Source organism: Prunus dulcis, chromosome 7 (genome assembly GCF_902201215.1).
Source record: "Prunus dulcis chromosome 7, ALMONDv2, whole genome shotgun sequence".
NCBI classification, from domain to species: Eukaryota; Viridiplantae; Streptophyta; class Magnoliopsida; order Rosales; family Rosaceae; genus Prunus; species Prunus dulcis.
Window position 1 is genome coordinate 3,828,824 of NC_047656.1, and position 57,262 is coordinate 3,886,085.

A 57,262-nucleotide genomic window follows, 5' to 3' on the forward strand; every position below is an offset into this window, starting at 1 on the left:
CATGCCATCCTTGCACTTATTGAGCACTTTGCCAAGTTAGTCCAATTTCTTGCTACTTGGAGACGTTATGCAATTCTACTTATCTCATGATCTTGGTTTCGTACTCTAGAACTTATTTGAATATCTCTTGAGACATTTTGTTGCCATACAATGCTTAGGAAGTGATTTAGGCCATGTTTGAACCGTTTGAGCTTTTCTAACCATCCCTCTACATGTATTCATCCCTAGTCAACCCATTTGAGCCTACATTAAGCCTCTCTTTGTGTAAACCATTCCTACCATAATGAACCTCTGTTTTCTTATTCTTACTTATTCTATGAGCAATTAAAGTTATCTTCAAAAGAGAGTTATAAAGAATGCAAGGTTTTTGGAGCAAAAGTGAATCATTAGTGCCATAACCCAAGTGTTGAAAAGAAATAAGTTTGGGGGGTATTGGTAACTAATCAAAAGAGGTAATGAAGTGTGACCAATGTAGTCACGGCCCTAGGGTGTTATAAAAGAGAAGATCATGGTGATCTAGGGTAAAGAGCCACAAAATTAGGCCAAATAAACAGATATGAAGGTGCTGAAATTATGTTGAAAATATGCTCATGTATGTGTTCCTTGCTTGTTACAAAGTTCAGTAATCTCTCATGCTCTTACCTATGCTTTAGTTGTGCTCAAGATGTTGTTATATATCCATATCCCCTCTTCCATTCAACCACTACCCTAAGCCTCATTACAACCCTTGCAAAGTCCTTTTGATCCTTGGTATTGTATGGTATTACTGTGGAGAGCTGATTTGATAATGAGCTTATGGGGTTTGGAATTATTGATTTTGCTCTAAGTGTGTGCGCATGTACTTATCTGAGTTGCAGGTGTTGTACTGATTCAGAATTCACACACTACACTTAAGGATGTCATTGTGAGCTTTGGTTACCCTTGAATCATGTGTGGAACTTAGATTGTGATTGTTGTGTTTCTTTGGGACCATATACGTTGGTGATTCTTTGAGGATATTGTTTGGAAGGCTAGTTGCTTATTTCCTGTTTCCTAAGTTGTAGTTTTATTTTGTTTTGCTCGAGGACTAGCAAAATCTAAGTTTGGGGGTATTTGATAAGGTCATAATTTCACACATTTGCATGCCTTCTTTGCTTAGTAATTTTGTTTAGCTTCTCTTTATTTTGAGTCTCTTACCTATGTTTGTGTGTTTTGTAGGTTAAGACAGCAAGGGGATGACATTTGATACAATTCATGCATGTTAAGGGCTGAGTGGCACAAGAGGAATATGAGCTTAAAGACAAAACCAATTTGAGCCACACTCCTTGTCAGTCCAGTTTCGTAGGTCATCTTGCAGGCCTCATTTCAGCAACTTACACAGGTCGGATGAGGAGACATCCTTGATAGAAGTTGTTCCAATGGGTGTCTATTATAACATATCCAAATTTCAGCCCAATTGGATAAATCTGGAGCCCTCAACACGTCAAAGACTGAACCAAGTGCAGAGAAATGTCATGTTGGCTGCCATCACATTTAATGTGGCTACAATCCATAGAGCCATGTGCTACACATGGGCAGCCACACATGGGAGTCAAATCAGCTCAGAAGCTCAGAAAGATGAACAAAAGTCAAGCTTTCCATAAAGAAACCATACCAAAGCATGTATTTGTCAGCTGGAGCAGTTGGAGCAGTTGGCAAGTATGGGCAGCTGGAGCAGTTGGGAGCAGCTAAGAGAGGTGTGCTTCACCAGCCAAAGGGGAGGACGAAATTGCACTCTATAAATAGAGAGTTGCACACTCATTCAAAGGGGTCAGACACACACATTCACTTCATCCATTACTCTCATACACACATTCAGATTCACCAAAAAGAGAGAAGAGAGCTTGGAGCTGTCAAGGGAGCTTGGAGCTGTCCTGGGAACTTCCTTGCTGCCATCATCTAGTTCTTCTCCTCTCTTTATCCTATCTATGTATTTCTTATTTTCTGTATTCATAGTTATGTCTAACTAATCCATTTAGTTAGGGCTTAGGATGAAGCCCTAGTCATGAATATTCAATGTTATGGATGATTTTATAGTTAATTGATTTCCTTGCTTTTGTTATCAAGTTGTTAATCTCCAGTTTATTATGTGCTTGATGTATGTTTTCTTTGAGTAGCTAACTAGGATTTTATGCATCTAGCACAGGTTGGGAAGGGGTTTAGATTCACCAATTCTACTCTCCTTTCACAAGCAACACATGAATGGCCTAAGAATCATTCAAGGGGTTAATAACCATAGGTTGACTAGGACAGATACCATGTTCTAGGACTTGTGTGATTATCATATTCTCAAGGAGCTTAATGACTCTTGTATGCTTTATTCTAAGTAGATACCATGCTTAGGTTGCATATTAGAGATCACGTGTTGTGTAGATACCATGCATAATCACATGCCTTAGGAGAATCATGCATCCTGCACCTAGATACCATAGGCTTGTATGCGATAATCTATTGTTGATGAAGTTTGAGTCAATTTCTATGCATTCATAACTTGGATAGGAAAACTAGTGGTGGATTCCAAGGCTCTAACACCTCTCAATCATTGTTTCACAACTTGTTGATTGCTGCCAGTGTTTACTTTCGAGCACTTTCATTTCACTTTCTTCTTTTCATTTCAACAACAAAACCCCCCATTTCGAGTGCGTGTGTGGTGCTAGGATTCTGTCCTAGACCTTGAGTAATTAGCAAGAGGCATTGTTGAATTCGACCTTGCCTTTAGCTAGTTAGTCAGTTTCTTTGTTCTATGTTTTTCTAGCATTCTAAGTAATTTAACTTGGAACCAAGTTACCATTCTCCGTGGGATCGACCTCGTATTTACATAAGCTATACTATAAATGGTTCGTGCACTTGCGAGAATTAAAGTTGCTGTTTTTAATAACTCATTTTAGTTGTTAAGAATAGGCTCAACAAAATGTTTTCTTCATCTATTTTCTCTAGATACACATCTTAAAATCAATTATCTTTCATCCATAAGAAAATACCATTTTTTTTTTTAAAAAGGTTTGAGCTTAACATACAAGGGTTCCGATTGGAGAATGGCTCCATGGTTTTAAGTATATGATTTTTATACAACTTTGAAACCATTGAAATATAAGAATGTGCACCTTGATCAATTACAAAAGCAAAATGTAGTACCTGAACATGCACATATTTTATGTGAGCCACATAGTTGGATGGATTTGGATGTATATCTAAAGTAAAATACTTGTGTAAAACAAATGCTATACCGATTAATTATTATATATCATGTGATAATTTATAATTAAAAAAGAATAGTATTGCGTTATTCCCGCTTCACCTAAATTTTTCTAGTATTTAAGACTTTGAACTTGCCAAAAAAAAAAGCAAAATGAATATTGAATGTCCAATGCCCGAGATTGCAATGATCTGCAACCACTTACCCACGCATTACCATCAACATTCTTTTCTTTAAATAATTCGTTAGACAGATTATTATATAAATGCATATCTGCCACCACAACTTTATGTTTCTCTGATAAAGAGATGAACGGTAATGATAATATCACTCATGTCAATGGCGTTAGTGATAATATCACTCATGTCAATGGGCGGCCATGATGTATGTCTACTCCACTATAGTGGGACTGGAAGTACAGAAACATAACTTTTAAAGACAGAAACAGAAAGAAAGAGAACGTAATAAGGAGGAGAATTCTTTCGGAAAAAAAATATATTGTAAAAAACAAAACATTCAGAAGGAAAGAAAAAGAAGTTGGCGTCGTGATTGACCGAGTGGTTTCTTTTTTTCTCTTCTTTTTGTGCCGCCCCATTTCCGTCTGTCAAAAACTGAAGATCAAAATATACCAAAAACACATACATGGATACATACAGCTTTCCTTAGCTGTTTTGCCTCATGTTCCAAACTCCACAAAAGCAGAAAAGAAAAAGAGAGAAAGCAAAGCTGAAGATTCCCATTGCCTTTTCTTTCTTTCTTTGGTTTTTCATCTGGTCTGGTCAGCCTTTCACTACCAAGGTACTCTTCATTTTTCTCTTTCCCTAGCAAAAATCTCAACTTTCTTTCAATTTCTGGCTTTCAGGTATTGGCTTGATCTGCATCTGATTGCTTTGAATTTTCATTTGCTTCAACTTTGAGGTGGGTTTTTGCTCTGACTAATTTTTTTTTTTTTTTTTCACAAGCTTTTTGCTTTTGGTTTTGATCTATAATCTGTTCAGTGCCCATATGAGTATGTTGACTGGTTAATTTTCTATTCATACAGATTGGAACTGAAATTAGTATCTATATTCAATATCCACCGGAAGTAAAGAAAACAGAGAACATGGGAATAGTGTTAGAAATTGGAGTTCAAATCAAAAAATTTGCCATCATATCAAAGAGAACATGTTACAGATTAGTTGGCAACCATCCATTTCTTGTGGGCGTGCTGCTTTTCCTGATATTTCTGTACAGATCATTTCCTTCTGCGTTTTCTCTTTTGGTGTCTACATCCCCTGTTTTAGTCTGCACTGCTGTCCTTCTGGGCACCCTTTTGAGTTTTGGCCAACCCAACATACCCGAGATCGAAAAGGAAGAGAAGCTTACCCACGATATTGCTTCTCTTAAAACTGGGGTTTCTAGGGATGACACTTTTGTGGTGGATAGAGATGGCAGCTTTTCCACAGAGAGATTCTCAGGAAAGACAAGGCATGTTGTCAGTAGTGAGGTTGAGGATCATGATCCACAGAGAGATTCTAAGGTCAGTAGTGAGGTTGAGGATCATGATGGTTCCTCTGTTTATGTGCCACTTATCAATGAGAATTTGAAGCACACTCAGAATGAGAAGAGAGTGATTGAGGGTGTGGAGAGAGAATTAGAGAGTCCGGAGTTGGATAACCAGAGAGACTCTCATGATGAAAGATTGGGGATTGAAGGAGTTGAATGGGATGTGGAAGCTGTTGAGCAGCAGTATACTTTGGTTCAAACAGTGGAAGATGATATATCTCCCCGTGAGTCTTACAGGGCTGATCACTTGGATTCTTCTCTGGGTGTGGGTGGCAGTGCTGGTGATGATGAGGCTGACGAAGATGTCAATGATGAGGCTTCAGATTCTGAGTCAGATCGGGCGGAGAGTTCCTCACCAGATGCTTCAATGGCTGACATCCTTCCTATTCTTGATGAGCTACACCCGCTTTTAGACCCAGAAGCTCCAGAGCCTGCTCACATGTCCCATGATGAGTCTGAGTCTGATAGGAGCAATGCTGGCAGTGTTGAGTCAGACAAGGAAACTGAAAACCTCGGCAGAGGAGTACAAGGGGATGATGGGGTTGATTATAATGACGGTGATGAGGAAGAAGCACAGGGTGGGAAGGAGGATGAAAGCGAATCTGCAATTATCTGGACAGAGGATGACCAAAAGAATCTCATGGATTTGGGGAATTTGGAGCTTGAAAGGAACCAACGCTTGGAGAATCTTATTGCAAGGAGAAGAGCAAGGAAAAGCTTCAAAATAACGGCTGAGAAGAATCTAATAGATTTTGATAGTGCGGATCTTCCCTTTAATATTGCACCAATCTCAACAACAAGACACAACCCATTTGATCTTCCATATGATTCCTTTGATAACTTGGGGTTACCACCCATTCCTGGGTCTGCTCCATCAATTTTGTTGCCAAGACGAAACCCCTTTGATCTTCCTTATGAGTCAAATGAAGAAAAACCTGATCTCAAGGGAGACCATTTTGAGCAAGAGTTTATGGCATTTCACTCCAAGGATGCATTCTTCCGTAGGCATGAAAGCTTCAGTTTGGGACCATCCAGCTTAGGTCATGCCAAGCAAGAGAGGCAAGATTTTAAGTGGAGACCTGTTTTTGTACCAGAACGGTTGGCTTCAGAAGGAACAAGCAGTTCCTCATTTCAAAGACAATCAAGTGAAGTTAGTGATTCAAAGTTGAGTTCTCTTCCTGATACTGAATCAGTCAGTTCTGCAGCAGATCTGGATGAAAGGAAGTTCAGTGAGCAAGACTTTACTAAAGAAGCAGAAGTGATATCCAACATGTACCATGCTCCTGATCTTGTTGAGCATGAAAGTCATTCCTCAGAAGATGTAGATTCTCTGGATATGGAACAGGCTGGGAAAAGGGATGTTCAACATGATGAGCCTGCAATAAAATTGGGGGAGTTGCAAAATCCGGATCCAAGCTTGTCTGGTACAGGGGGTGTAGCCACTCTTGTGGAACATATTTCTAATGAAATTCATTTGAAACCAGAACCAGTTGAAGAGGACAAAACCAGTAGGTCAAGCTTGTCATCATTGTCAGAAGTGGATGAAAATATTTCCGATGTGATGAAAGGTGGATCGACAAGTTTGGAGGCAGAAGGTGATATCATCAAGGAGTTTGTAATTTCACCACAACCTTCAATTGAGGAGTCAGAAGTCCAATTTATGAGCAGGGCGGTGGATGACAATGAACATAAAGAGCCAGTCTATGACTCAAGTCCCCTACCAACTGAAAAGATCCTTTCCTTTAACTCTATCTCTTCTGATATGCAAGCTGATATATCAGAAATGGTTACACCTCAGGCATCAACTGAAATGTATGTTGTAGACCAGGATTCTGAAGCGCCTGGTGAGAGCACGGAGAAGGGTACTTCAGGCTATGTAGAGATAAATGGTTCCACCTCAGAAGTACATGCATCAGATGAAATTGAAAGAAGCTTGGGAACATGCAACCAACTCAACTTAGCATGTCCTCACTTAGAGGAAGAGATCTATCTCCCTAAGAATTTAAATGTGAAGACAGCTTCATCAGATTCTAGTTATCAATCTGTTCTTTCCGAAAAAATGCCATCATCTGAACAGGAGAAAGTTCTTTCCTGGTCGGATAAATCCATGGTTGAACCATGTTTTGATGATCATGCGGAAGCACTTGTTGTTAATGAAGAAGTAGATGACGTAAAGGAGATTGATGCAGGGTTGCTGTCAGAACTAGATGCAGTTGGGGACTTCAGTGTCAAAGAAGTTGTTGGTGAGCCACTGCATACTGATGAGCCCATACAAGAGGAAGCAAATGTTTCGAGGACTGAATTTGGGGATTCAAACCTGTCAGAATCGAACCTGGAGCTACTAGTTCCTGAAGCAAGATCGATTGAAGATATTGACATGACTTTTAAGCAAATTCAAAAGGGACTCGATGTTGAGGAAGTCATTCTTCCCAGTATTGTTGACAATCAGCTAGCAGTGGAAGCAGCCGAAAATACTGTCCAGACCAGTTCAGAGTTTCCAATTGTTGAAGCAAGATCTTTGGAAGATATTGTCACTACTTTAAATCAAGTTTCAGAAAGTAGTGTTAATGTGCTTCCACAGCTGATGGATTCAGAGGATCAGTCAACAGAATTACCGTTGGAATATATTCATACCATCTTGAAGCAAGTCTCAGAAGGTAATAGTGTTGGTGAGCTGCCAAATCCATCATATTCAAATGATGGGTCGGAAGAAGTAGGAACTACTGCAGTGGGTTCTTTGGAGGAGGTTGCATCAAGAAATATAGTATCAAGTGTTCAAGAAAATATCACTGCACGTGATGCTTTGGAGCAAGTCTCAGAAAGTTATGTTGATGAGCTGCCAAATTCAGAGGGATTAGAAGAAGTTGGAATTAATGCAATGGGTTCTATGGAGGAGATTGCGTCGAGCAATATAGTATCAAGTGCTCTAGAAAACATCGGTACTCAGACTGCTTTGAAGCAAGTCTCAGAAAGTCATGTTGATGAGCTACCAAAACAAACATCAGATTTAAAGGAGGGGTCAGCAGAAGTAGGAACTACTGCAATGGGTTCTACCAACGAGATTGCATCAAGCAATATAGTATCAAGCGAACAAGAAAATTTTACTACTCATACTGCTTTGAAGCAAGTCTCAGAAAGTCATGTTGATGAGTTGCCAAAACCAACCGCAAATTCAAAGGAGGGATTGGAAGAAGTAGGAGATGCAATGGCTTCTTCTACCAAGGAGATTGCATCAATTACTACAGAACCTGGTGTTCAGGAAGCTATAACTACTCCTACTGCTTTGAAGCAAGTCTCAGGAAGTAATGTTGATGAGCTGCCGAAATCATCAAATTCACAGGGTGGATTTGCAGAAGTAGGACCAAATGCAACAGACCTACCGATTGAGAATATAAGACATGAAAACTGAAGAATGTTTGGCGGTTTCCGACTTTGGTCTTCCAATTTTCTTCTGCAACAGGCTCTCTGTTTTTTCCAGTGTGATTGTAATCATGTTGTGGTAAGTGGTAGTTTCTTTCGGTGATTATTTGATTGATTGATTTCTTCAAGAATTGAGTTTTTGGTTTGATTTCTTGAAGTGTGCAATTTCTTGTTTTGATCCTACGTTGTGAGAGTTGAGTGAAAGGTTGGCTTTGATCATCAGTATTGTAAATTATATTTTTGATGTAAAAATTGAGGATCTCATATTTTCTAGATATGCATTGGGCTAGTTTCGTCTCTCTCTTATTTTTGAACTCTTCCCGTATGTGTGGTAAGAACCCTGTCTCACCATTAATTCCAAAATTTTCAATTCTTTCTGACCGGAATTTTATTTTATTTTTCTTAGTTGGCCGTTAAATCCGATCAACCTGTCGCAAACCCAAAAACTGTAAAGCTTATGCAAAGCGTCTTAAAGTACAGAGTTCATACTAGTTAAGTGGTATGCAAGAGTTTGTTGGTCATATTTCAAGTTGGCTGCCGACTTAACTGATTTTGCCTACCACTTTTTGGAGTTGGTCGGTTCATTGAAGAATAAAAAATAGGCTTATTTATTGTAATACTTTTGAAATTTTGGTCAAATCTTATTTTACCCTCCGAAAGTTAAAATGACCCATTTAACCCCATTGACCAAGGTTTTGTGTTCTACTTTACCCTCTACCGTTATCTTCATTTATAACTCTGTCAATTTTGATGACGTGATAGGGCGATTTTAGTCTTTTTCTTCTACAAGTGATGATGTGTCATGTGCAGACTCCACTTTTTTTTTTTTTTTTGGTTGCTTAAAGTGGACTAAAATATTAATTTTATAAAAAAAAATTAATTACTTATTTAATTAACAAATTGAAAAATTAATATCAAAAAATTATCTTCTTCTTCATATCTCTCTTTTCCCCAGCAAACACCGCACACCAATCCCTCCTACTCCCCACTGCCACCTCCTGTGTCCTTCCACCATATAAACCACCAGCACCACCATACCCACATATCCAAATATCAAAATCTACCATCTAAATCACCATACCCACCATAGGGATTGAAGAATTTACGAAATTGTTTTGAAGATCAAGGTACTGGAGCTCCCTAAGTTGGCCTATAGAGGATGGAATTTTTCCTTCAAGTGGATTTTGAAGTAGGTCAATATGCTGAAGACCATACATCAAACCAATATTTTCAAGAACTACGCCACTAAAGTGGTTCACTGCTAAATGGAGGCGTTTAAGATTGGGAAAGTTTTATGGCAGCGGTTCTTGGAAATGGTTAATGGAGAGATTGAGATTTTCAAGTTGGCCTAGATTGGTAAATGCATGTTTTGGTATTTGGCTAGCAAAGAAATTTCCAGATCCAGTCCGTCGATGGAGGCCGTGTTTTTAAGGAGTGGACTAAGGGTTTGGGTTGATGGGTTGTGTTGGGAAAGAGGGGGCGAGTTCAGAATAAGGGGCTAGGGAAGGGGGAGGTCGTGGCGGGGTGGGTGATCGGGACTGGGCTTGGGAGATGAGAGAGGAACAAAGAGAGAGGTAGGGGTGTGTTGAGAAGTTGTGTGGTGGGACATTGGTAAGTGTTTGGTTGCTGGGTGGGTGATGTTGGGTAAGGTTAGATGGAGAAGAAGAGATTTTTTTAATATTAGTTTTTAATGGAGATAACGGTAGGAGGCAAACTGGAACACCAAACCTTGGTCAAGGAGATTAAGTGGGCCACTTTAACTTTCGGGAGGTAAAGTGAGATTTGATCAAAGTTTCAGAAGGTATTACAGTAAATAAGCCTAAACAATAAGTAGGTTTTAACTGAGAACAATGTGCCTTGCTCAACACAATGTGAACGAATGTTCTTACCACAGATTTTACTTTGTTTTTAAAGAAAAATATTACCAACAAAACATTATGGTAGAACTTGAATGATTAGAAATACAATTCTCGGGGCTTTTAGCTCAAGTGGTTTAGAGCAATTACGTATGCACCAAGGTACTGTGTTCAAATCCCCCTTCCCCAATATCGCTTGTATAAAAAATAAATAAAAATACAGTTCAAGAAAGGGATGGCTAAGGTTCCCTACCTCCAAATACAAACTTCCCCAGAGGTAAGGATAGACCCAAAATAAAATAACGGTCCATCTTACAAGTGACTATCAAAGACCCAAATTAAATTAAAATCTTGTACATGATTCCAAAACTATCATTTTGCATCCGGCATTTAAATGTGTATTAGAAAATACAATACACTAAATGGAGAGAAAAAGTTCATGTCCTTCAATATCCAAAAAAGATTGGGGGCAAGACATTAATAAAAAGGGTAAAGTGAACAAAAGGACATGACACTTTGTTAGGCAAGTTAGCTATACATTTAAAGATATCATACCAAATGATCCGATTGCTTTTGTTTCTTTTGTGATGGCCCAGAAATAGTCCCAACCTGAAACCACAGCAGAAGTTCAGATACATCGTTTTGCAAGAATGCAAAAGAAGCATTGCACCTTAAATTCTCACATCAATATTAATCCAGAGGTATTTGCTGCAAATTTCATTTTACTAAATAAAGAAACTGTTAATTTGTTGTTATCTTTATTTGTTTAGCAGAAAATATCTTCTAGAACAAAAAATATATTCACATTTTAGATGAAAGATATGTTTTCTTGGTAATTGCTAATGTTCTATGTTTAAAGAAATTCAATAATTTTTTGTAAATTTTGGAAACTGGAGTTTGCCACTGACCAGTGAAGGTTATTGGCAGCCAGCCAGTAAAAGGTGATCACTGATGTTGTTAAATGAGTCTTTTAGTACTTCTCTATTATTTGATGGGTCTTTTAGTATTATAATGAGTATTTTAGTGCTTATAGGAGTGTTGGGGAGTTTTATTTGAAGCCTATAAATATTAAGTGTAACTTACGTCCCAGGCAACACCCGCATCCCTATATCTCTACCCTACAGTTCAGACAAAAAATCATCAACAGAGAGAAAGCAAAATACCAATAAGTTAGAAAGCAGTATGCCTACCATGCTTGAGAGTTGTTCCTTGATGTACGTCAATGATCTCAGCATCGCTTCAAGAGTGTCCCTAGTCAGTTGAAACTTCACCTCAATTTCATCTAAAGGAGATTTGGTATAATCTTGCAACTTGAAAAAAAAATAAAAATAAATTATATAATGTGTGTGAAGAAAAATGACCAAACAAATTAATGGGACTGCCACATGAAAGGGATGAGAAACTTTGAACTTTTACATGCATGAAGTCATTGTGAAACTATAACCACCAGAAGCTATATAAAACTCAAGAAAGTGAAGTGCAAAGGAAAGTCTCTTTAATCCCATTTCATTTTTATTACACAGCTGGGCAAACAAATCAGATGCGTATCAGCTAGCATAAGAACTCAAGCTTGAATTGAAACCGCTCACTTGTCTTAATCAAAACCATTTTAACAGAAATCATCTTGCAGTTGTTTTGTTTGGGAAGTCTGTTTAAATAAAAAGTTTTAGTAGTATAAAAAAAATTTAAAACAAATACAAACTAATTTTTGTTGGTCTTGCAAAAATTTCCAATTCCATATGGGGAAAGATTTGGTGGTGGCACTTATATGGGGAGAACTAAGGCTTAAGAAGCTTAATATATGTTAGTGAGGTGTGTCAGTTTTGGGTTCATTAAAAGATTAGAAGCTACATCGTAAATTGAAGGTGAAATGGTATTGGTATAGTACTATATTTACATGATATCTTACCGGTCAAGTAAAAGAAAAATGTTGATAATTCTAGTTAAAATGGGAAGGCGTGCATTTTTGGGTTTAGGGTTTTGCTTTTGCAACTGGGATTTTAATGAGTTAAATTATATAGAGAATATAATAAGCTTTACATTGAATGCTATTTTGATATTTTCCTGAAATCCACGTAGTCTTTTCATTTTTCAGTAAAATCTAAAGGGCAGTAGAATTCTGGAAAACTATTTGGCAGAAATATATGCTCATACATAGTAACATGTTTCTTGTACAGTTGTACTTGATTATGTTTCATAAGTCCCAATCCCATGAGATTTTGAATGCTTAAATTTTATATGTGCACCTTTCTATTTATATATATATATATATACACAGTTGACCTCATTCATGCTATATTTCAATTGCCTTGTTCGAAACTCTTTTGGAAAGAATTCTTCTCAGAATTTACCTACCTTAAGATTGATGACAGCCACTCTATTAGCCGGCCCTGAGTTACAGTTCTCCATGGTCCAAGTCATTGACTTTAGGCGAGGTAGAGTTCCCTGCATATCAAGAGAAGTCAGTAGTGAGACGATAGGGAATTCCTAAACCTATAAACATTCAAAAAACATGATATCCAAGTTTACTACAACTGAAGGGAGAAGAAAGAGATATAAGTTGCATGTTCAATCTAAGACCTGAAAAATCAAACTAGTAGACATCTTTTTCTACAACATAAACATTTTTTCCTTGGAATCTATTAAGAAACCATTGAGAAAACTAGAAGCGTCCCACATCCTATAATATCATTACCACATAAGGTTCCAAAAACACCCGCATAGCCAATTATATTAGAAAGAATGCGACTTGCAATAGAAAGCCATGAAGTAAGTATGAAATTAATTATCATACAAGAAACCAATCAAGCAATCAACCTCACCACCTGAAGAATTGGAGGAGACATGGGAGTGAGCCGAGACGCATTGGTCCCAGTAACAATCGGTGTTGATGAAGCTCCAAAATCGCTAAATGAGCATGAGCTACCCAAAGTCGTGAAAGATGGCGGCACACTTGTCTTGACCTGATACGAAACACTAGTCCTTGGCAATGAACGCTGGGAAAAAAAAAAAGAAAAAAAAAATCAGAGTTGAGTATACGAATGACAATGGCAAAGAGAACCCAGAAAACATATGCAAAAACCGATCAAAATGCAATTTTAAAAACTCGGGGTCAGAGTAGGTGTGGCTAACCAGCTGTTCTCGGGCTACTTCATCCTTCCATTGAGACTGATACTTGTGGAACAACACCACCAAACTGCTCTGCAAATCGAGCGGTAAATCGGGAGGGAAGAGCTTCAAAAGGTCATCACCAGTGAAGTTTTCATGTACCCATTTTCTGATAAGCGATCGAAGGCATGCCAAAACCTGTCATTTGCCAAGAAAAACAAATGGGTATGTAAATTTGTTAAGAAAAACAAATGGGTATATAAATTCGTTAAGAAAAAACAAATGTTATGTAAATTTTTTCTACAGAAATTAAGAGAGAGAGAGAGAGAGAGAGAGAGAGAGAGAGAGAGAGAGAGAGAGAAATACGTACGGGATGGAGTTGTGAAAGAGAAGGCAGATTGAGGAGAGATTGGAAGTGGGACTTTTGGTGGGGGGAGTGGAGACCGGTTTTCCTGGTTTTCCAGAGAGTGCAAAGCAATTGGTCAAGTGCTTCCTCTGATTTTAGGGCTGATAGCTTATGCAATTGCAGGTGCAGTGTGTCTTCCATGACCTCCATTCTTTTCTCATTTGTTCTGTTGGGTTCTTGTGGCTGCTGCTCTGAGTAGAAGAAGAGACAGCTCATGCGCCGACGGGAGCCACACGGACCATTGAGGAAAAGCCCAGTCTGACCTGTTGTGGGTCATTGGCCAGCCCGGCCCGTTGTTCAATGGGTCAGGCTTGAGCTAAGGTGTCTAAAGTCTAGTCCAACTCATAAATCCAACCCATTTGAGCCCAAGAAAGTCTAGCCCGACCACCCATAGAAGTTCGGCCTGCAAAGCCACATACAATAATAGTTAACTTTAAAATTAAAAAAGGGTTAATTTCATTTTACTACTCGAAAGTTTCCCGAAATTATGATTTTACTACACAGTTTTTTTCGTCTAAACTTCGTACCCAAAATTTGATTTTTCTACCACTTTCATCCTCCATTAGTTTAACTATTAAATTATCCATTAAATGATGACTTGACAATCAATGGCCCACCGAAACTCAAATATATTGTGTCACATCAGTTGATAAAAAAAAAATTTAAATTATCAATTAACAATTAAAATAATTGAAAAAAAAATTAAACTCTCTCTCCTCTCAATACAACTCACGAGTCACAACCCACTACTTTCCACCCCACCCACATTCCTACCGCCCATCACCTCCCCCATTTATCTCTCTTTCTCCTCCCTTCCTGAACCAAATCCACATCCTGCAACCCGATACAAGTAAATCCTAGATGCTAAAATCAACACCACAACAACACAACTGATTGCGATGCCAGCAACTGCCCTATTAGACAACGAAGACGAAGAAGAACTCAACTGAAACACAAGAAAAATGTTGTTGTGGTTGATGCCGATGTGGTTTCCATATGGGTCGTTAAACTCTGGGTTTTGCCCAGTATCAAACTCAACGACAAGCAACGAAGCGACGATGGGGATGGTGGCGTTAGTAAAGAGTCGAAGTATTGGCTAGCGAGGGCGTTGGGGGCGAGGTGGAGTTGGAGAGGACAAAGCATAGGCTGAAGCCTAGGCCTGAAGCGATCTCGGGGAGGACGGAGAAGACACAGGAGGTGGAGAACGAGGTGAGGGAGGTGGAATTGGAGGTGTGTTTCATGGTGAGCTTTGTTGGGTAGAAGACGCGGCCATCCCTAATATAGGGAGGACTAGTTCAGGTACGGAGGAGAGAGATGGAAAAAGAGAGAGAAGGAGGAAGGTGATGGGTAGTTGGAATGGGGGTGGGGTGGAAGGGGGTGGGGTGGAAAGGGGTGGGTCATGAGTTGCACAGAGAGGAGAGAGAGTTTTCCACCACAAAAAAAGTTTTAAATTTTTTTCTTGAGTTTTTTCAATTATTTTAGGCTTATTTATGTACATGTCCCATGTGCTTTCAAACTTGTCTCAGATTACCACTTGTAAAACGTCTCAAAGTACCCTCTAACCTTTTAAAAACCGTATCATGTTACCCCTTCCGTCAGTTTTTTAGCCGTTCCGTTACGAGCGTTGGGTCTCACTCCGTTTTAATCTTTAATCTCTCGTACTCCGTTTTAACCTTTAATCTCTCTTCGAATAAGGGTTTCTCAGTTCAAACAAAGGGCGAAATTGGGTGAGAAGGGGAAATAGGAGAAGAGGGCTTAGGATTTGTGAAAATCAGAGGGTGGGTTCGATTTTGGGAGAAGCTGGAGAAGAAATTAGGGGTTTGGCGTTAGACTTTAAGGCTAGAAAGTGCTAAGATGGTGGTGCTTAGAGAATCTGGAGGTTGTCAACCCATATGTAAGTGGACCCATTCTTACTCGGTTTTCTTGATTTTGGCATGTGCATTGAACTGTTGTCAGGATTTTTTTGTTTTGTTTTTTGTATACTTTTTGACTCTGTGGTGGTCCTGGTGTGGTCATTGTGTGGTCCTTGCATGCTCCTAGTCTGGTGTGTTGCTGGATTTTGTTTTGTTTTTTCATATACTTTTTTACTCTGTGCTGGCCCCAATATAACTTATGTGGTCCTTGGGTGTTCCTTGTATTATCCTTTTGTGGTCCTTGTTTTCTCTTTGTGTGTTTTTTTCCATTTGTTAAGTGAATCTTCCTCTTACGCAGATAAAGTTGCTGATGAGGTTGTCACATTTAAGTTTTTCCATGGAGGTAAACTAGTTAAAAATAGAAAGGATAGTCAATGGTCTTATTTGGGTGGTGAAGTCAGTTGGTTTGATTACTGTGAGGTTGACTATATGTCCATGTTAGAGCTATTTGGAATGGCTAAAGATTTGGGATATGACGATGGGTATGATGTGAGTTTTTATGGTGAAGAGTTTGGAACTAGTAGACTCATTCAAATAATATCTGATAGTACGCTTTTAGCTTGTATGAGCATGGTACCTAAAAGCAATAGCAGGGTGATAGTTTTGTACTTGAAGGTAGTGAGGTTGACTTCAAGCCAAGTGGGGAATGATAGCAGTGATCAAGAATATTCTTGTTCTGAGGATGATGATAGCAGTGATCCAGACTTTGAAGACAGTGACTATGCACAGAGTGATGAAGAGATTGACTTATTGAAGAATGATGATAAGTGGTTTAATGGTTGTGTGGATCATAGTTGAATTGACAATGATCCTAATGCAGAGGAAAATGATGAGTCAGACAATGGAGAAGAGTCACCTACACTTACCTGCCCAAATAGCTCTTCAAGTGAAGATGATGCAGTAGGTGAAGTAAGAAGGAAGAAGAATAGGATGCCAAAAGGTGAAGATTTCAGACCTGAAATTGATATGGCAAACCCAGGTTTCAAAATAGGTTTAAAGTTTGCAACTGCCGAGTTGTTTAGAAAAGCTGTGAGGATATACTCCATTAATTGTGGAAGGGAGTTGATATTTATGAATAATGACCGTAACAAAATAAGAGTAGTATGTGAAGAGGGTTGTCTTTTTGTTATCCATGCTTCAAGTGTTAGTGGTAGCACTTACCTGCAGGTGAAAACCTTTAATCCTACACATGTTTGTAGTAAGGGGACCAAAAATATACATGCCACTGCTGCCTAGTTGGCTGAAAGATATTCAAGGCAGTTAAGGCTCAATCCAAATTGGACTGCTTCTTCTTTTGCAGAGCAAGTTCACCAAGACTATGGTTACAGACCATCTAGAGCAACTGTGTACAGTGCAAGAGCCATGGCAGTTGACATTGTAGAGGGGTCTTACAGTAAACAATATGAAGTATTGTGGGATTATTGTCATGAGTTAAGAACCAGAAATGTGGGAAGTACAGTTATCATTAAATCTGAAATGGAAGGTGATAGGCCAAGGTTTCAGAGAATTTACATCTGTCTTGCAGCCTGCAAGAAGGGGTTTTTAGATGGTTGTAGGCCTGTGGTTTGCTTGGATAGGTGTCATGTCAAAGGGCCTCACCCTGGGCAAGTGCTTTCTGCAATGGGAGTTGATGCAAACAACAGAATGTTTCCACTTGCCTATGCATATGTAGAGATTTAGAGTAATTCAACGTGGCTGTGGTTTTTAGAATTATTGAGTGGTGATCTGAATATAACAAATAGCCATGTTTATGTATTTATGACTGACAAACAGAAATGGTTGATAGATGCTGTGGATGCTATATTCCCTCATGCAGAGCATAGACATTGTTTGAAACATCTATATGGAAACTTCTATATGGAACATAGAGGTCTTGCATTTACGAAGCTCAAAAAAGAAAGACCAACTCTAAAAAGATAAAAAGAGCTCTTAGACTTCAGTTTCTGCCTAGATAAATGCTTCTGATCTGGGCTGGACTGGGTATATCTGTGCTGGACTGGACTATCAACATCTTCAACTGTCAAGTTTTAGCTGTAAATCGATACCAACATTCGAGTTTGGCAGAGCTTTAATCTATTTCAAGCCTTGTAAGGCTTTTTGGACTGATAGAATTGGGACCTCTTCAGTCCGGAAGGGGCAGAAGTGGCTGGACTTTAGGATCACTGAGCTGGAACTGCACTGTGGTACCTGTTCTGCTTGATCAGGGCTCTCTATAAATTTGTTGAGGTTTTCATATTTGATAAAAATCTGTACTCTGCTTGATTTGGCTTAAGCTGAACCAAATTTGTAACGAGATAAATCTCGCTTTGAATGACTATTTCTCTGAAACTGAACTGAAGTTAGAGATTCTAATTTGTAGCTGACTTGTTTCTTTTGGCTCAATGAGCTATTAGTTGCTTCAGTGTTTTGAAGGTTTTTGAGATCAAGTGATCATTTTGAGTTTATGTTTTTGATTGATTTTTTGGTTGTCCCTTGATCTGTTCACCTCCTCTCATATGTATAAAAAATGCTGGAATGGGGTTTTCTAATCTTTTAATAATTGGTGGCAAAATTTTCCAAAAGATCTTTTTATTTTAAATGCAAAGAAAAAGGGAAGTTATCTATTCTAGCAGAGAAGAACCATCAATAATCAGTTTTCATGGAGGTATTTTCCTTGCTTTTCTAAAAGAAAGACTAATCCTCTTCGTTCTCTGTTTATTCTTGGAAAAAAGAAAGAACACAATTTGACGTGATGGTCAGTTTGCTTTTCTTGTTTGAACAACTCCCTTGCTTCCCACTTATCTCCTGAGATCGTAATTTGCTTATCTCTTGGAAAAGATCACCTACTCTGATGTAGAATTGTATAAAAAAGGATTCTGATCTTTTGGCCGCAGAGTTTCAGAGAAGTCTTTCTGTTAATGACCTGCTTTTATTAATTACCAATCAACTCTTTTGTGATAGTTGAAATTGTTGACTTTTTCAAAGTCATGTAGTTATGTGGGCTCTGAGAATAGACTTTCCAAAAAATCTGATGATCTTGTACTCTGGGTTTTGAGATCAATGGTGAGTATTTAGATGCTGGGCCTAATCCAATTCTTTTATTGATTTGCTCAAGTGGTCAATTGCCATTTAATTTGGCATTTTTTACAACTCTGCCATTTCGTAAAAAACGTGGGCCTCTGATGTGGTTTTGGGCTCTCTCTCTTTTTTGAATCAAAGCCCAGTCCTCTGTTCTTTTCTGTTTTGTGGGCCTTTCTTTGCCTAGATGGGTTTGCGCGTGGATTTCTTTTTGGCCCAAACAATGCCCCCTTAAGTCTGAATTGTTTTTAAACGGTTTCAAACTTAATGATTGGCCAATCAATGATGCGCACCATTTCCTACCGTTGCACTAGCGCACATTTTCCTATTCAACTAGACTTCGTGGGGAAGTGGGTATTTTTAACGGCTATTTTAATCTGGGTAATTTCTTCAGTTCCCACGATCTTCCTTCGAACTCTGTATGAGATTTTTTTAGAACCTTATTCATGTTCATCCAAAACTTGACTTTGTTTCAGCTTCCATTTCCCTTCGGAAACCTCTGATCTTTCGCTCTTTCTTTCAATTTTCCTTGTGTTTGTCAGAAACGAAAAATGTCTTCCCCAAAAACTCGTGCCAAGAGCTCTTCTTCTTCGCGATCTCCTGTTTATCTTACTGGAGATGGGGTTGATCAACATACAATCGAGGTTCGTAGCAAACTTCACCTATATGCGCATAAGAATTTGGATTAAAACGTCCTTCATCTGTTTGAAAACACCCTTGTTCTGGGTCCTCACTTGTTTGTCTCTGTGCGGGAAGAAATGGCCGATTTGTTCAAGGAAGATGCTGAGGCTCCTCTGTCTTTTCAAAGTTCTATGCCTCAGGCTTCTCAGGCTTCTCATGCTTGGGTCAGTAAGAACTTGAGTTATTCGTATCCTTCGAGTGAAGTGAGGAACAACGCACTGAGGTGGTCAAATTGGATTGACAGTCCTCTCCTGAGGCATGGAGCTTACTGGAAGAAGGCTGGAATTTATGACGCAGTTCTTCTGTCTAAGCACTTTGTCAATAGAGATGAGAATATGCTGGCTGCTGCTCTGTGCTTCTAGAATTCTGCTAGCAACACTTTTAACTTCCGTCTGGGCCCCATGACTCCGACTCTGCTAGATTTGGCTCAAATATTTGGGTTCAGGCCCCATGGGAGGCCTGCTGATGCTGTTGGTGACTACCATAGAGGGAAGAATCGAGAGATATTAGCCAAGCCTTTTACCATTCATGCTGCCACGATCAACCAGAACTTATCTTTTTCCAATTTTTTGAAGAAGTTTAGCATTGAAAAAGATAAGGATCAGCAGCACATGATGTTCCTTCTATACTGGTTGAACATGTTTGTTTTCCCCAACCGTTCCTCCACAGTTCTATTGGAATACAAGCATTTGGCAGAAGCTCTGCACAACCATGCTGATGTGGGGCTTGGCCTCACAGTTCTGGCTCATCTGTATAAGAACCTTCATAGTGCCACTCTGGAGAATCCACTGAATATCTCTGCCCTTGGCGCATTCTGGATGATCCAGATCTGGCTGCAGGTTTATTTCCCAGAACTGAGGTTTCCGGACGTTGTTCTGCCTAAATACCAGGTTATGGCGGTCCCCTTGATGTCGCAGAGGTGCCTAAGCGCTCCATTGAAGAATACCTGCTGTTTTTTAAGCATTGCACCAAGAGGTCTGCTGCTCAATGGCAAGTGGTACTTAGAAGAACATACCCTTGGTTCCCGCCTGGATACAGACTCTTTGAGAAGGAGCCGGAATGAGAAGAAGCAAAAATTGATTTCAGAAAAAAGTTTTTGAGTGTGAAGCTGCCCTGGGATATGCCTTTCGGTGGGGGCAAGCCTCCTAATTACCATTTGGGAGCAGAAGTCTATCATCCCAACTTCTGTGCCAGGCAGCTTGGCTATCCCCAACTCATTCCTCTCAAATCCTACAGAAGCTATAATCGTGCTACCTCATGGAGGGATTAAGATGATCTAGACGTGACCAAGGACTGCAAGTGCTCGGTGAACAAGATTAATAATAGTGTGGACGCCCTCTATCCATCCTAGGAGCCTAATTCCTACAGTTTTGGTGAGTTTGATGCCTGGTGGAAGGCTCGGTTTGCTAGTCTGTCAGATGCTAGCACTGCTGTGAAGATGTTGTTTGAAACTTGGGAGGCTGGGACTGTCCTGGCAGAACCAGAAGCCAAAAAATTCATAGTGCAGATGGTCAAGGGCATAAATGCTCAAATGATTGAAGGTAAAATTGCTAGTTTGGCGCCTTTGTTTCGGATTTCTTTATTCTGAGATATGTCTTAACTCCGTTTTGTTTGTTTGTCTCAGATCCTTCTATGACAAGCAACCTTGGGAGACAAGCTGTCCAAGCTGGGGAAGTAGTTGGTAAGTTTCTAAATTCTGCCCTTAGGCTTGTTTCTTGCTGGATTGTCTGCTAACCCTTTCCTCTTCTATGTAGTTACTTCTGTTATTACTGCTGGAGACCTGGAGCTCCCTTTTGGTGACGAGGAGGATGATTATGAGACTTTGGCAGAACCAAGTGCTGAGGCAACTCCTTCTGCCAGGAAAAACAAAAGAAAAGAAGTCACTCAAGCTCAGGACAGTGTTGTTCAGCCTGATCCCCTAGGTAAAATTTTGGTATCCAATTCTGTCGATCCCTTTTGATCAGCTCTGCACTCATTTCTAACTTCCTTCCTTTGTGCAGTGGAAGGCTCCCCTCTTCCTTCCAAGACAAAAAGACTGAGAAAGAGGGCTGTTAGTGAGTTTGAAAGGACAAAAGAGCCTGCAACAGTTCCCACTGAGACCACAGAGATTGATGAAGAGCTGTGAGAGGCTTTTGAAGCTGTAGAACAAGAGAATGAGGTCTTGAAAGAAGACAAAGAAAAGACAAAAGATGGAGAAGAATAGGTGAGATTATAGCAAAATATCTCTTCTTTTCAGCACAATTTTGGCTTTTGTATTGCATCCCCTTTAACTTGAGTTATGTCTTTCTGCAGGAAGAAATTCCCACTGAAGTAATAGCAGAGAGTATTGAGCTGGCCAAGAAACAACAAAAGGCCCGAAGAACAGAGCCCACCAGTTCAGAATTAGCTCTCTTTGATGATGTAGAGGTAGAACACTCTGCTGCTGTTCCAGTATCTGAGGTAGTTCCTATTCTTTCTCAATTCTATCTTGTTTCCACAGTCCTGCCTACCTCTATCTTTCTAATTGAGGTTCCTTTCTTTCTAGGTAGAGGATGACATAACTGCTGGGACTTTAGCTTTGGTGACCAATCCTCTCAAGCCTCCTATTGTGGCTGTAAGTATCAATGTGTCTTTTGCTCTTCTCCTATTCAATTTTTAGTATGGAATTCACTGAAATCATTTCTTTGCAGATGAGTATCTATTCCATCCATAGTTCACCAGCTACGACCTCATTTGCTGATCCAGAATTGGCAGAATTTGAAGTCATGGATCTGGATGCTCAGCTGGACAGGCTAGAGAAGCTAAGTTCTACTCATGGTAAGGCCAAATCTAAAGTAGCGGATGAGGCAGTGGACAAAGTAAAAATATGGCAATCAACAGAGTTGGACTTGGATGAGAATAGAGAAGCCGTTGACCAACTGATGAAGGATCTGGACCTGCTGCATAGAGATAACATGCTCCCAGACCTATCCCTCAGTTTAGAGCTTCAATCTCCACACTCGCTATGAAGATCTTAAGCCCTCCTTCGACGCTTTTAAATTTTGCAAGGCTACTCATGAAGCCAACTTGGCCGATTATGCGAAACAGAAAGTAGAACTATACTAGATGGTTGCGGGTTATAAGGAGGCCAAGACCGCTGATGACAAGCTGGAAAGACAAATTGAAGAACTTCAAAAGCAGCTGGCTGGGTTGAGGGAGAGGTAGAACAAACTTGGGGCTGGACTGAGCACCAAGACCAAGGCCACTTTCCTTATGCAGAACATGGTTGCAGCTTCTAGGCTAGCATTGAAGATTGCAGAGGCCTCTCTTCATCAAGGAATGCTTCTTCAGAAAGAGATCTCTACCAAGAAAACCGGATTACAAGAGACTCTTAGGAAACTAGGGCTTTAAATTTTAGATTTTGAATGTAATAAAACTTAGTCATGGAAAATGACTATATTTAATATAAATCTTATTTTTGGGTGGAACTTTTGCATTTTCAATCTCTTCTAATTTAAATGAAAATAAAAGAATGCAGGGAACAAAACACACTTAAAATAACACTAAAAAGCACAACTCTGAACAAAATTCAAACAACAATTCTATCTTGTTCCTTCTCTATTCCAGGATATGTTTGCACAGCCTGTGAATCCCACATAGTTGGATAGAATTTCTTCAGCCATTTGCCATTGATTGGTGTAGCATGAATATCTCCATCTCGATCCTGTAATCTGTATGCTCCCAATCCAAGGACTTGCTTGATTATGAACGGACCTTCCCATGTAGGTGACCACTTTCCATAACTAGCTATGTGTGTTCCGAGGGGCAAAACTTCTTTCCATACTATTTCTCCTTCTTCAAAACTCTTGTTTTTAACTCTTTTGTTGTAGGCCCTTGATACAGCTTGTTTCCCTGCTAAGAGTTTGTTGAGGGTATCAATTCTGCTGGCATCCAAACCTTCTAGTTCTAGCAGCATTGCTTATCTTCTCCAATCAGATTGTGTTGCTGAGCAATTCTGATAGATTGGACTGCTATTTCCATAGGCAGAATTGCATCATGACCATGGGTTACAGCACATGGGGTCATGCCAGTTGCCTCTCTCTTTGAAGTTCTATATGCCCAGAGAGTTTATGATAATTTCTCATGCCACTGCTTTGGATTTTTCTCAAGCATTTTCCTGATAATATTGACTATCACCTTGTTACTTGATTCTGCCAGCCCATTAGCTTGAGCATAATAAGGAGTGGATTGAAGTAGTTTGAACTTGAATGTTTCTGCCATATCTAGCGTTTCCCCATATATGAAAGAAGATCCCCTGTCAGTTGTGATTGACTCTGGTATACCAAACGTTTCTATAATCTGCTCTTCTATGAAGGTGATGATCTCTTGTGATGTGGTAGATTTAACAAGTTTGGCTTCCACCTATTTAGTGAAATAGTCTGTAGCTACAATGATGAAACAATGTTGTTTGCTACTGGCTGGATAGATTTTGCCAATGAGATCCATTACCCATCCTCTGAATGGCCATGGCTTAACCACTGGATTTATGGGAACTGAGGGAGCCTGCTGGATTGGACCATGCCTCTAAGAAGCCTCACATCCCTTGGAATATTCAATATAGCCATACCTTCTGATTAACCAGCACATCTTTCTTCCTCCTTGATGAGCCCCGCAGATTCCTTCATGGGTTTCTCCCATGATCTTCAAAAGTAACTCATCTTTGCTATTTTGGACCAAATCTCCATTCCACATAAGGAAGTTTAAGGCTACGATTCTAATCCTTTTTTCAGGGGGGAGGGGTTGGATACTGCAGATAATTAATTATTGGCAGTCTCCAATCTTCTTCAGTCATTATGGCAACATTGACATCTATCTCCATTCCTCTGGTTAGGACGGATGGTAGGCTTTTCTTTCCTACCTCGATGACTTGCACACAGTGTTTCGGCATTTGTACCCCTGTTGCTATCTGAGCCATTTCATTAGCTGCAAAGTTTTCTTCTCTTGGGATATGTTCCCAAGTAGCTTCCCTGAATTCTGCCAAGAGATTTCTGGCTGCTACCAGATAAACAGCTAGAGAAGGATTTAGACACTTGTATTCTCCAGCAATTTGTTTTAACACAAGCATAGAATCTCCCAAAATTTCGACAGACTGGATTCTTAATTCTACCTGCATTTCAAGGCCAATGATTAAAGCTTAATATTCAGCCCTGTTGTTGGTGCATTGGAAATCTACCAGGAAAGAATAACAGTGTCTGATCCCCAGTGGATCTTCTAAACAATCCCTGCCCCATAGGCTATATCAGTCTTTGATCCATCAAAGTACAATTTTCAAGGTGTGAGGGGAACTGAATAGATGGGATTGTCAAGGCAAGTATGAGCTCTAGTCAATAGATCTGCATTTGCTATATCCAAGGAATCCATGTTTTCAATCTCTTCCCCTGGATGATCTGCTAGAAAATCTGCTACAACTTGTCCTTTGACAGCTTTCTAAGGAACATATATGAAAGCAAACTTTGTCAAAGCCAGAGTCCATTTGCCAATTCTGCCTCTCAACATTGGCCTTGTTAACATGTATTTGATTAGGTCTATCTTGGCAATGATATAGATGGTGAATGGGAGCATGTAGTGTCTAAGTTTTACAGCAATGAAGCATAAGGCTAGACAAAGCCTTTCAATTGCAGAATATTTCCTTTCTACTTCTGTCAGAGTTCTGCTTAGATAATAGATTGCCTGTTCCTTCCCTTCCTTGTTATCTTGAACTAGCAGACTCCCAATCGATACTTCTGATGCAGAAACATATAATTTGAGTGGTCTGCCTCTCTTTGGCAGGGACAGAACTGGTGGATTTGTGAGGTAGTTTTTGATTTCCTCAAAAGCCTGTTGGTGTTGTTCCTCTGATTTAAATATCTGTTCCTGCTTCAACCTTAACAATGAGGAGAAAGGCTAGATTTTTCCTGCAGAATTGGATATGAATCTTCTTAGAAAGTTGATCTTTCCTAGGAGACTCTGCAATTCTTTCTTGTTTCGAGGTGGTAGGGCTTCCATGATGGATTTTGCCTTATTTTTATCAATCTTCATGCCTCTTTGGTGGACCAAGAAACCTAAGAAATTTCCTACTTGAACTCCAAAAACTCATTTCTTGGGATTCATTTTCAACTTGTGTTGTCTCATTCTTAGGAATGCCTTTTTCAGATTTGATACATGATCTCCCTTTTCTGGGGACTTAATCACCACGTCATCTATATACACTTCTAGAGAATGACCTATCATGTCATGGAAAACAGAATTCATTGCTCTTTGATAAGTGGTTCTTGCATTTCTCAAGCCAAAAGGCATTACAGTGTATTCAAAAGCACCTATATGTCCTGGACACACGAAGGCTGTCTTATGGATATCTTCTTCTGCCACCATAATCTGATTATATCCTGCATTGCCGTCCATGAAAGATAGCATTTGGTTATGAGCAGCTCCATCCACTAGCATGTTTGCCATAGGCATTGGATATTCGTCTTCGGGAGATGCTTCATTTACATTTTTATAATCCACACAGATCCTAACTGCCCCTGTTTTTCTTTTCAGAACTAGCACAATATTGGCTAGCCAATCAGCATAAATGGCCGGTATGATGAATCCTGCCTTGACCAATCTTTCTATTTCTTCTTTAACTTTCAGTTATGTTTCCATAGACATTCTTCTTCTGGCCTGCTTGACTGGAAGGTAGCCTTCTTTGATTGGCAACTTGTGTTCTACCAATTTTCTGTCCAATCCAGGCATCTCATTATAATGCCAAGCAAAACAGTCTTTAAAATCATGCAAAAGTGCAATGATTTCACTCTTGAGTGGTTCTTTCAATAATGCACTGTTGAAATAAAAAAAATTCATTGACAGCAAATTAAATTTTGGCCCAAGTTTAAAGAAGTTGGGCTCATAGTTAAAATGGTTTTGTGGACTTGTTGCTAAGTTGGTTTAGGCCCAAATGAATTAATATTAATATTTTTTTACAAGAAAATATTAATATTTTGAAAACAGTAACAGATCATGTTTCATGTACGTGACTTTGGAGTGTGGAGTTGAGGGGGTGACTGAAAATGGGAAGTTACTCCCACCCACACAGTACGTGAGGCCATAACTGGCTCCATCCTGTCAGTTCCTCTGGGTCTATAAAAGGGGCCAGAAAACAGGGGCAAGGACACAAAAGAGAAAAAGCACCAAACTGCTGCAGAAATTCGGAGAAGAGAAAGAAAGCACCAAATTGCTGCAGAAATCCAAAGAAGAGAAGCAAGCAAAAGAGATACGAAGCTCTGTCACAATACCATTAAGAAGGTATAAACAAATTCATTTGAGTATCCTTTTATGTACAACTGACTTGCAGGCAAAAAAAAAAATGTATGTGAGGCCATTGTACAGAAGCCTGAACTTCCTCCATGTTTGATATCAAGAAATGTATCATATCAACAGAGACCTCAGCAGTGGAAAAATGTGAACAAATCCTCCCAAATTGGCAATAACTGTGCTACTTACACAAAGAGAGCTCTCACAAAGACCTCTCTGTTGTGAATTACAGATGGGCTTCTGCAAGAACCCCACTGTACTAAGTGCTGTGAACCCCTTGTGAGTGTCCATAGGCACATTGTGGTACTCAGAGAAGACCTTGCGAGTGTTCTTGAGTACCAAAAATAGAAAACATCAAAATCCCAAATGCTTTGTTACATGCCCAACCCACCTTCAGCAGAGCAAAATTTCAAATCTGCAAATTGGAGAAAGAATAGGTGGCAAAACGTGCTGCAAATGGAGAAAATCAATAACTCTGCTTTAGTTTCACCCATCGGCATAAACAGAAGAAAATATAAGTGAAGATATTAAAAGAGATGCAGAAATTACTGATTGCCAGAAAGCTTACAAAAGTTGATGATTCACACCCACGTTCTGTGCTTCAAAATTTGCCAACAAAGAAAAATCCCAAATCTGACAGCCCAAGAAAATTACTAAGCCAGCACTTCTCTGCAGCAAATTGCAAAAGGTTCTCACTTTGTTGCTGGCAAAACATGAAGCAACTGAGACAAAGCAAAACAAGCACCTCAATGGGCAGTATGATGGCCCTCTCAAACGATGTGAGTCTGCAAAGGAAAATATGTAAAGCCTTAGAAATTTCAATCAAATTGGAAAGAAAAGGATGCACAAAGCATCAGCAAGCTAAAAGCAAAAGGAAAAAATGGCTCACCAAGAAGCCTCTTATGTTGCGACTGTTGAAGAATCCTAAAAGCAACATAAGCCAAAGACAAAGAAGCCTAAAAGTTGAAGAAGTCCCAGAAGCTGAAAGAGACGAAAAGCAAATAAGAAGAAAAGAAACGAAAAGCAAAGAGAGGGGAATAAGACAAAAAAATAAAAGAAGCCTGCCAAAGCAAAGTGAATGACGCCTGGGATGACTTTCAATTCATGTTTAGTGGACTATATGGTCTGCTTTGACAGACATGAGCAAAGGAAAGGTCTTGCCTTGGTTTTTGCATCTCAGACCCAAGGCTCCGTATTGATTGCGACAGATGAGTAGTTGAAGAGATGTATATAATTTGCTCCAGTTTGAATTGATTTGAACTACTCCAGATAAAGATAGGAGTGACTCAGTTTGGATTAATCTATACTTCTCCAAATAGATATCGATTTCAAATGCAGCTGGCTCGCAAAGCTTTTCTGACATGGACTCTTTGTTTATGGGCCAACTAATAGAAATGTTAAGGCCCGAAAACAAATTGATGGGTTGACAAAACAAATTACCCATTAGCTCTCAAAAGCCCAAAATATTTTATGGGTGGTCCAAATAAATTATGTGGTTACTGGATTAATCCTTAAAACCATATGTGAGTAAATTGATGGGTTCATTAAAATCCCCTTTTAATTTTCTTTGGACATTAACAATAAAAAATGGTACAAAACCATTCCAAAATTTATCATGGGTCATCAACCCAGCAAATTTTGAGGAGATCAAATTCAAATCTCTCAAATATACAAATTCTTTCAAGGGGTCATTCATTCTTTGAAAATTCAATCCAAATATAAGGAACTATGTCTGGTTTGATTCCGCCAAGGATACGTAGGCAATTTGGAAATTCAATCCAAATACAACCGCAAGTCCAAACAGAATCCCTGGTGCACCTTAACCAAATTCGCCCCAAACACTTTTCCAACCACAAAATCAAATTGAATCCCTGGTCCAACCACATTCATCCAAATTCCATAAAATATTTTGCATACCACAAATTCTTTCAAGGGGTCATTCATTCCTTGAAAGTCCAATCAAATTATCTGAGAACTACAAAAGGCTTGATCCCCAAAATGGGTATGTAGGCAGTCTAGGGTTCCCTAGATGCAGCCGTGACATCAAATCAAATTCCATTATTTATTTCATTCTTCATATTGGAATCAAAGGGTTTTCTCTTTCCAAAAAGATTATAATTAAGAGATATTTTTATCTTGAATGGGTCGTACTCAATTAAACAAAAAAAACTCTTATTTGTAAATAAGAGTGAGATTATGTTGGGTGAATTTTTAATTTCTTTATTACACTTTTTATCTAACATAATTTTGGCACGCCCAGTGGGACCCATTCTCCCTTTCATCTCCAATGGTTGATGAAATGAACTAATAATTTTTTGTTATGTCTTTCTTTATTTAACAGGAAAACGACATGGCACCACAAGTAACTATATACTTTCATAAGCTTCCTGCTGGATCACCAAAACGTGTCGGTCATCGAGTCACCTTCACTGTGGATCATGCACCAGTTGTCAACGATGTTCCGAAGGCTAGCCCAAAGATCAAGACCAGCAAGGCTTTTGTGAAAGTCACTAAGACTCAACTGATGAAATCCCATCCAAAAATTCCATAGGCAATCCAAGGAAAAGGGCTGCACGAGCTTTCAAGAAGAAAACTACACAAGCTAACTCATTTGAGCTCATTGAAATTATCCCGGTTGTAGCTGTTGAGACATCTACATCCAAGACTGTTAAGAGTGCTCGATGCAAAGTCAATGGTTCAATCACGTCTCTAACTGCCATGGCTCCAATTATCACTCAAATTATGATTGGTTCAATTCCAATCACCTTAACTACCATAGAGTCCGTAATGGTAATCACTACCAAGGAAGATAAGGAAGTTTCACACAAAACCCCCAAGGACCAAGATTCTGAGTCTCATTTAAAAGTTGCAGAGGAATCAATAAGGCTTACACACTTTGATCATCAACAAAAACAGGTAGAGGTGTTTGACCCAAGCAAGTCTGAAGAAGGCTCCAAGAAGCAAACTGTTGAGGTCCAAGATCACTTGACAACGGGGGCAAGTCCCAAGTCTTTAATTGTTTCGAGACCATACACAGGGCCAGTCACTCGCGCAAGGGCTCGGGCTTTATCACTTCAGTCTCCTGAGGCGATACCTCTCCAAAGGAACAAGTCAGATTGTCAAGAACAATTAATTACCCAATTCCAAGGGTTATACATAAATGAAGAAAGTGAAAGTTTCGAAAATATGCCTGTCATGGTGACCGGTACAACAAGTGCAAACGAACAACTTCTTGATATGCAAAGAAAGCTTGCTGAAAGGGAAGCAGAAGTGGCAGTGCTAACACCTCAATTAGCCGCCAAAGTTATCATAGATAGCGAAAAGAAAGATGAAGAAAGGAAGGAGGAGGAGGTAGCATTGCCTTTCTCCAAGGGTTATCAAAAGCGACTTTTGATAAGTTTGATGGGTTAAGCGACTCTCCACATGAACATTTAGCTCACTTTTCCTCTACATCTGGAGAAACTTCACAATCAGACGCTTTGCTAATAAGGCAGTTCGTTCAATCCCTCAAAGGGTCTGCTTTCACATGGTATACTCAATTACCGCCGGGGTCCATTCTAACATGGGATGACATGCAGAAGGTTTTTCTTGCACAATTTGTCAACTCAAAGTAAAAAGTCTAGCTTATAGATCTGGCCAAAACCACACAAAAACATGGGGAGAGTACAAATGATTTTATTATGAGATAGAGGAGTCTTAATCTCCAATGTACTGATTGCAGTCTGCAGTGCAGATGTGTTATAACAATCTCCTGCCAGAAATTGCAACGTTTGTCGCAACAGCGGAGCCTCAATCATTTGATGCATTGGTGTCAAAGGCAAGTAACGTTGAAATACAAATTGCTCGTCAGAAGACAACAACAAAAATTCAAATTGGGGAAAAGAAGAATGAAGGCAAGAAAACGTTCAAGAACGGGGAGTCAATGGCTGCTTTCGTCAAAACGGACAAGAAACATGACAGATGAAAAGGGAAAGAAGAAACGAGGAGACTCACTCTTAAAGAAAGGAAGGAAGTCAAGTATACATTTGATGATGAGGATGTTGAAACTATCTTGTATGAGCTCCTCGTAGCAAAGGCAATCAAACTTCCAAAACCAAAGCGCCCTGCAAAAGTTGATAAGACTAATGATTCTAAATATTGCAGGTACCACCGGATCGTGAGTCATCCATTAAGAGATTGCTATGTGCTTAAAAACATAATTCAAGAAAAAATCAATAATCATGAGATAGAGGTGGATTAATCTTCAAAGCAGCAAACTGCAACATCTAACATGATTGAGGGTGACCTTATTCCTCATGTTTCCTTGCCAGAAGGAGCTATACCCGTAGGATTCCATGTTGACAATGAGGTTACAGTTGTTCATGCATATGCCTCGTCCTAGAAATCCTAATGTTCCTACCTTGTATGATCTTATGACCGCACCTAGCCTACATGTTTGGGAAGATTCGTCAGATTTTTCCGATGAGTCCCAAAGTGAATGGCAGAGGGTTGTCAAAAGAAGGGCTAAAAAAATTGTCAAACATTCCTCGGTGCTAAAGTCATCTATTCGGCATGGTGTCAAAATTACGAATAGGCTATCTCTGAAAAACAAGAAATTGAAAGGAAGATTTCAGAGAAACCGTAGACCATACAAGGGGAAGAGTATGAACAGCAACCAAGGGCTTTAGTTACCCTCGTTGAATTTTTACCTGCTAGTCTCCTTAAGAAAAATTACGAAGGAAAGGAAGAATGCTTTACTTGTTTCATGACTTCATATGAAACCTCTGAAGAAGCATATCAAACCGCGCTGCATACTGTACCAGTCATTCCTGATAAGTTAAAAATGGCAGAAATTCCAATTTCTTCAAAAAACTTTGCAGTAGAAATACCAGTTAAAGCAAGTAGCTCTAGATCTTAGGAAAGACAAACTTGTGTGGGGGACCAATCACAACTTGATGTGTTAGCTCATTTGAAACGTATCCCAGCTTTTCTTAATATCTATGATGCTATGCGAATGTCAAAGGAAATTAGGGAAGCACTCACTGTGGCTTTAATGAGCCCCGAAATTAGGGAACCAGCAAACGCGGCTTTTACATCACCAAAATATTGTGCTTGTTGTTTAGCAAGCATCACATTTGATGAAAATGATATGATGCTTGGATCTGAGTTCCACAACCGACCACTTTATGTTAGCGGAGAGGTTGGAAATACATTGATCAACCGAATTTTGCTTGATTGTGGCTCATCAGTAAATCTTCTTCCTTTAAAGACACTTCATATGATTGGAATGAGTGCACGACAATTGTCTCCATCCATGCTGATGATTCAGGGTTTCAATCAAGTCGGACAAAGAGCCATGGGTACTATAGCGTTGCAAATGGAAATAGGGGAACTCTATTCTGATGCCCTTTTTCATGTCATTGACGCTGACACATCTTACAATGTCCTATTGGGGCGCCCATGGCTCCACACATATGGCATTGTTCCCTCTACATTACATCAGTGTTTTAAGTTCTTATCAAATGGGGAAGTCAAAAGGGTCTCTGCAGATGCTGATCCATTTGGTAAGAAGTTAATTATTCAGATGCAAAGTTCTATAAATCACCAAGCCTTACCTTTGTACAGCCGCAAAATATAGAAAAGGCCAGGCACGAGCCGAGCATAAAAACAGGAGGAGCATCAGGATCAACAAAACCAATCAAAATAAAGATCACAACACCTTCTGTTGTTTTCCCAAATAAAGAAAAGACTTCAAAGATAGCTTTCAAATATTCACCAAATGACCAAAAAAAGATAGGTCAAAAAGCACTGATGTCAGTTCAAAATACAATTGAGACACTTATGACAACATACACACAGCCACTACGTAGGATTGACTGTTCAATCCCAGGGGCCAGTATGGTAGTCTCAACTATTTTAAAGAAGAACAACAATCGGCATAACCACATTGTTTTTAATGGAAATCCAACTATTTCGAAGAAGAACAATAGCCGACGTAACCATGTTGTTTTCTTTGAAGGAAACAAGTCTATGAGAGCATCATCTTCAACTCCATTGAAGATAAAATCAAAAAAGGACAAAGCCAGAAAGAACTGCATTAACGTCTCAGTAAAACAAGAAAATGGCATGCTCAAGGTAAAAGGTCCAGAAACAGGAAGAGACGAGTCAGTAGTTTTGACTGACTTTGAAAAATCTTTGTTTGCTGAAACTGAGCCAAGCAATAAACCACCTTGTATCTCAGTTTTTGAACGGCTTGGGAACAAAGCAAATAATTATCCAACTCGCATCTCAGTTTTCGAAAGACTTGGAGGAGTTGCTACCTCACAAAAACTTCAAAGGAGTAAGAAATTGAGAGTCAAGAAAAGCGTGATGACAAGTTCAGAGCAATCCAGAGATTTTGAGGCTGCTCAAGTTAACTATGCCTCAATTGCAGATGATAACCCAACAGAAAACGAAATGCATGAAATCCGAACTCCTGATAATGAGCCTGTGGAGTTTATTGATAATGTTCAGCCAGCACCATCCCAAATTGAAGATGGAGGTCAAGCTACTGTGGATGAACTACAAGAAATTAATCTTGGTACAGATGAAGAGCATAAAACCATTTTTGTAAGTGCATTACTAACTCCAAATGAATTGGAAAATTATAAGTGCCTTTTTCAAGAGTACGGAGATGTGTTTGCATGGGGCTATCAAGACATGCCTGGCCTGGATCCTAATGTAGTAGTACACAGACTGGCAGTATCAAGTCAATGTCATTGTGTGAAGCAAGCTCCACGACATTTTCGACCAGAGCTACAGGTACAAATAAATGCTGAAATTGACAAGTTAATAAATGTTGGGTTCATTCGAGAAGTCCAGTATCCTCGCAAGCATTGTCCCTGTAAAAAAGAAGAATGGTCAAATACGTATTTGCATAGATTTCAGAGATCTTAATAATGCCTGTCCCAAAGATGAATTCCCTCTCCCGATCACCGTATTATTGGTGATGCAACAACTGGATTTGAGGCTTTATCCTTCATGGATGGGTTTTCAAGATATAACCAAATCAAAATGGCACCTGAAGATGAAGAGCTTACTGCGTTTCGAACCCCAAAAGGGGTTTACTATTATACTGTGATGCCGTTCGGTTTGAAAAATGCTGGTGCGACATACCAAAGAGCCATGACAATCATCTTTAGCGACATGCTACATAACACCATCGAATGTTATGTAGATGATCTGGTTGTAAAAACCAAAAAGAGAGAGTATCATTTAAATGACCTGAAACGGGTGTTTGATAGGCTCCGAAAACATCAATTAAAAATGAACCCTTTGAAATGCGCATTTGGGGTGACGTCGCATTTGGGGTGACGTCAGGGAAATTCTTGGGTTTTGTAGTGAGACACCGTGGGATCGAAATTGACCCTTCCAAAATCAAGGCAATCCTAGAAATGCCTCCTCCTCGAACCTTGCGACAATTAAGAGGTTTGCAAGGAAGACTAGCTTACATACGGAGGTTCATTTCGAATTTGTCTGGGAGGTGCCAGCCATTCACAAGGCTGATGAAAAAGGACACACCATTCATATGGGATCAAGCATGCCAGAACGCTTTTGACAGCATCAAAGCATATCTTCTAAAACCCCCAGTATTAATGGCACCAATTAAGGGAAAACCCTTAATATTATACATCGCCGCACTTGAACGCTCACTAGGGGCAATGTTCGCCCAAGAGAATGAAGACGGAAAGGAGAATGCACTTTACTATTTTAGTCGAACATTAGTGGGGGCAGAACAGAACTACACCCCCATTGAAAAGGTTTGTTTCGCTTTGATTTTTGTTGTGCTGAAATTAAGACATTATATACTATTGCATGGCATTACTTTAATTTCCAAAGCAGATCCTCTCAGATATCTCATGGAAAAGCCAGTACCTTCTGGGCGTTTAGCGAAATGGTCCCTTTTGTTATCAGAGTTCGAAATTAAATATGTACCCCAAAAGGCAATCAAGGGACATGCACTAGCTGATTTCCTTGCTGCACACCCCGTGCCAGACAATATGGAGTTGCCAAATGATTTACCAAATGAAGAGGTATTTTCTACAGAAATCTCACCATGGCAACTTTATTTTGATAGAGCAGCTAGAAAGAAGGGAGTAGGGGTAGGCGTGGTGTTCATCACACCATCAGGGGGCTTGATCCCCTACTCTTTTTCTCTAATGACACTCTGCTCAAATAATATAGCAGAATATGAGGCACTCATCATTGGCCTCGAAATTACACTTGAAATGAACATCAACTGTCTGCATGCATTTGGAGATTCACAACTAATTGTCAAACAATTGAATGGCCAGTATTCAGTCAAAAATGAAAATTTGGTTCCGTACAATGACAGAGCTAAATATTTATTGACCCAATTTCAAGACATTCAAATTGCCCACATCCCAAGGTCAGAAAATGACAAAGCTTATGCATAGCAAATCTGGCAACATCTTTATCTCTCCCTGAAGAAAGAGACATACAAGTCACTGTTGGAGAATGTCATCTACTTCCTTCAGTTTTTGATCGATTGAAGGAAAAGCATGAGGTCAATGTTGTCACAGTTTAAGAAATTGAAGAGGGCCCAGATTGGCTCCAGCCCATGATAGATTTTCTTCAACATGGAAAATTACCAACTGACCCAAGGAAAAGAGTTGATGTCAGGCGTAGGGCCAACCGTTTCATATATCTAAATGACACTTTATACAAGATATCCTTTGATGGAATACTCCTTCGGTGTTTATCAAAACAAGAAGCAACTACTGCCCTTTTGGAAACTCATGGAGGTGTATGTGGTGCCCATCAATTTGGACCCAAGCTTGCAGCTCAGTTTAAAAGCTTAGGATATTACTGGCCAACCATGGTTCAAGATGCGATGAAGTTTTCAAATAATTGCAAGGCATGTCAACTACACGGAGATTTCATACACCAACCACCTTTGCCTCTTCATCCAACCATATTATCTTGGCCATTCGATACTTGGGGATTGGATGTCATAGGCATCATAAAGCTTAAATCTTCTCGTTAACACCAGTATATCTTAGCCGTAATAGACTACTTTTCAAAATGGGCAGAAGCAGTGCCTTTAAAAGTAGTGAAAGCAGAAGATGTTGCAAATTTCATAAGGACACACATAATTCATCGTTATGGCATACCATCCAAAATCATCTCAGATAATGCCTTGTACTTCAAATGCAAGACTATGGTCAAGCTCTTTGATAACTACAAATCCGACATTAATTTTCTGCAAGTTATAATCCACAGTCCAATGGCCAAGCTGAGGCATTTAACAAGGTGCTTTGCAACATTCTCAAAAAGATGGGATTCGGCATTTCATTTTGAGCTTTCTGAACCTGGTTATGAAGTCTTAAGCAGGCTCATCTTCACTCTGTTTGAGGGCAGCAAGATCACTTATTGTGATTTCTAGCTAGATCCTGAAGTAGTAGTCATGGAAGACATTTTCCATTTGTTCCCAGGTTTGAACAGAATTGGCTGGTAAGTTAGTATACCAGGTGAAAGCTTGCCCGGAGAGAGAGTTTCCAAAAAGCCTTAGCTTTAACAGAGGGTTATTTTCTATGGCTATGCACTGGACAGAAAATCAGCCTATGCGCTCAACTGATGAAGCAGGGGTGTCTTCTCCGTTGAACAAAGTGAAGTTTGGCGCCTTGAAACTTGGGGATAGAGGTATTTGGTCAATATATGTTGGATATGGCTTCCTGTAGGTGGGCCTTTCTCCTTTTCTGGCCTCAGGTTCCATCATCTCTCTTATCATTCTTTGAAGTGCCCTATGTCATTCAAAGCATTGACAGGATGCGGATTTCCCCCCTGTTCTGGCTGGTTGTGTTCAATCCTTTGCTCTATCCTGTATGGTCTGTCTAGGGCTTCCTCCCTGTGTTCTTCTTCTTCTTTGAAATCTGGATGGTTCCTCCAGTTTGACCCTAGTCTGTTCCTGTCATTGTTGGCAAAGGGGTTAATTCCCCTCTGCCTCTCCTGCCTCTTGCTAGTGGAGGGAATGGATTGGGGTCCACCCTTCTAGGTTTATAGGGCAATAATATAGCTAATTGCTCAGGCATAAGTGTCAAGGGTTGATCACGTGGGGGCACTCGTTGTGGAATAGATGGAGGTTCTTGCTGATTCTGGGGGGCCTAAACTGGTGCATGGCCTTTTGGACGAACTGGAGCCTCATGTTCTTGGATGGGAAGGGCTCTTCCCTCTGTCCAACTTGGATTTCTCCACGTTCTGGTATTCCAGCTATTTGTGCGATGAGAGGGTTCTCTTGGTATGGCCATGCCAGTCCTCGTGGAGGTCCGTAAGGGAGGTCTAGCTGCTGGACCACAACATCTGGGTTTGGATTTCTGGCAATAGCAGCCTCACAGTCTTTCCTGAACTGCCTATTGACCTGTCATTGCATCATGGTTGTCATGTTGTTCAAAGTATCCTGGGTCCTTTGTGCTGTGGCCTCTTGCTAGAACACAACCTCCTGTATCTAGTTTAACCTTCTGGATCCAGATCTGGAACGTTTACTCCTGGTACTGCCCTGGGCTGATTGCCTAGCATCACTTTCTTCTTACTCAAGTCCTTCTCGAAGAGCTGCTTGATCTCTTTCCATGGCACAACGTGGATTCTGGCTAAAACTTCCAACATTCATATACTAGAGGATTTTTCTAGGAATATGTACACTAAGAGGTCCCACTAGGCGTGCCTAAATTGTTCACCTGTTTGATATTTGTTCCTGTGATGATAGGGTAAAGTTCCCCATTGTCTAGAAAACCTATTGACTGGTCAACAAGTCAACTTTTTTTGTGCGCGAGCGTGCCTCTGCTAGCAATGAAAATCCTATCAGACTTCTTATAGATAGATAACTTGCGCCCCATGTTACTGATTTCTAAACAAGCGATTGTGAATTTGGGTGAGGAATATCTCCCAAGTAAGTTCTTTTCTTGCCTCAAACTGGTGAGGACTTTACAATTTTTCACAGTACAAAACTGGTAGTTCTGGCCATAATAAATGATAAGAAAGTGAACTATTTTTAGGCAGAACTGCCTTTTACAAAGCTCAAAAAAGAAAGACCAACTCTAAAAAGACAAAAAAAGCTCTTGGACTTCAATTTCTACCTAGCTAAATGCTTCTGATTCAGGCTTGACTGGGTATATCTGTGCTGGATTGGACTATCAACATCTTCAACTGTCAAGTTTTAGCTATAAATCATACCAACGTTTGAGTTTGATAGAACTTGAATCTATTTCAAGCCCAGGAAGGCTTTTTGGACTGGCATAATTGGGACTTCTTCAGTCCGGAAGGGGCAAAAGTGGCTGGACTTGAGGATCACTGAGCTGGAACTGCACTGTGGTACCTGTTCTGCTTGATCAGGGCTCTCTATAAATTTGTTGAGGTCTCATATTTGATAAAAACCTGTACTCTGCTTGAAAACTAGGCAAGATTGTTCCTCAACCTGGAGAGGGGTTTTATATGGTTCTGAACTCCTAGCCAAGGGTTTAATTTGGAGAATTGGTAAAGGGGATGTTGTGAAATTCTGGAAAGATAATTAGATTTTGGGCTCTCCTCTATCTCATTAAGAGGGAGTTGTCAAAATGGCTGATCCTGACTGTACTGTGTCTCAGTTTTTCAAAGATGGCTGGTGGGATATAGAGAGGCTCAGCGAAGTTTTGTCTGAGGAAATGGTCCAGCAAATTATTAATTTCCCTGCTGGTTTTAGTGGTGGTAGGGCTGATGCTAAGATATGGAAGTGTAATCCTAATGGAGTGTTTACTGTCAAGACTGCTTATGAGTTGTTGGTGCATGATGAGCAGTTGTTGGATCCTTTTTGGAAGATTCTTTGGAAACTCAAAATTCCTCCAAAAACTATAGTTTTTTTTATGGCTAGTCTATCATGAGAAAATCATGTCTAATGCTCAGCGTGTTAAAAGGAGGCTTTCTTCTTATTCTACTTGTAGTTATTGTGGATGGTACAATGAAGATGCTTTACATATTTTGAGGGATTGTTCAAAAGCTAAGGAACTCTGGAGTCAATTTCTCCTTCCTAGTTAGTTTAGTAAGTTTTTTGAGGCTGATTTTAAGCCTTGGCTTATGAGCAATCTATGTTCTTCAGTGAAATAGTATGGCTGCTTCCCTTGGATTGATGTGTTCGTATTTACTTGCTGGTACTTATGGAAATGGAGAAATCAACATATTTTTAGTGGGGATGATAGCCTACCATTGCAGCCCATTCAAATTGTTGTTGCTGCAGTTTTTGAGTGGTTTAAAGCTTTCGGTGGGACTAAAAACCAGGAAATTAAGGAGCAATAGGTTCTGTCCTGGGAACCTCCTATCTCTAACTGGCTGAAATTGAATGCGGATGGCTCTAGAAGGGGTATGTCAGGTGCTATTGGGGCTGGGGGTTTGATCCGTGACTCAGTTGGGACTTGGCATTGTGGTTTTGTAGTTAATCTGGGGCAGGGCCAGATTTTAGAAGCTGAGCTTTGGGGATTTTTCTTTGGCCTTAAACTAGCAATTGGGAAAGGTGTAAAGAAGCTTTTGGTTTAAATGGATTCAGCCACTACTATCAGGCTTATTCAGCGCAAGGAAATTCTTGAGGTTCATCCCCTTGTTGGGTTACTAGATTGTTGTAGAGAGATGTTGACTCAATTGGATTGTGTGGAGGTGCATCATATTTTTCGGGAGAAGAATTTTGCTGCTGATTGCCTTGCTAATTTTGGAGAAATTAGCCAATAAAAACCTGCATGTCCTTAGAAGGGCCTCACACCTTTTACTGATATAGGGGGCGGCTGCTTTGCAATAACTTCAATCTTTGCTTTGTCAACCTCTATGTCTTTGCTAGAAATCGAATGTCCCAAGACACCTATTTCACCATGAAATGACACTTTTCCCAGTTTAGCACTAAATTTGTCTCTTGACATCTCTCAAGAACTAATGATAAATTCTGTAAGCACTGATCATATGAATCCCCAAATACAGAAAAATCATCCATAAAAACTTCCACAATATTTTCTACCAAGCTAGAAAAAATACTCATCATACAACGTTGAAACGTAGCAGGTGCATTGCATAATCCAAACGGCATCCTCCGATAAGCATAAGTATCGAATAGACAAGTGAAAGTGGTTTTCTCTTGATCCTCTGGTGTAATTGGAATCTGATTAAACCTAGAATACCCATCAAGAAAACAATAAAAAGCACGCCCAACCAACCTTTCCCACATCTGGTCAATGAAAGGCAATGGAAAATGGTCTTTTCTTGTCCCTCTATTAAGCTTCCAATAATCTACACACATTCTCCAACCCGTAGTCAATCATGTAGGAACTAACTCATTATTATCATTTTTCACCACTGTAATACCCGTCTGCTTAGGCACAACTTGTGTAGGGTTAACCCATTTACTATCAGAAATAAGATAAATCATACCTGCATCAAGTAATTTCATAACCTCTGTTTTGACCACCTCTTTCATAATTGGGTTAAGGCGACGTTGAGCATCAACTATTGGCTTCATGTCATCTTCCATTAAAATTATGTGCATACACACTGCTGGGCTAATACCCTTGATGTCCACAATTGTCCATCCCAATGCATCTTGATATTTTCTCAACACATGAAGCAATTTATCTTCCTTTGTGGGAGTTAAATCTGCAGCGACAATAACTGGCAGTGTCTCTATAGCTCCTAAATATGCATATTTTAGATGTTCTGATAGAGGCTTCAGCTCCAATTTTGGTGGCTGCTGTCTGGACGGTTTAAGGGGATGTTTAGGCTTCCCTAAACTCTCGTAAACATTCCTAAACTTTGGCAACAGTGTTGATAGACTGTCCAATGCATGAATGTACTCAAGAACACCTTCGTGTTCAGAATATGTCCCAAGTTCCCCTTGTAAAACATGCAGCAACTGATCTGTTTTTGAACTGGCATAAAAACTGTCATGAACCATACTGTCTACCATGTCAATGCGCATACATTCTTGCTATTCAGCAGGATGTTTCGCTGCCTCAAACAAATTAAACACCATAGATTGGTCATGAACCCGTAAAGTCAATGTTCCAGCTTCCACATCAATTAAAGTCCTAACTGTTGCCATGCCTCCCCAAAATAATAGGTGTTTGAAGGTCTTCGTCCATGTCTAGAACCACAAAATCTGCCGGTAGATAAAGATTATCAACCTTAATAATTAGATCTTCAATAACACCTCTTGGATAAGTGATTGAACGGTCAGCCAGTTGCAGTATAATTGATGTAGGATTTAAATCTCCTTGCCCCAATCACTGAAAAACAGAAAAAAGGCATCAAAATGACTGCGTTGCACTGTTCTGTCAAAATGACTTTGTCCAAATCTGAAAGCTTCTTTTTGCTGCTGCAAACTTCCTTCAAAAATTTGGCATATGATGGAATTTTCTTGATTGCATCCAGTAATGGAATGTTGATTTGAACCTTGGATAATGTCTGCATAAAGTCCTTGAGTTGTTGATCTTTTGCTTTTGGCTTCAAACGTTCTGGATATGGAATAGGGGCCTCATAAACACGCTCAGGAACTTGTTTTGGAACAGTTTCTAGATCTGCCAAATTATGTTTTTCTGCAGGTTTGGCAAGTTCTACTGTTGCGAAATTTTCTGTATTATCCTCCACTGTTTGCTGCTCCTTTTCAATGCTACTTTCACGATTGTCATAGCTTTTTCCACATCGTAAAGTCCAAACAACGTTGCAATCTTCACGTCCATTTGGATTAGGAATTGTTTGACTAGGAAATTTGCCCTTTTCTCTGTCTGAAATCTGTGTAGCTAGCTGTCCAAATTGTTGCTCCAAGCTTTTAATTGATGCTTCAACATTTTGAAATCTTTGATTGTTGCCCTCGATGAATGATTGAGTTGTTGCTGCCAATTTAGCAAGCTGATCATCCAAAGTGGGTTTGATGGAGCAAATGGTCTTTCTGCATGCGGGAATGGTTTTGCATTATTCTGATTATCACCCCATTTTAAATTAGGGTGATCCCTCCATCCTGGATTGTAATGATTGGCATATGCATCATTCCTAGGCCTTTGATAGTTGTTCATCATATTAACATATTGCTCAACAAGCTTTGGGTAGGATTCTTTATTCGGGCAGCCCATTATATTGTGTGTAGCCATGCTGCAGATAGTGCAAACTATTGTTGCAGTTGGTTGCTGCTATGTAGAACTTGCTATCTGTTGTAAAATAATGTCAAACTCCGCATCAATTTTCTTCTCCATTTGCGCCATTTGTGCAGACATGTTAGGAGATCCTGCTGATAACTCAAAAATTCCCATTTTATGTGAATATTCTGTTGCCCATTGTTGAGAATTTGTAGCCATCATATCAAATAATTCAAAGGCCTCTCATGCAGATTTGTTCGACAACAAACCCCCAGCTGATGCATTCACATGGCTTTTAGATGTAGGACTAAGCCCATCAAAGAAAATATTCATTTGTGTATCTGCATCAATAATCGCATGTGGACACTTTATGTACATATCTGTATATCTCTCCCATGCTTCGTGAAACTTTCATTAGGCTTCTGTGTGAATGTCAAAATCTCCCTCTTGTAATTCAATGTCTTGGATGCTGGATAATATTTGTTCAGGAATGTGTGTAATTGTTGCCAAGCAGTAATGCTATTAGCTGGTAGAGTGACAACCAAGTTTCTGCCTTGTCTTTCAAAGTGGGAAAAGATGCAACTTAATAGCTTCGGCAGAAAAACCCCTAATCAAAATATTTTTGCAACCCATAAGAAATTTTGCAATATGTATGTTCACATCTTCATTAGGCAGCCCACGAAATGTTGGTAAAATTTCAAGCATGTGGTGCTTGATTTCAAATGTGTCTCCCGCTTCCTAGGCAGGATAGACTATACAATTGGGAACATCATTTGCACGGGCAGGTAACGACTCTCTGAGTGGTCTGCCTGCTATAGGCAGTGCTAATGCCATGTTACCCTTGTGTTCCACAAAATCCGCAAACAAATTATGCAGAAAAGTGTCCTACAGTGAACAGTCCCACGCCCAATTAATTTCTCGTCCCTGTCTGTGCAGTGTGCGTTTGGTTCTGAATCAAATTGTGTAACCTGTGCAATGTTGATCTGGTCTGGACCATGCAATTTGCAGAATCTACAATAAAAACAAAATTGTCAAAATTTTTTTTTTTTTTGCAAAGAATAAAAATAAAAATAAAAATAAGAAAAAGTTTAAACAATAATTATTTAAAATAGTCCCTGGCAGCGGCGCCAATTTCTTGATAGGATTTTTAGTATCTACGCAAATAGGGTTAATCACATGAAATATTTGCAAGAATACAAGGATATTTTTGTATAGATGCTCATGCAAGGTCGTTTTCCTCAAGGACTATTTAACAATTTATGTAAAAACAAACTCTAATTAACTACTAGAAATTAAAGGTTGAGAAGGATGATTTTGAAATCGTTTAATACTAAAAACGAATGTTGATTAAAAATAAATACGATCAAGGAAAAGAGTTTTTAAAAACCAATTTAAAAAAACACTAGAGTTTCACCGTTACCTAGCAATCCTATGAATTTTTACCAATTACTTATGATCTACACATGCCACTTTGAGGGTTAGGTTTTCCTAATTTAAATTCTACTTGGAACCTCCAACATAGAACGTATTAGGGGTGGGCACGGTTCGGTTTGGACCGGTTTTTGCCTCAAATTAGAACCGATCCGGTACTATTTATGCGGTTTGGTTCGGTTCGATTTTAATTAAAAAAATTCAAAAACTGTCCAGTTCGGTTTGAACCGGTTTCGGTCCGGTTCCGGTTCGATTTTGAACCGGATTATAAAAATTATTTTTTAAAATTGTTTTGTAATACAATTCTCAACTGAAAATATTATTTTTTTACTTGAAAATTAACAAATTATTCAATTTCATATAAAAAATAAATATTAAAGTTAGAAAAGAGAGATATTTTGACATTGAACTTGGATAAATATTAAGTTTTTTTTAGTGAAATTAAAAATATAGCATTAAATATAATTATATATTGAAATTATATATTTTTTTAGTTTCACCGGTTCGGTTTGGCCCGGTTCGATTTTTGAAGACATGGAACCGGATCCGAAACAGGTCCAAACCGGTCCGGTTCGATTTTTGACCGGTTTTTGACTTTTTGGTCAACTCGATTTTTTTCCGGTTTGGTTCGGTGTGGTTTGGCTTTGATTTCCGGTTTGCCGGTTTGAGTGCCCACCCCTAGAACGTATATCCAACATGCGACCCGACTGGACGTTCGGATCAAATCTGAATATGAAAGACTCATTATGTTTTGTGAAAACCCTTTGAAAAACCATGCAACCCTTAAGACGTGGTGTTCATCTTAAGTGAAATTACAATTATTAATCACAAGAAGCCAACATCAATTTTAAGGAACCTTCCGACCAAAATTGCATCCAAATACTTTTCTAAAGATCCCAATAGTGATCAGGCATTAAGACAATTACATAGTTTAAAACAGTGATTAACAATTCAAGTATGCATGCAATCAATCATAAGCAATTAAATAAAAATTACAATTCATGCTAAGGTTTAAAGGCTTCACCCTAGCAAAAGAAAATTAGTTACGCATATTCATAATTGAAATCATGGAGAATATTATTAAGAAGGAAAAGAATGAAAACACCTAAAAGTCGCAAAAACTCCAAAACCCTAGCAATTGCTCTCCACAATGTCACATTCAAAAGCCAAAAAAGAAGTCCCAAATATTGCCATGAACACCAACTTAAATACCCCCTACAAACAAGCTGCCCCTTCCAGCTTTTCTATCCCCACAAGAAAACTAAGTAAAATAAAATAATACTTGGACATAAAGTCCAAATTGGACAAGGAGAATCTGCATTTAAACTGCCCAGCCACATTTTGGCCTCAAATCTCCTCCAAATCAGGCCCAAGATAGCTTGTTTTAAAGATAAAAATATTCTGAACACTTCTCCATAAGGCCACGAACCCATCCGAGGTCATTTTGGATATCAAAGTGCAAGAAAAGCCCAAAACGTCACTATTCCAGCACCGCGCACTGCTCCTTTATTTTATTGCCAGAAAATCCGCTTAGTAGAAAAATCTGAAATTTCGACACAATCAAGCTAAGTGACTCACGAACATCCTGCAACTGGAATTACTCCAAAATTCGTCCATTTGATTATGTTTTGCTCTAGAGGAAATCGAAAGTCCTATAGTGGAAATATAATTCGAAGTATCAAAATTCTTCCAAAATATTAACCAAAACATACTAAGAATAGGGTTAAATATATAATATAAAATCTACTCATCATTGTCCCGATGCCGCTTTATAATGGCAAAAAATTCATTTCAGTTCCATAATCTTCAAAGACTCAGCATCATAGACTAAAAGACTGTCATCGACGAAAAACAAGTGGTTAATAGACGGTGCATAAGAGGCAATAAAAACACCGCGAACTCACACAATTAGTTTTTTGGAGTAAAGCAGAAACACCTTTAGCCACAATAAGGAAAAGATATGACGAAAGAGGATCACCTTGGCGAAGACCCCGAGAAGGAACGATATGACCAAATGGTCTCCCCTGTAACAATAAAGAATAAGAGACAGAGGTAATGTAACCCATAATCAACTGAATAAAACGATCAGGAAACTCCATTGTACGCATCATGCATTCCAAAAATATCCACTCCACCCGATCATAACCCTTGGCCATATCAAGTTTCAAAATAACCTTTCGTCTCCCCATTTTTTCTCAAATCCCGAGATCGGCTCCGCCGTAGCACGATTTGTCCGCTTTGGGCCCCCCCTCTCTGGCCCTCACGGTTTTGTTTCTGGGAGCTCACGAGCAACTTCCCAGTGGGTCACCCATCCTGGGATTGCTCTAGCCCCTAAATCGCTTAACTTCGGAGTTCCTACGACTCCGAAGCCAGTGAGCTCCCAAAAAGCCTCGTGCTAGATGGATGCGGGTGTGCACATATAAGGCACATCGCCCCCTCTCCGTTAGTTGATGTGGGATCTTACATTTTTTCTCTGCGCTTTAGACAATGAATAGATTCAAATACCGCAAGAATGTTATCCAAAATCATACGATGGGGATTGGAAGCACTTTAATATTCCGAGATGACATCCGGCATTGCTTTCTTCAGCATGTTGGCAAGAACTTTGGAAATAATTTTATAAAGGAAATTACAAAGACTAATGGGACAAAATTCAGTTACCTGAGAAGGTGAATTAACTTTCTGAATTAGGGCAATCATAGTATGGTTGAAGTAAGCCACCCCATCACTCCCATCAAGAACATCCAGACAAAGTTGACAAATATCATAACAAATAATATTCCAATAGAGCTGATAAAATAAGGTTGGAATCCAATCTAGACTTGGAACTTTGGTCGGTCTCATAGATTTAATGGCACTTTTCACCTCCTCCAAAGTGAAAACCAGAGACAGAAAAAACTGAGCCATTTGACGAGCATAAACTGCCTCAAAAATCTCGATGCTCATATTTGCACTAGCAGATGAAAATAGTTGATTATAATAATCCAAAAACACATCATCCCTTCATAGGATGACTCTACATGACATTGTTAGCATCCAAAATCCCTTCCATAGAATTAGTTTTTGCTCTATCTTATGAAAATAAGAGGTATTTTGATCTCCATTCTTTAACCAATTAACACGACACCTTTGCTGCCAACAAATTTCATCCAATTTCAAAAATCTTTCCAACTCTGTTGAAGAAAAATGTGAACCTCCCAACATAATTTCACCACCACTAATTAAATAATGGAGTTTTATTATTTTAGGTTCGACCCATTCAAGACGCAATGTCTCTTAATTACAATCTCTTTCTTTAAGGGAACACCCTTTGATTCCATCATAAAGAAACAGAAACATAACGCGTGTGTTTGGTTTTGCAGCTGCCCCTAATTCGAACCTCAAGGTGCCTACGTACCCCTTGTAGGAATCAAGCCACTCGTAGTTCAAAGAATCACAATGAATAAATGACTCATTGCAAGAAAATTTTGATTTGAATTGTATTGAGAAGTGTTTGAGTGAATTTAGCTAAATAAACCAGGGATTCGATTTTGATGCGTGTTTTGGGGTGAATTTGATTAAAAATAAACTAAGGATTTTGTTTGGATTTGAGATTTGTAGGAATTTGGTTGATGTAACCAGTGGTTCACATTTGGTTGCGATTGCGCCTAATGGGATGCTAGACTGCCTACGTACCCATGACGGGATCAAACCAACGTAGTTCCAAAATTTGAAAATTAATGGATAAGTGTGGCCCACTAATTGAGAATTTATGTTTGAGAGATTTGAATTTGATCTCATTGAAATTTGCATGGGTGGTTTTGTACCATTTTTCTTATTGTTAATGTCCACGAAAAATATTGAGCAATTTTGATGTTTCCACTAATTTTCTACAATTGATATTTGCATTTGGACCCAAATATGGCTATGAGGATTTTAAAATTGATCCATTAACCATATAATAGGCAACTTGGCCCTCTGGGTGTTTATGTGATCACCCATTAAATATTTTGGGCTTTTGAGAACTAATGGGTATACAACCCAATAATCTGTTTATGGGTCCTTTAATATATTTTTTTATCTATTGGCCCATGATTGGTCATCAGCACAAAGCTCATCTGGTTTAGCAAAACCAATCACAACTGAAGTAGGACTACAAAAGATTGAGACCATGAAAGAATTGTAGTTTTAACAGACTTGAGGAAGAATTACACCACTGCCAAGAATTCCCCTTTATTTAGAATGCCAAACCGATTGTGGCTCACCTTTCATACCACCAATTTTCTATTGCCTCATTGTCAGACTTTCTTGAAAAATATCCGAAAGGTATGACTTTACTCTATGACTTTTCTCTGTGTAGGCCACAGTTTCTTCCATCAAAGTACATCCCCATTAATTGAAAATCAAGCCTAGAGAATCAAAGAGCTCCTCTTTTCCCCTTTCACGCCTTTTTTTTTTTAATATTATTATTTTTATATGCAATCAACAAAGTTAGCACAAACCAGTCCAATCTTTTTCATTTGCTGCCTTTGTCTCTCTCTGTGCCCAAATTTTCATTCCTTCTCTTGTCCTTTTTTTTTTTTTTCGGTTCTCTTCCTTTTTCTGTTTGTTGCTTCTGTATGCAAACAACACCAAGCCAAGCCATCTAAAAGTGGATGTCTTTCATCTTTTTTTTTTTTCTTTGTCTATTGTTTCTGTATGCACCAAGCCCTCTTCCAAAAAAACGTGGTTGTCTTCCATCTCTTTTTATTTTGTCTGTTCACACACCAACACAACTCCTTCGTCTTGCTGTTTCTTTTTGTTCTGTAGCGAACCTTTTTCTATTGTCATATCCAAAACAAAACATAAAGCTTCTCTTACTTTGATTATTTGAACACAATCACCAGATGAGATTCAAGAAAAGGTGGGTTGTGCGTGGCCTCTCCTCCAAACTTTCCCATTTCCCAATGGGTCTATTTAACTCGGGATTCCATGGCTGCCCTTCTTCCTTTGTTTTGACAGTTTGTGCACAAACACCAAACTAGGAATTGATACAAGAGTTGGTTGTGCAACGGGACCTGCCCCTTCAAACCCTTTTTTTATATGTTCTGTTTATGTGCAAACAGTTGATTTCTTTCTGTTTTTGTTTTATAGCAGCGTACTCAAAGAAATTGGTGGGCTTTTTATTTTTTATTTTTTTTATCAGAAAGGGAGAGAGTTGATCAGATTCTCCAAAAGCGGAGGTATTACCCTTTTTTATTTGCATCTGCTACAGGAATAAACCCCAACACTTTTACTTCAATTCTTTTTTTCTTTGTTGTACTTGGTGGTAGAGAATTAACTTCTCATTTTTCATTTCCAACTTGTTCAGGAAGAGAGAAGAAGAAACAACATGACGAAAGTAAAGACCCATTTCGTTTGCTAATTGTCATGGATCTTTGAACCCATTTTTCCAGATTTCGTTCATCTGCAGAGGTTCTGGGTTTCTCACCCATATGGATTTTTACATCCAATTAATTTCGGGGTAACTTCCAAATAATTTCGTAGTTACTCACCCATGGATTTGCATCCAAATAATTTCGGGGTTTCTCACCCATGGATTTGCATCCGAAAGATTTGCATCCAAATAATTTCGGGGTTTCTCACCCATGGATTTGCATCCAAGTAATTTCGGGATTTTTCACCCATGGATTTGAGGCATGCTATGCCTAACCTAGAAAAGAAAATGGAGATGACAGTATACCTGTAGTGACAGGACCCCCGAATTCCTCGAAATACGTGACAAATCCTGTGGTATTTTCGACATCAAGCTGATGTCGGGCCCACTTACTAACGATATAGCCTCTTTTCCAAATCAAGGAAAAGAGGGATGAGACTTTCTGCGAAATTTCGGCAGAGTCTCTCCTGAAAAACGGACATTTACCAAAATTTTCACCTGTAAATATCACAATGTAAAATCTCCCCAACTGACAGCATGCACAATGGAAAAACCATGACGATTGATACCAAGATAGTTATCATATACACCCCAAGCATTTCTCTTAAAACTTCACAAATATATAATCTCAAGTAGTCCAAGTACTCACAATCATTCCTCTCATAAATCATGCTTTTCAATGTATAAAGTGATACACCACCCAACACTACGAGAATTCATAAATAGAGTATTAGTCATGCATCATACTAGGGTCCAATATACCAAAGTATGTATGCTTTAAGGTCTGACATCTCTGAACCTACAAGTATATTAGTGCACAATCTGAAGGAATGAGAGCCCACAACTAAGTTGCCAAAAATACTCTTCTAAAAAATACAGGTAACACAGTAAGGCTTTAATACATAAGTGCATTAAACAACAAAGGTTATCTAGCTCTAAGTATACAACCACATAATATTTAAACTTCATAAAATCATAGATTGGACAATTGAATGGAAATGTGTTAGACCCCAGGCACATAATGTAGATAATGTATAACTTTAATAGTTTATTTTGCGGCTGCACCTAGATTAGACCCCAGGCTACTTACATACCTCTTTGTGAGGGATCAACCCACACGTAGTTCTTAAATCAACAATCACGATTAAGATAATATACAATTATTTAAAATAACTCCAACGATTTAATTTAAGGGGCGTTTGGTAATAAGGAGTTCTTAAATCTATTTTTAAGATTCAAAAACTTGTTTGGTATGCAACTTGAAAACTGTTTTCAAATCTTAAAATTTTGAGAACTTGAGGGTTGTTAGAAGAAAAAAAAAACTGAAAAAACATATATTTTTTAATTTTAATAATTAGGGTGTTTTTTTAAGTTGTTCTTGAGTTTGAGTTTATAAAAATTGGGCTACCAAACAGGTTTTCTTTGTTTTGGACCCAAATTCAGTTTTTGAGTTTAAAAAGTTGGATTCAAGTTGAATACCAAACAGGCCCTTAGATTCAATTACGACATCAAATTCGACAAGGCAACCACTGAACACTTTAATAGTTCATTTCCTTTTATCCATTCATCCCACCAACCATTCCCTATCCAGGGCATATGTTGCCGAACAACACCTTCCAAACCACGATTTCAACATTCATACCTATGCAAAGTACTCACAAAGAACAAGTTCAAGAATCTCAACTGAAAACGAAACCACATATATATATATCACACCTCACACCATCATCATGTACCAGGGGAAGACAATCCAATCCGAGGATCGCTTGACTAGACCACATGAAAGAATCCTCAACAACCATGTGGCCAAGGACGAGCAGTCCATCCGGGGCACTAGGCTAACTAGCACGCATAATAGAATCCTCAATACTCGTGCGCGTGTGACAAGTCCTACGCACGCAGACTACCTAGCTATCCATTTCCATGTATCCAAGTATCCATGTCCACTGTTTCCAAGTATTAGTATCCAAGGAGAGGTACATATGATAGTATACATCATGCACCCGGGGAAACAATCCAACGCGAGAATTGTTTGGCTGAACCACATGAAGGAATCCTCAACACCCATGTGCCCAGGGACGAGCCATCCATCCGGGGGACTGGACTCACCAGCACGCACATCAGAATCCTCAATACTCGTGCACCTGTGACAAGTCCTACACGTGCAGACTACCCAGCTAAGGATCTACGGTAACACCCCGTTAAGGGTGCCTGGGTTTCGACATACCCAAACTATATCCACAGTTTTCCAAGTATCCATCAATTCTAGAATCAGTAACCAAGGAAGCCCACACGCTGGAAAATCCAACGCCACGTGTGGATATAGTTACCAGAGAAGGTAAATATGATGGTGAAGTTTATAACCCTTATATAAATATTATAAAAATAATATTCCCTTCCTTAATTCAATTTTCCCAAATATTTATTCATAGTATAGAAAATAAACTCTCAAGCATATATTCCATAAAGACCCAAAAATAATTCAATAGTAATCAAAACTTGTTTACACTTAATTTCCATAAAATGCTATATTCCACAATTAAGAAAATAGACTTTCGTAAATAACCCGATATCACCCAATCTATATACTTTAATAATAATCATAATAATATTAATTAATGATAAATAATAACCTTTAGAGATCCATATCCTCATTAACCCATATTAAATCAATTTTCAATCAAAACTCATTATGCAAGAAATTCCATAATAGAAGAACAAAGAACACTTAAAAACAAAAGTCCACTTATTTACTAATAATCATAGCCGAGACCCAAGACTCAGTTTCACAACCTATCAATCAAGTATCCTACGCTCATCCATTCCATAACTTCAATTATCAAACTAATATCCAAGAATTTCATACGATACTATAAAACAATCTCATAATCCCAACATGATCAGCATAACTCAAATAACAGTCAAGACTTGTTCATAAGGTTGTTCTAGTACTCTTCGAAGGGTGAAACTACCTCGGAAGACTCACGGTCAACTGAGGGGTCAAACTGCCCAAACTTGGTCAACAGGGCCCGCAAGGCCCACGACCTCCGATTTTCGATCCAAAAGTTCCTATAAGTTCAACAAAGTTTATTATATATGTTTTGCAAGTTTGGTCCGAATCGAACGGTCGGATAGCTCACGGTCGCACAATCGGACGGTTACCGTTTAACCTAATCTTTGAATTATTGAACCGAAGCATCCGGGGCTCCGATTCACGATATGTGAATTGCTACACAATCTTAGAGGTTCCTAGATCAATATATATGAAAACGAAGTCGATCCAACGGTTTGAACATATCGAACCAGATAACGCCTAATATGCGTAATCCGATCGACAGTCAAAAGGTAACCAAATTTAAATCCAAGCGTACCGTCATGCTCGGGATGACATGGGGATCATTTTAGAACCCAATGGGTCACCAAAACAGTGCCCACAGGTCGCCACATGCGCCGGCAGCGCGTGGGCGCCTAGAGTAAATTTTAGAGATTAGAAAATCTCCAAATCGCCGATCAAGGCCTATACCTACATGATCAGGACAACGAGTTGAGCAACTTTTGTTCCTGGACCATGGCCAAAAGTGATCGAAACTTGCCGGAAACATGAACCGAAAATCGGCAAAACTTTAAGCGATAAAACGAGTTCTAAAACGCAGAAATTGATCCAAATCAACCCAACCATCAGCTTAAACACATTAAGAGGATGAAAAAGCATACCTAGATCGAAGAAATTGGTGGTCGAAATCCCTGAAACGAGAGGTGGAAGTTTTGGGTAAAAAAACGACCGAATTTTCGTACTTTGCCGGCGATATCGACGACTCTAGAAGCTTGGGAGGGGTGGGATGTAGAGAGGAGGTGGAGGCGGTTCTTTTGGTACCGGCCTTGTGGCCGGAGGTGGGAGGTGGGCGGTGGTGGCGGAGGCGGCCCCAAAAGCCATCGACTATAACGAAAGTGGGGGGCTGTCGCTAGGGAAGGGAAAACCGGGGAGAGAGAGAGAGGGAGATAGAAAAGAAAGGAAATCAGATTTTTAAAAACCAATTTCAAAATATTTGTGGTTATGTCATTATGCTTCCGTTTATCATAACTTTTTCGTTACAACTCCAATTTGAACCCACTACATGTCTACGGACTCATCTCGATGCAATCTATGTCATGGTGCCATTCATTTCCCAAAAATCCTTCCAGAGTAAAAAGTGACTAAAATAGCCCTATCCTTGAAGGCAAAATTGTAATTTCATAATTTATTAAATTAATTAAATTAAACGAATACTTAAATTAGGGTCGGGACTTTACAGGTAGCAATTTTTTCTCTTCTTTGTACTGCTTTAATTTCTCCAGCAGCCTTTTTTAATCTGTTGCCCGCTTCCTCTTTTTCTTTTTTCTTTTCTATTGTAGCCTTTTTATAGGCCAACTGGATAAGACTCCCTTGGACAAACAACACTTTTGAATTTCAAATAAGTGATGATTAGATTCAGCCTCCCTTTTAGGCCTATTATCTTTTATATCCACCAATTTGAAACATAATAGATATCCCAAAATTTTGGGAACCCATGTTGGCTTGCATTTATCATTTAATTTTTATTTAAAAAATGATACAATTTATTTTGCCGATTCTTTTATCTCAACAAACTCATTTTCAACCAATGTCTTACTCTGCAAAATAGCCTATGTTGGGCTATAGCTTGAAATGAAGCCAGCGAATTGCATAGAGACTGTATTTTTTATTTCATATGACTAAACTTTTGTGGCTTCCAAGACGATAAGCCTTGAGCATAAAAAGATAGATTGGCCGTAGGAGATTCCCTACGATGTCACCCCTCCTGAATAATATTTGCAATTCTTCATTTGTCGTCCATTATTCTTCAAACTAAAAAACAACAGGGACCCCTACTGCACCAAGCATCATCTCCAAGCTGCGCATTAGGAATTAATAAAATTGATTGATGATCTAAAGAATAGGCCACAAGATGATAGGCAGTAAAGTTGCGCCACTTCTCAAGCAAAGATAAGTTACCAAAACCCCGGTCTAATCATGCTTGAACATTGGCATCATATTTGCGATTGTTCATCCAAGTAAAAGGATAACCCACAAATCAAACGACAACAAATTATAATCCCCAACAACCCGTTGGAATTCTTTAATTTGACCATTCGAATGGATATGGGGACCACTTTTTTCATCCACAACAAGGATTTCAGTAAAGTCACCGTAGCACATCTATGGACCAAAATCCACCTGGCTCAACCGATGAAGGAGTTCCCAAGAATGAGCTTGTTGGCTAGGATAAGGATGGCCATAAAACCCAGTAACCCTAGTTACAAACGAATTAGGAAAAGTAATCCTAACATTGATATGATACGGAGAGGATGAGAGAAATATAAGTTGTAATCCAATCTTCCAAAGAATACATAGGCCACCAGATAATCTCTCACGAGGAACACACAACACAATACCCACTCCAAGTCCCCTGATCAAACCTCTCATCTGAACTGCATCATACCAGTTTTAGCAACAAAAAACAATATATGGCTTCTTTTCCTGAATAAGATTTTTGAGATTGCAAAACATAAACGATTGCCAAGCCCCCATATGTTCCAGCTTAACACAAACATGGCAGTGACGAAAGAGTTCCTCCACCATAACCTCCAACATCAACAAGACAAATTGCACCATAACTCACAAAGCAGAGAAACCAACAACATAAGAACATAAACAAGCCATTCAAAACACCACAACAACGACAGTCCCCTGGAATCGCCAGCAAATACCTAGAACTAGATCCAATGGCAATCGAACGGGACAATTTTTAGTGGCGACGCTAAGGCAAAAAGCCCTAAACGAGAAATGGCGAAAGCATTGCACACTCCTCTATGTTGCATGCATAGCATCATAGGCCCACGCGAAGCATCTTTTTTATTTTTTATTTTTTCTTCTTCATCTTCTCCTCTCTGCATCTGTCTTTTCCTCTTCGATTTTGCTACTTGTTTTGATGGAGATGTAGTTAATCCCATCAGCAAGGTCAGAAAATACTGAGTATTTTAATTAATGAGTATTTTTATTTTAATCCTCTATTTGTTTCTTATTTTAATTCCTCTTCTTTGTTTGCTTCTTTCTTCAATATCAACTTTTTTATTTATCATGTGGGTATGATTTTTTATATATTAGATTATCTATTTAAATCATAATTGAAACTTGTTTGTGATTTAGTTCCTCTGACCTATCTGTTTATATTAAAGTTTGAATTTTTAATTGTTTGTATGATGACCTTATTATCATGTCAATTCTTTTCTTATATTTGGCTTTTTTTTTTTTTGCAATCATAGGCTGGAGAGCATAGATGGAGATTGGAACAGATGCGAGAAGTAGACGAGAGAGAAAAGTCATTGTGTAAGCCCATTTCGACCCGCCCTAGCCTATTGACGACCTCTACTTCGGATGTGGGTAAAACCTTAGGAAGTTTGTGGCATGTTAGTATGAAAATTATATTGGCATTAACTAGACCCTAGCATAGGTTATGAAAAAGTCTGCATGAATATCCGTTAAAGGCAACATTGGAGCAACTCAATCAATTCCATATTTTTCTACTTGTGATTTGATCCATATGAGGCACTATCTCCAGATAAATCATGACATAATCATGCATTCATATTAGATCTTTGTTTAGAATATTTTTCAATCAAAGTGTCTATGTGATAATCTTATTTTAAGGAGATTAGATTTTATTTAAGGAAGTATCTCTGGAAAATATATTCCAAATTGGACAATATTCTTTCCTTCATGGCAAAGCAATTTGTATAATCTTGGTAATTTGGTTTTGATCCATTTGGAGGACATGTTTTGTTGGGTTGTCAATACCTTTACAAGGTTAATTGGTTCTCTTGTAATTTAAAGACAGTTGATCCTCCTTTGCATGTTGATTGAAGTGAAATAATCGCTTGATTTTATTCCTTAACATCAGCTATTTGATTCCTAAGTTGAATAGGAAAGTATCTTATATTTGAGAACAGTAAGAATATTACCAAATAACAGAATAAAAACAATACAAAATATTATATATATAATCAAATCAATACGGCAATAGATTGAATTACAAAATACTAACTTGGATAGATGATAGAGTCTTGCAGAGTTGCAGTGCCCTTTGGATAGTATTTCTCCTCTACCCTTGTGCTTGTAGTTTGATAGGAGTCTGCCCTCCAAGATTAAACTAAGGCCCATCTTTTGACAATTATATATATATATTCCAAGCCCAAACCAAGATGAGGCCCAACTTTGCCTCAATTAGGCTCATACCCTATTTAGTATTTCTAAAGTGTTGGTGCTTATAAACCATGAAAGAAAAAAACTCTCTTCCAATGTGAGACTAAGTGAAAGTGTATTTTCCTATACAAACTCTAACATCGTATTTGATACCATATCTTTTTTATCATCATGTGTTGATTTGGTTCTCTCTTTAAGAAAAAACACGTCTTTAACAGAAATGCAATGCCTCTCAATTTTCGTTACCGCTTTTTAACATTAGTTTTGTGTGCTTAAACGTTTAAGAGAGCTACTTTTTGAGATAAATCATCAAGTGTTCCATGTTTATATGGAGATTTATTGAATACTTTTTTCATTCATGTTGCATTCATTTGCATTAATCGGTGATTCATACGGTTATGGGCACCAAGATCGTGGTAGCAGTTTTTCTCCGGGGAGTTTGAATAGATCAAGACCAGTAGTTCATTTAACATAAGGAGTGTCGAGAGATCATCCCGTGATAGAAGTCGATAAAGTCGATAAACATTATCTAGAGTGTCTAGGATAAGTGTATGAGTACTTCTTTTAATCATCATTCTATAGTGGATTTGTTTTGGATTGAGGAGTCCTGTGAATTTTTCATAGAGGTGAGGTTCTACCACGTAAAATAATTCTCTCACTACTACAAAAATGGAAAAAGACTACCATAAAACGACAACGGGTTGTTTGTAATTGTGTCGGGGTTATTCCAACTAACCACGATGGTTTATTCATAATGAGTGCCGTATTAACTTAATATACCACGTCGGCAAAAATACACTTTTGTCATATAAAATTGTAAATGTAATAACCCAAAACAAAATATCCAAAAATTAGTATTAATTTATTCTAGGAGAAAGACGATTTTGCCCTCGCATTATTTAATACAGAAAAAGTTGACTTTTTGACTGAGAAGGAATTTCGCAATTCCGCTTACGCCGTTGCGTAGACCACGACGAAACGAGTCCGTAGACACGGAGTAGACTCAAATCGGAGTTGTAATGAAGAAAATACGGTCAAAATATCGCGAAGGGCAAAATGGTAATTTGGAAAAAGTCAGATTTTTATCCCTTTTCTCCTCTCTCTCTCTCTCTCCTCAGTTCTGTCTCCTCTCTCTCTCTCTCCCGCGCGACCAGCAGCCCCCTCCCCTTCTCGTCGCCGCAACGGCCACCACAAGCCGTCCCGATCTCCGACATAGGTACCAACGAAACCACCTCAGCCCCGCCGTCCTTCCCCGACCCGTCGCCGCCCTTGGGCCGCCCAGAGTTCGTCGAAATCTCCAGAAAACCAACCGGTTTTCACCCGAACTCTCTCCTTTCGTTCTCCCTCAATTCTCAACCAAATCGTTCGAGTAAGGTATGGATTCTCACCTATTTTTCGTGCTCTAACTGATGGTTGGTTGGATTTTGATTGATTTGAGCTGTAGAACACTCGATTTTCGAATTGAAAATCGGCCGAACTTCGGCCTGCGTGATCGGCCATTTTTGGCCACTTTTTGGGGTATGTCCAAGAACAAAAGTGACTCCAAATGGGGTGTTTTACCTAGGATAGAAG

The 57,262-nt window shown here is 39.0% G+C and overlaps 2 protein-coding genes and 1 long non-coding RNA gene across 6 annotated transcripts; 1 reads left to right on the top strand and 2 right to left on the bottom strand.

The window, feature by feature from the left end:
- Positions 1-3,740: 3,740 nt before the first annotated feature.
- LOC117634234 lies at positions 3,741-8,478 on the top strand. 3 transcript variants are annotated; one of them, XM_034368222.1, is made up of 3 exons: positions 3,741-3,987; positions 4,077-4,132; positions 4,257-8,478. In XM_034368222.1, exon 3 carries the CDS (start codon positions 4,317-4,319, stop codon positions 8,166-8,168), a length of 3,852 nt encoding a protein of 1,283 aa, XP_034224113.1. In that variant the 5' UTR covers positions 3,741-3,987; positions 4,077-4,132; positions 4,257-4,316; the 3' UTR covers positions 8,169-8,478. The 3 variants fall into 3 exon arrangements, with proteins under 3 accessions (XP_034224113.1, XP_034224112.1, XP_034224114.1); XM_034368223.1 differs by having other exon boundaries at positions 3,950-3,992; XM_034368221.1 differs by lacking the exon at positions 4,077-4,132 and having other exon boundaries at positions 3,741-4,012.
- A 1,723-nt stretch (positions 8,479-10,201) lies between these two features.
- LOC117634569 lies at positions 10,202-13,768 on the bottom strand. Of its 2 annotated transcripts, none has more exons than XM_034368725.1 (6): positions 13,514-13,768; positions 13,168-13,341; positions 12,861-13,031; positions 12,391-12,480; positions 11,226-11,345; positions 10,202-10,644 (listed from the first exon to the last, which is right to left on the bottom strand). In XM_034368725.1, exons 1-6 carry the CDS (start codon positions 13,763-13,765, stop codon positions 10,585-10,587), a joined length of 867 nt encoding a protein of 288 aa, XP_034224616.1. In that variant the 5' UTR covers positions 13,766-13,768; the 3' UTR covers positions 10,202-10,584. The 2 variants fall into 2 exon arrangements, with proteins under 2 accessions (XP_034224616.1, XP_034224617.1); XM_034368726.1 differs by having other exon boundaries at positions 12,858-13,031; positions 13,514-13,733.
- Positions 13,769-26,424: 12,656 nt separating this feature from the next.
- Positions 26,425-27,468, bottom strand: LOC117635681. The gene is made up of 2 exons (XR_004586929.1): positions 27,059-27,468; positions 26,425-26,940 (listed from the first exon to the last, which is right to left on the bottom strand). It is a non-coding gene; the product is annotated as an uncharacterized LOC117635681 (long non-coding RNA).
- Between the last annotated feature and the right edge of the window lie 29,794 nt (positions 27,469-57,262).

What these genes read in the sequence shown, in the direction of transcription:
- LOC117634234 (XM_034368221.1), top strand. Translation starts at nt 3,893, where the DNA reads ATGTTCCAAACTCCACAAAAGCAGAAAAGAAAAAGAGAGAAAGCAAAG. An exon ending in GTCAGCCTTTCACTACCAAG is followed by an intron (nt 4,013 to 4,256) that starts GTACTCTTCATT and finishes CTATTCATACAG; the next exon opens with ATTGGAACTGAAATTAGTAT.
- LOC117634569 (XM_034368725.1), bottom strand. Translation starts at nt 13,765, where the DNA reads ATGAGCTGTCTCTTCTTCTACTCAGAGCAGCAGCCACAAGAACCCAAC. An exon ending in AAGTAGCCCGAGAACAGCTG is followed by an intron (nt 13,032 to 13,167) that starts GTTAGCCACACC and finishes TTTTTTTCCCAG; the next exon opens with CGTTCATTGCCAAGGACTAG. An exon ending in TGGCTGTCATCAATCTTAAG is followed by an intron (nt 11,346 to 12,390) that starts GTAGGTAAATTC and finishes TTTTTTTTCAAG; the next exon opens with TTGCAAGATTATACCAAATC.